The following is a 61,180-nucleotide window of genomic DNA, read 5'->3' as shown; positions in this document are numbered from 1 at the left end:
ATGTATACGTAATGCGAATCGCATCTCTGTGTGAACAGAGCCTCACTCAAAGGCTCATCTCCTGCACAAAGGAAGAAAATGTAACACAAACAATAAATGAGTTCAAATAATTTTAATAAAGCTCAAATCGTTTTTAGTGCAAAATTAACAGATTTAGGTCAGTATGTGAGGCTCCACTGCTGCATACTTGAGATCTGTAAAATTAGAATATCCGTTATAGCCCTCTCTTCACTGATGTCCCCAGGACTATTGTCCTTAGGCTACTTTAACACTACAGTTTTTTTTTTTTTTTTACACATAGCTTAGACCAAAGAATCTTTTCTATTCATTTTCCAATGATGTATGCTATCTGATGAGCATTTCTCTTCTGACTCCGAGGAAGCTCATTCGCTGCTCATGTCAATCATATTACGCATATTCATAACCTGCCCTGTCTCCTGTGATGGATGTTACACTTCCAGAAAAACAATTCTGTGGATAAACGCGATTTAAGATGATTTGCATGTGATTTTCATGCGATTCTGTTTAAGGTGTTTACATGAGAAGTGCTAAGCAGGTGTAGTGATTAGCTTGATATAAAAGGCTACAAATAACACATTTATGCAACATTATATGACCAAAACCCTCTTTAGATCACAATCAAAAGTTATTACAAACACTCCTTGGTGGTTTAAAGTGAATTTTGAGTAGATGCATTGTATACATTTTATAAATGTTCTTATTTAGCATGAAGCTACAGTGTGCATGAATGGTCACACATGCATTTTCCTTGAAGCCTCGCCAGAGCCAATCACTGTTTAGGCACATAAGGCATGCTGTATTCTTATTGGCTTACTGGCTTTGAGATTAACCCCTTGGGTATCAAAATTTTGTACTGATTAAGACATTTTTTGATAAAATGGTGTAAAAAAAAAAATCTCAATATAGAGTTTTATACTTCAAATCTCACTGATTCTCTTTATCCCTGCAGGTGATGTTTGCCTGAAGAGGAAGAAACTTCAGCAAAGTTTCAAGGAAGGGAAGACTACTCTGTAAGTCCTCACAGTGTTATTTGTATCAAGGTTTTACTCCATGTGTCTGTCATTTTAGCTACAATTGGGCCCCACAGTTCTAGTAACATATTTTAGCTCTAGCAAATGTACTAGTCACTTAACGGCATAAAATGGAAGTTTCATGAAAAAAAAAAAAAAACATTTAGAATTGCTGCAGTTCATCACAGTTTTAAAAAGGGTAAAGAAAAAGTCTATAAGTTTAATAAAATGGTGTTAAGAAGGACTACGTGTTACAGCATTGAAAATTGTTCATGTTCTGCTTTTTTCACTTGGTGTTGATGTCCACACATCTTACATTTACTTGTCTTCAGTACCTGATCATGCTTGGGTGCCGTCCTCACTTCATCTTGTTTTCAGTGGAAACCTTTCTTGAGATCAGTGATTTGTTTCTTATGGAGTCAATTCTGCTTGTGTGCAACTTGTTTTACACACCTTGATTCTGGGCCACAATTGGACTCCTTTTGTTTTCACTGACTTTTGCATACTTCATTATGCGTTGGAACAGATTTCTGTGACCTGCACTAGTGCCACATTTTTACTGGAATACACTGCCCTGCATTTCTGCTTTCCTTGTATGACGTGTAGAGTGTAACTTTTTCTGCTTTTGATTTTGCGATGGGTATCCAGACCATAAAAACAAGTGTGCCTGCTCCAGTGCATTATTCCATATCCTTCATATAAAGACATTGTATTGACACAGTTGATGAAAAGGGATTCAAAATGACTTGAAGGAAAATTAACTTAACTTGAGTAAATCTATTAAGGCTGCACGATAAATCGAATGTGATTGTCATGCGTATCTTGTCAGTAAAGCCGATTCTGTGACTAGTAGTAAATCTCCAGCACCTGCTTTCAGATGTAGCAGCGTTTACTACACAGAGCTGTAGTTCACTGACAAGCTACGCAAAATCTTGTCATAATCGCAGTCGATATAATCGCGCGATTATGACATCTAAAAAATCATTCTGTGATTGACAGCTGTTGAAGTAGATCGTCAGTGAACTACGTTTATGTGTAATAAATGCTGTAATAAATACCACATTTAATAACATGTTTTAACTCAACTCACTTCATAACATTAAATGAGTTTGAAAAAAAATCCTTCTGTTAGAGGATGTGGCATTTTTACACAGAATAAGGCACACAATATATTTAATATTATTCTAAGCATTGATAAAGGCTATGTCGCATTGTATTACATACTTGATTATGATAAATATTATAAGACGTACTCTGACAAACCATATATTGTCGTAGTCGTGTTTATTAGTCCTGTTGAGTCCACGAAAGCAGTTAAATATTTTGTTTATTCCGCAACCGATAGCCATTTCCTGTATTTCTTCTGCTTGGGTGTATTTGAAGTTTTGAGCGCCCTCTGACCTTCGGATGGAAATTTAATTCTGATCACAGAACCATGCTTCACTGAAAGATACGCATGACAATCGCAGTTTCTGCATAATCGCGGTTTATCGCCTTTGCGATTTAATTTCGATTAATCGTGCAGCCCTGAACTCTAGTAACAATATCAGTAAGCAAATGCCTCTTCTTTGTTGAGAATGAGGCTTTGACTTGGAGTCTTTTAATCACTTTTCTGATGCCTGACTTGTATTACATGTACTTCATACCTGGCCCCTTTTTCCCTTTGGGATATTTTTCTTTTTACCACTTGGGACAACTTATTCTTCTTTTCATAAAGTCCCTTTTTATATTTGTACTTATACACATCTGTATGCATATTTCTCTAATTTAAAAATGAACCTTTTCTAATGTGACTTCCCATTTTTAGTGGTTAAGCCACTTTGTGACACTTTTATACATACACAAACATGCGCATGCGCACACACACACATATGATAAGAATGAAGTCTTTGCAGCCCTAACATTCTGCATGCCATAAATTTATCGATTTTACAGTTAAGTTTTATCGTGTTCTTTAATGCAGTTTTTAATATGGTCCAAGTTACATGTTGTAATAACATTTCTCACGAGGACACACTACAGTAATTTAATTAACTTAACTCAATAATTGAAGCTTTTTTTCATTCTCATTTCAATGCTTTTCAACTGTAGTATTCTAACTTGGATAACTTTATTCTTGTATCAATGACTATTGGATACAGAAAGATTGCAATATAGTAACCTTTAGTGAAGCACATTTACAGAAATGATAGCTAATGACAGACATATGTTGTAACACTACAGGAATTAAATGCTTTTCATGTGTTTTTCTTTTATGATGTGATCATTTACACTAAGCATAAATCATAAAGCTACTTTCTGAGTAATAAGTTAGTAATAAGAACTTAGAAGTGAACCAAATCCAGGTATTACAGATTTTTTCCGATAGTTGAAAGAAAAGGTTTCTGTAGTGTTGTTTCTTGTGATTTATGCTTCTGAAATTGTGCAAATAGTTTCTTGCAACTACATCTAGTAGGTGAATATAATGAAATCATGCAAATCTGCGGAAACTATTTAGCATTTTTTAAAAGCAATTTATGAAAGAAAAAAAAACTTTTGTTGTCTGTTATGATGCTATTGTTATTGTATGGACAAGTTTTGCATGTTAATTTTGAAGTTGTTCTAATTGACCATATGAAGCTACCTTGGGGGATTAACCATTGTCTTAAACTTTAATATCGTTAGATGGAAAACTATATAAAATAGGATACTGATTGATTAAAAAAAAGTTTTGTTAATTGCTACATTATAGTTGTATGTTACGGTTTGTATGAAAGGCTGTCATCGCATCTTAAAGAGTACATTTGGGGTTTATGTTTTTTCCCTTTTTTTTCATTAAGAACCAATTCTGGACAGTCAAGTGGAGACTACTGCTTAATGAGGAAGATGGCGGCTCATGTTTTGCTTTTGGATTTGGAAAGAGACATTTTATTTGTTTGTGATTTGCTATGATATTTGAATTCATTCGCTGATGTGCTCAAATTGTATGTATTTTTTTCATATTTGAATGCATTGTTGTTTTGATGAAATGCCTGTATTTAAAAAAATTTAAATGCTGATTTGCCTTTTTAAAAGAAAAATAAAAAAATTGTGATTGAACGATCAAGTTGCCCTTATTGGATGGAGAATAAGAATGGTGCTTCATAAATTATTTACTTTGCGATTTTACATCGAAGTTTAACACTGCTTGTCCAGGTTTAAGTTTTTATTTTCTTATTTAAACAAAAAAAAAAAACAAAACAAAATACAGGTCTGCTATGTTATTCAATTAACAAACTATAAATTATTAACTGATAATCGAGGTGATATTTTCAAATATTAAAGGGTCTTTGTCATTTTCAACTGCCCAAATCTGTTCATTTTATTTTGTTTTTTTATTTTAGATTTTTTATTCATTTGATGTACTCCATAATTATGAAGCTTTCTCAAATTATTTTTGTTCATTCCATCTATTTCTTGTTGAATTGATTGCTCATTTGCTCAAAAGATCCATCCTGCAAGCTTTGGGGCACGCAACTTTCCTCTTTCAAATTTCACGTTTGCAAAGTACATTCTGCATAAAGAGCAGGTGTAAAAGTGTTCAAATTAAGTGGTCTAAAATGGTGTCCAGAATAGTCCAGCACTCACTGCAAAATGGCAGTCTGTTGTCTCATTTCCTGTCTATGCAGGAAGTGAAGGCTTAAATAATTTTATCAACATAAAGATAACTACTGCCCTTTGTAACCACCATTCAGTCAGTCAGCTATTATACTTGCAGGGTAGAACCAACTTGAGCTTTACATTTATATATGAAACAAGTATTTATTGAAAATAAAAGGGGTGGGACTTTCGTGCATCACCTGAGCTCTGGGTAAATGGAGAGAACGTCAATCAAAGGCTAAGCTCTCAGAGCTGGGAAGGAGCTTTAGATGGCGGATGAACCTTGGGAAGGGAAGAGCGTTGAGCCACGCAGGGCTCTCGATAGCACTTGTATCTAAACTTTGGTGAACTTTGACTGCCTCTTGGGGCTCCGTTATCGCGCGAAATCGTTCGTTTTATAACGTTTTGGACTATAGAGACGTTTTGTGACTTTGTTTCGTCGAGAAAGCCCTGTGGTGTGTGCGTAGAGCGGCCAGTTGTTGTTTTCCCTGCCTTGCGCTGGCAGCCATTGCGGTCCTCCATTTTTAGTGCGCTCTGCTGGGCTCTTCTCACTCTCTCTCTCACTCTCTCACTCCATTCAAATAGCCATCGGTGGATAACTGCTAATATTTTTATTTCTGAATATCATTCCGATTATTATTTTCGTCTGAATCCTGGAATATTTTTTGACTTATTTATTTTTGTTTCGGCCAAAGTAACAAATCGGATATTTTGTCAGATGTGAATGTACTGCTACAATCCTCCTCCTGTCAGTGCATTAGGTATGTTTACATCGTTTGTTTTCTATTGTCGATTTAATTTGCTTTCATCGTTGTTTTAATGGTTCTTTGTTTGATGACGCAGTAAGAATTTATGCATGTGGCTCTGAATCTGTTGCCTTGAAATGCTATCGACACATGGATATTTGACATCGAATAGGGTCGAGCAGGTGTCTTTTCAATTCCGATGCTTTTTAACTTAAGAATTACTAAAAATATATATTATTAACTACCTGATCCCAACTAGCATTTTCCATATATTGCAACGGCAGGACTTTTTTTTTTCTTTTTTTGACGGTTCATCCCCACTTTAAACTTTTGACAGTTAATACCTGGACAAAAGACCATTATTAACAAATCCCAAGACGGCATCATGATGAAGAATAAGAGTAAAAAGCAGGAAGATGAAGGCTCGACTCAAAGCAATGCTTCCAGGTACGATCTTTCATATTTTTCTCTCTTTTTCAACTTGTGTCTTGATTGTTTACATTTACAAGCATGGTCGGTCAACTGTGCTGTGTTTAAACCACAATGTCTGTAAAATAGAAGGGTTTCGGATCACTGACCTTGGGATATATGTATAGCCACACCCTGATTTTGCTAGTATTTCTAAAAGTGAATTCAAGGCCTATCAGGGCCTTTTCCCAAATGTATACTCCAGATGTAGAGTGTTTTAAACAGATTTGAACAGTGATTTCGGTTCTAACATTTATGAAGTGATCGGGTGAAATGACCTTGTCTGATTAGCATGTGCTGCATTGCACCACTATGTAAGGTTAATGACATTTTAAATACTTTTACTTTGACATAACATGAGAGTTTTGCATTTGATTCATGTTACATTACTTGTAACCTGCTCTTTTCTATTTCTTATTACAATAGAAAACCTGCTCAGTCTGATTTTACTGAAATATTTTTATGAAATCCATTTCACACGCACACAAAAATGTTTAAAGCAAAGTTAATTGTTTTAATCTGAAATTGAGTATTATTTCTCACATGCATGATTGTTGTAAATTTTTACTAAATTTTTAATAGTTCTTGTTTATTGACTGTACTGCTAATTTGTTAATACAGAAAATATTAATTGCTTTAGTATTTTTTTTTTTTTTTTTTTTTTTTTACCTGATCCTAAAATACTGCTTGTTTTAAGGGTCCCACATGGTAAAATTACAAACTTTGGCTATAAGGTGTGGAATGTTTATAGAGTAAATATTTATAATTTACTAAAGAAATGGAGTATATTACTTCATATATGAATACAGTTCTAGCTCAGCACTCATATTCCATCATTCACTGTATTATAGCTCCTTGTAAAATATTTTGGGTGTTTTTGTATGTTTAAGCATTGTTTGGGATGAACATTTTTTTTCAAAATTGGTTTGAATAATTTTCAGCAGCAAATCACATTTTGGGGTGAAACCTTTAAAAACCTTGACACAGGAAATCAAACCCATATGTTGTTCATTATACTGATAGTACCATCTAAAATGAAAGTAGTTCTCTATTGTGAATACATTATGTTCCATCCTTTTCCCTCCAAACTAAATAAAAACAAGATTCAAAGATGCAGTGGAAGCAAATTATTTTGGTTTCTTTACTACACTCACAGTTACTCTTATTTCCATATGTAAATATGAAACTATTTGAGAAAATAGTTCCAAGAAGTGTATTGTTTACATGGGCATTATTGATTTAGGTTAATAATTCTTTAAAATACAACAAAATGACAAGGACGTTTACAGGGGACTTACAGTAATGCCATTTTTCATAAGTTATTTGTTGTTGTTTTTTTCATGAAATATAAAAGAAAAAACTTAAGACAACAGTTGGAAATGGAAGATGTTATTTTAATGGTCACTTGTTGATTATTGAAATTGTAATAATAAAATGATGATTTATTTACACTAAACACTTAAAAATGGAGACACAGCTCATGTATCTTAAACAACATTTGCTTTAACTTTTAGCCACTCAAGAGCTCATCAGTGGGGCTTTTACCCTGTGGGTCATCATATCAGTATAAAAAATGAAAAGAAAAGCACAGAATGTGTTGATGTTGTGTTTAGATATTGCTTATGACTGGATCTGTCGTTGTTTTTATGGTCATTTGTCAAGATCGTCCATCTGAAATGATTACAGCTTTGAAGTTCCCACATATGTATGTGCCGGATACCAGTCTAAACTGAAAAAACCCTCAAATAATGTAATCTTTTCACAATTACACAATCAGTAGTTATATGTAATACTTTGTACGTGATCATGAATTGTCAAATCAACATGTATGCTCACTTTTACAGGTTACTTATCATTTTTTCCAGTGTTAAAGATCCATTTGAGAGTCTACATGCATTCACTGTCCTGAGAAACACATATTTATTGTTGTTTAACTGCTGCAGCCTTTTTTTAAATATTACTAAATATAAACAAGAGCTGCTTTTTTTCTGTATTATAGCTAATGTACTTTATTTGAGGTGTTTGTAAGGCTTACAGCTACACAAAAAGCACTGCTTGGTTTCATCTCTGTATGAGACTGGATTCATTAAATGGCTGAAAGTCCTCAAAGTCACAAAATGGCTCTTGCTTTGTGCTGCATAGCTTGTATTAGTTGCTGCATTACATAAAAGCTTCTTGGAACTACAGGAAGCTGAAGCAGGAAGTCTTTTAGAGGTCAGGTGACTTCATCCTCTGATTTCATTGGGCCTTCCCGTTGCTAGCACTAAGCAGCCAATGAGAATTCAGTTGAGAGGTTAGGACCACCCATACGTGATGTCATTGCCCATATAAGGACAGTCTGGCTTGTACTGCTGCTCTGTCAGCAGATGTTTCATTTCCTGAGCACATGACTGGTGTTTATTTCTAGCAGTGCATTCCATTATAGGACTGGATGTGCTAGCTTTCACAGCCAGATCTGCGTTGTGGTTTCACCTGAATGCCATAGTATCAAATTAAATCAGCTTTACTGAGATACTTTCACTTTAGGTTTAAGGAAAGATATAGTGCATAAATGTATATAAGAATAGTTCAAAGTAGTTTTCACATTATAGTGTCACTGTTCACTGTGTAAGGAAGATAAATAGTTTCATTTTTTAGTAGGATGGCCTGTTTTTCTTTTTTCAGGAGGAAGCAGTTGCAATTATTTTTAGACTCAAAAGGGCAAAAGGCCAGAAGCGGTCGGACACAAAATGACCTGCTGGTTGCTTTTGAAGGTTTATTTATTAATTTAATTATTTGGTTTGCACATTGAAAGACCTTTATTCTGAAATACAATTGCATACAATCAATTTAACAAATCAATAAACCACACTGTATATAAAGGTCTCATATGCTCAGATACACATTTAAAAAAAAAATGCTTTCAATGAATTATTCCACTTTTACAGTTGTTGTGAATTTGTCTGTTTGTCATTTAAGTATCTTAATTTTAAAGACAAGGGATGTTAATTCCAGCTAAAAGTTTTCCTTGCATTGTATTGGATTTCCCCATTCCCAGTTTCCAAAATTATTTGAATGCTTTTGTTTACACTGACAAAGGCACAGCGTGGTTTAAGATTACACTTGGAAGATTTTTTTTTTTTTTGGACTGAGATGATTAGATTTAGTTTAAAAGACAGACTTATTCATTAAAAATTGGTAAATAATAAAAAAAAAAAAAAAAAATGAAAATAATAAGAAGAAAAGATGGCGTAATTCAGTGGTTTAATATTAATACAATTAATATATATATATATATATATATATATATATATATATATATATATATATATATATATATATATATATATATAATATATTTGTATAAACTACAAATTTACCTATTGACAATTCATAAGATCTGGATGATATTTTTGCCAATAACTGAGATTTTGAACAGGACTCCTACTTTTTAGAACAACTTCACAGGTTTTCATTGTTTCTCAACATGCGCATCTTTAATGTTATAGCAATTCAGCTTCAGAGGAATCGAACCGCTCTGGATCGGAGTCTGGGAGTCAGTCGGAGAGTGAGCACGGAAGTGATAGAGTTCGTTCCCGGCGTTCAGAGTCCAACAGCACTTCTGATTCTGAGAGCCACTCTGAGTCAGGCAGTGAATCCGCTGGGTCCAAATCCCACCAGAACTCCACGCAGGACCAAGACAAACCGGTCAAGAAGAAAGAAAGCCTGGCAGATGTGAAGAAGGTACAAAAATATGCCAGCCTGAACATTAGGATCAATCAGTTATTCCCAGTGGATTTAAAACTAATGATGTTCCTAATTATCATAGATGTGGGAGGAACATCCAGATATTTATGGTGTTCGAAGATCCAGTCGCAGCAGACAAGAGCCTGCTCGGCTCAACATCGGAGCTGAGGTAGGCTGTCTGTATGTAGCTCGACACTGACCCCTAGCGGTTTGTTTTTGTTTTGTATTTTCACGTACTGCGTTGACATGTTCTGCTTCTTGTTCTAAAGTAATTGCAGAGATGGTTCCTTAGTAAAGCGTAAACATTTATGTTTGGCTCTAGATACGGAACTGATCAGGCTTGGCAGCTCAAGTCGTGTAAACAAACTCCCATGTGTTGAAAGCTTTATTTCCTTAAACTCAAACATGACGTGTCCATGCCTTGTAATCTAGTGCTGTGTATTCAAAATGGATTTCTAGGGCAGCAGTGATTCAGAGACTGAAAGTCCCAAAAGAAAAAGCTCACGGCAGAAAAAGAAAGAGTAAGTATACTGGAAGAATTTAAATGGGTATCTCACTATCCTTGTGATGTGTGCTTGAAGCCCCCCCCAACCCCTCCCCTTCATATATATATATATGAAGTTGAAATGAAGTTTTGAGATCCATACATTATTAAGTATGGGTAATAAGTATATAGAGTAAAAAAATAAGTTTGTAAAAATTTAATTTCGCAACTTTGATTTATTATAAAATGCAGTTCATTAGTTCTGAGTACATTCAAAAGTTTGGGGTTTGTAAGATTATTATTTAATGACTAATTTTATTCCGCAAGGATATGATTGATTCAGTTGATTTCTTCAAATGGGACACTTATATGTTAGAAAATATTTCTATTTCAAATAATGTTTTTCTTTATTTATTTTTTACTTTCCTGAAAAAAAATTGGTCACGCTTTCCACAAAAATATTTAGAAGCACATCTCTTTGCAACATTGATAATAATAAAAAAAATGTTTCCAAATCCGCATATTAGAATGATTTCTGAAGGATCACATGGCACGGATATTTCTGATCAAATAAATGCAGCCTCTGTAAACATGAGACTTCTTTTCGAAACAATCAAGATAACCACCTTACCAACCCAAGCTTTTGAACAGTACTGTGCATGCACTGAAGTGTCTCTCGCAGCACGTATAATGGCCTGTGCGATGGGAAAGCAGTGAAACTGACTGGCTTGCAGCTTTACGATAGTGTAGGAGCTAATAGAGGTCCAACAGATGAACCTGTGGTATTTCTGTGTTAAAAGAAATACCTGGAAAGATGATGACTCAAATGATGAAGAGGAAGAGGCCAGCAGTTCAGAGAGTGAGCAGGAAGAGAAAAAAGTTAGATCCAGACGACTTCCTGCTAGAAGGTAAGAGTGTAGCGACGCCTGGCCTTCAGACAGCGCATGGTAAACTATTAAATGAGAGCCTTATTAAATGCAAATGATGGTGGCTCATTTTTAATTGCTATGATTGTGCTAAAATTATTGGTGTGACTTTCTTTGTTGTATCAGAAATGAACACGTGTGTCCTAAATTGTCAAAGCATGTATCCTACTTTTTGCATAATGATGAATATAACAATTCAAATTTTGATTAATGTGAGTAATATATGAAGAAATTGAACTGCTATAGAAGTCGGACAGCTGTCTCAAGGCTATCGGCTTATAAGTCAGGCTGATAGGTGTGTAAAGGCGCTACACTTGCAGACACATCAGGGACGAGGAACAAAAGGCAAAAAGCCTAGCATGGTCAATGAGTGTATACATGAGTGTGTACTTTTCTCTTTCTCTTTCCCAGACCACAGACAAAATCCTCCGGCAGACAGCAGTCCCAGAAGGGACGGAAACAGAGGAAGCAGGAGTCCTCAGATGAAGAAGACGAGGATGATGATGATGATGATGATGATGAGGATACCCCAAAAAGACAAACAAGGCGGCGAGCAGCAACTAAAGTCAGGTATGGATCGTTCCTATAAAGTAGTTTATGTAGAGCTCATGTATTGGGGATGCCATACTTCTGCCAAATATAGTCATTTATTCAAATATAATCATTAAATATGTACAATATATACACCTATATATTTCCTAATTTCATTCTGATATATTTTAAATGTAGGACATAAAACACTTACATTTTACCTTTTTAAAAACAAGTCTGAATAATAATTAAGATAATCACTCACTTATCTATTTATTTTTATATTTTTTCTTACTGTATTAAATCTGATTTATAGTTTATCCTATTTTTAGTGAAGTAAACAACCTTTTAGTTGAATCCTACTAGAAAATCTAATCAATATGATGCATCTGGTCTTTGAGGAGCATTAATCTGTACATCGCTCAGTTATCATATATTGTATTGCATTGGGTTATTTGTTTTGTGCCCCACAATAAAAACTGCAAATATATTTGATCATAAAACTAAGCATTTAAATAACATCTTAATGGATATTATTGGAAGAAATAGAGTAACAACTAATATTTATAGGCATTTTACACAAGTAGACTGTTGCACTGTGAAGATCTTGTTGATTTATAAGCTATAAAATGTTATCTCATAATTTCATAAATATCAGCAACTGCACCAAATTCCATATATTTACTTGGTTTGGCTCTAAGAATATTTTTCCTCCTATGATGCATCAAAAATGATAATGGACAGAAAACATACATGCAAACTTAAATATATATATATATATTGGACTTCTTTCAAATGTCAGTCTTTACAGGGTTCATTTATTTGTAATTTTTTTACACCAAATCACATTTTTAGAGTCAATAAATTGTCCTTGAAATCGGTATATAAAAAAAGTAAACCATACAAACTAGCATTCAGTAGGGTTTCTTTCTTTCTTTTACTTTTTTTTTTCATGGACATTTTTAGTTGTGATTGACCCATAAAGTATTGGGACTTGTCGAAGTAGTAATGTTAAAGCATGTTTTGCAGTTACAAGGAGGACCAGAATGATTTTGAGACGGACTCTGATGACCTTATTGAAATGGCAGAAGGAGCCGAGGAGCAACAGGATGATGACAGCGAGACCATTGAGAGGGTCCTTGAGACCAGAATTGGCAAAAAAGGCGGTAAAAACCTTAGATTTTTCTTTTCATCCTTAATATTCTGTGATACACACCAGCTATTGTGCTTGTTTTCTAAAGCCCTTGACTTTTCTCCACCTTTTCCAGCTACTGGAGCTTCCACGACCCTGTATGCTATAGAGGAAAATGGAGACCCTGGAGCAGACTTTGACCCTGAGAAAGACGAAGGGGAAACTCAGTTCCTCATCAAGTGGAAGGACTGGTCCTACATCCACAACACCTGGGAGAGTGTGGATTCCCTCACTCAGCAGAAAGTCAAAGGGATGAAGAAGTTAGACAACTTTAAGAAGAAAAACGAAGAGCTTAATACTTGGTCAGTGCTCATAGACATGATATATATCCATTTTTTTATGATCTCTGGAAGATACTGGCATCTTGAAGCCAATGCTATTGAATGCCATTTTTACAAATTAACTGAGAGCAAACATTGAAATTATGATTTTTGTTTCTTCAGGTTGAATAAAGCATCACCTGAAGATTTAGAATATTACAACTGCCAGCAAGAACTTACCAATGACCTGAGCAGGCAATTCCAGATAGTAGAGAGAGTGATCGGTAAGTGCTGACTCGAATAGGACAATCCTTAAAAAAAAAAAACTTTTACTATCAGCTCTGGTAATGCTTTTTTTCCTGCCGCATCGGTCAGACAAGACCGATCCGAATCCGATATTGTGTGTATACTATTCTGTGTTATAGTTAAAGGGGTCATATGATGCGATTTGAGTTATTCCTGTCTCTTTGGAGTGTTACAAGCTCTCGGTGCATAAAGAAGATCTGTAAAGCTGCAAAGACTAAGGTCTCAAATCCAAAGAGATATTCCTTATAAAAGTTAAGACTCGTCCACACCCTTCTAAAACGGCTCATTCAAACACCCCCTCCCTCCCAACATCATGTCACTGTGGGAAGATTTGCATAACGCCGCCCAGATGTTCACGCAAAGAAAGCGTACCTTTTATTCTCGTTGTGGTATTGTTGTTGCCGCTGCCGCCATGTCGTATAGACGCTGTGTGTTCCACTGAGAAAGCCAAACTACTTTGTTTGGCCTTCCGAAAAAGGATATCCGCTTCGTCATGCCTGGAACTGATCCGTTCTGGTTGCTGAGGAAATAATCAACTTTACACTGTGGATCGCAGATGAGTTTTATGTTTGTCTCGTCGCTCCGGCCAGACAGGGCATCACAATATGTTAAGGGGCGTAACATTTCCGTCACACGCTTGAGGTATTCGAACAATCACAAATGCACTGAATAGCTGGCCAATCAGAGCACACCTCGCTTTCAGAGCGATGAGCTTTGTAAAAATCGATGCATTTCAGTAGGCGGGGCATAGAGGAGGAACAATAATTTACCGTAATAATGTGGAAAGTGTGTTTTTTGAACCTTAAATCACACAAACACATTGCGGTACGCCAAATACACAAAATAATTTAGCTTTTTTTAGCAACGTCATATGACCCCTTTAAGCCCCACAAAAGGAACACAAACTTTCTAAAACACCATAAAGTTTTCTTGCACTATAGTTTTCTAAAGCTGTGAGGTACAGATTAATATTTAAGTGGTTAAATACAAGTTAGGTTTTATAAAATGATTGAGCACTTAAGATTTTTCTAGAGTAACTTTTGCTGCTTTTTTTTTCATTTGTTATGTTTCTTTATAATGAAGTGGATGGTGTTTAACACAAAAGAGTGATGATCAGGTCAACACACTGAGGTATAGAGATTCAAAAAAAAAAAAACTGCGCTGGGAACAGTGTCATCTGACACCAGAATGTTTGGTGTCTTATTTGGTTTATTAGTGTAATGCAATGTATTATGAGCTGTTATTAATTTTCTTTTTCTCTCATTTAATCAGCAACCAGAACTGGGAAAACACAAGCTCCTTCAGACTCACCCTGTAAGTCTGCTGCTTTTGAAATTGCACTATATCTGATCTACTTGGTCAAGGGAGATGGTTACTACTATAATCATTTCACTGTCATGTCGCAACAGCCCATAAAAGCAGTTCAAGTGAGCCAGAGTACCTGTGTAAGTGGATGGGGCTGCCGTATGCCGAGTGCACTTGGGAGGAGGGCGCATTAATCGGAAAGAAATTTCAGGCTTGCGTTGATAGTTTTCAAAACAGAAATGCCTGTAAGACCATTCCTTCCAAAGATTGTAAGGTGAGCATGACATTGAGTTCTGATGGAGCTTTGCTTTGCTGATTTGGGAAAAGGTGTTCAAGCATAGTGCCATGCTGTTATGTGAACCAATGTCATCTCTTTTTTTTTTTTTTTGCCAAATGGAAGGTATTGAAACAGAGGCCCAGATTTACGGCTTTGAAGAATCAGCCTTCCTACATTGGAGATGAGATCCTTCAACTCCGAGATTACCAGTTAGATGGAGTGAACTGGCTAGCTCACTCCTGGTGCAGGTGTGTAATGTACAAGTGGAGCTTTTAGAAGGAATTTATGATTTTCTATTACGGATGAAGTACAGGCATTCACTTTGTGTTCAAATATTATTTCTGTGCATTTAGTCTTGAATTATAAAAGATATCTGATAAATGTGCTGTTTTATAATAAAAATATTTTTTTAATTGAACAACAGTATGAACAAGAAGAGGAGTTAAATGACTGTTTACTTACTGAAATAATTACTTGGACAAATCTTAAAATAATACTAACAAAAACTAGAAACACTTCAAGGTTACATGTCTTTTTTTATTAAATACATTTTAAATATCATTAGCTAATATTGATATTTAATTTTATTTGTTGTTATTTTAATTGAATTATTGAAATAAGGAATATCGCATATAATATCAGGGTTATTTTAATATTATTTATATACTAGTATTTTTTTTTTAGCTTTTATTATATTTAGCTTTTTTTTTGTAAGTGTTTTTTCATACTTTTGCTTTCATTTTAATTTAAGTTTAAATTTAGTTTTTAGGTAATTTTGTTATTCTGTTCAACTTGAATTTATTTTATGAATTCAGTTTAAGTCATTTTATTATGTAAGCTTATTTCATTTAGTTGGCGAGATGTTTTTTTATTTTCATCTTATTTATATTTTGTTTTATTTTAGCTGTATTATTTTGATAAATGAACATGATTTGTAATAGTTTTAGTTAATAAAAAATATTAGGTAATATCAAGATTTGATTTTAGTTCTTGATTTTGAATTAACCCTGTTGTCTTCATCTCTGCTTTCTGTTATGTTCTGTAGGTGTAACAGTGTTATCTTAGCTGATGAAATGGGCCTGGGAAAGACCATTCAGACGATATCCTTCCTTTCCTACCTTTTCCATCAGCACCAGCTTTACGGTCCCTTCATCGTGGTGGTACCCCTGTCAACCCTCACTTCCTGGCAGCGGGAGTTTGATATTTGGGCCCCAGACATGAATGTAGTGGTGTACCTGGGAGACGTCATAAGTAGAAAGACAGTAAGCTAGTACTCATGCTGAGACAATGCAACCACAAAGAATCCAACCTGTTATTATAATACTGGTTTGAGGTATAACGCTCTGTTTTTGACCAGATCCGGGACTATGAATGGATCCACCAGCAGACAAAAAGAATCAAGTTTAATGCACTTTTGACCACATATGAAATTCTACTAAAGGACAAGGTATGATATTCATGTATTTTAATCCTTTGTACTTGCTTCTTGTGTCATAAAAATTAGTTGTTTTTCATTATTGAAACATCATTGAGTCAAGGCTTGTCTGTGTATGCAGGGAGTGCTGGGGAATATAAACTGGGCTTTCCTCGGAGTTGATGAAGCTCACCGGCTTAAGAATGACGACTCGCTGCTGTATAAAACTCTGATCGAGTTTCGATCCAATCACAGGTTGCTCATTACTGGGACCCCACTGCAGAATTCACTCAAAGAGCTGTGGTCCCTTCTGCACTTTCTTATGCCTGAAAAGTAAGTACTATGAGTCAGGGTTTGCACCATCATAATGAAAATACAGGTTCATATTTGCCATTTTTGAATGGATAAATTTGAATTGAAAATGATTTTGTATATTCTGTTTAGGCATCTAACATTTAATAACAGGTAGAAAAAAATAACAAATGCAAATTAAAATATTTTAAGATATACTTTACAGTTCAAAATTGCTGCTAAATATACAGCTTATCCAACACAGGAATAAATTATATTATTAAAATAGAAAACAGGCTATTTTAAATGCCAACAGTTTGCAATACTTCTGTTTTCACTGTGTTTTTGATCAAATAAATGCAGCCTTAATGAGCATAAGATACCTTTTTTTTTCAAAAACATAAAAAAAATCTCTCTCTCTCTCTCTCTCTCTCTCTCTCTCTCTCTCTCTCTCTATATATATATATATATATATATATATATATATATATATATATACTAAATCTTTTGAATTGTAGTGTATTTTAGCTAATAATTAAATTAAAAGACAATTACAAGTAGTACTTTTTAATGATATGTTAATTATGTTCTTAAACCGTATTAACGGGTCTGTAAACATGAATCTATAGCTTCCTTTATAATTTAGGAAGGCGGTTATCATATTTGGGGGTCCGTGAAGTAGGGTTGTTAATTTTTAGTTTGTTTGAATTTTTCCTCTTTTCCTCACTTTTCTTAGCTTTTAAATAGCTTAAAAGTGCAGTTCAGCATCAATTGCTTGAACGCAACAACAAAATAAAACGTCAAACTCACTTAAGCCTATAGACCTTTTCATCGGGCATACGCGCCTGGCCCTAAATTAACTTCCGGTCTGTTTGTTTATCAGTCTGGCTATAACGCCACCATCTACAAAACCAGTTAAAGTTAAGGTGATGAGTAGACTGACGTTGGGCTCAGGTGGTTGTGCTGTTGGATGTGTTTTCCACATTTATTTATTTGTGGAAATCATAATATCAAAACTGACCGATTTTCCAAAAGGCTTCATTAAATAAACATGAGTACGTACTGCAAGTTTAAAAAGGTGCAGATGTTTTTGTCACTGTATTTCTGAAGACTATCTTTAATTAGTCTATTAAATTTTTGATGTTGTTTTCATTTCATCTCGCATGTTCTATGCCTGATGAAGCAGCGTTTATGAGCCCAGCGCTGCTTTGTGTACAGCAGTTGCTGGGGAAACCTCTGTTTCTCCTTCTTTAAAGCACCTCCTGCTGGCAGTAAACATTTTGCTTTTTCAGATCAGAAACAATCTACTCTAGAGGGACTACTTAGCTGTTGTAATTGATTCTGTTTGGAAGTCTACCAGAAATTATGTTAGGGCCGCAAAAGTGTGCATGTGCAGTGACATTTGTTTATGTTGTTAAAACCATCTCTATATAAAACATAGAACTTTTATTAACAAAATTAATAAAAATAGATCATGATAGGGCAGATATTTGCCTAGTATAAAAAAACTAATAACTTGCATAAAGTTTAAATAGCCTACTTCCTATTTTGTATACCTAAGTTAACATGCATAATATATATATAACCAAATAAATTAGAAACGTAGAACGTTTATTAGCAAAACGAGTAAGAAACTTGGAGGCATGTCATACACCTTGAAGTAAAATAAAATAAATGAGACAAAGTTTAAATAAAATAAGAATAAGCAAACAATGTGGAAACAATTAAATAAGAAATGAATGTTTTGAAAAACTTCCGAAATCACGGCAAAAGTCACCAGGCTTTTCAAAATCCGAAATATTGCCAAACAGGCGGTTTTGCATTTTGTTTCAAAACGAATTCATCCGCCATCGTCACCTCACTCTTCTTGTCAGTCAGCTCGACTCACTCTCCTCCCTGGATAAATTTAATCTGATCTGTGTTGCGACTGTCATTCGTTACACTGCATTGAGCAGCTGCGTTCAGTTTTTAATTGTAGTGTGTCTGTGCTTTTACTGAACTAAATGATTTTTATTACTACAAAAAATCTAAACGATTGTGGGGGTCGGTACCACGGTGGGCAAGTGGCGTAACCGGTGTTGCGGCTTAACACCGTCTATCGCGGCAAGTCTACCGTAAAGTCAAGAAGTTTAAAACCCCAGTTTTTTTTTATTTGCCTCTTACTAGGTTTGATTCTTGGGAGGATTTCGAGGATGAGCATGGTAAAGGCAGGGATAATGGTTATCAGAGCCTACACAAAGTTCTGGAGCCTTTTCTACTGCGTCGTGTCAAGAAAGACGTGGAGAAATCCCTGCCCGCTAAAGTGGAGCAAATCCTCAGAGTCGACATGTCTGCTCAGCAAAAACAGTTCTACAAGTAAGTGCGGTTTCATCCGATTTCACAGCTCTCTAAATCGAGTAACTCTTCGATCGAGCCAAATTTTGATTCCAGCCTCGAAGACTGCATCCAGTTGGAATGCAAGTGTTTAGAGAACATCTGTCCAGCTCATCATCGTTAATTTGTAATGGGACTTTTTTCAGATGGATCCTAACAAGAAACTACCAAGCATTGTCCAGAGGAAGCAGAGGCAGCTCTTCTGGTTTTCTTAACATTGTCATGGAGCTGAAGAAATGTTGTAACCATGGTTTTCTCATCAAACAACCAGAGGAGCGTGAGAACGAAAGAACACAAGATTACATACAGGTATGGCTCTCCTAGACTGAAACCAAATGATTTTGTTCTTAGGAGACGTCATTTTCAGGTTGTTTGTTAATGTTTGTTCAGAGCTTGGTGCGCGGCAGTGGGAAACTTGTTTTGCTGGACAAACTTCTCACACGACTCAGGGAGAGAGGCAACCGTGTGCTCATCTTCTCTCAGATGGTCCGCATGTTGGACATCCTTGCTGAATACCTGTCTTTGAAACGATATCCATTTCAGGTACGATCTAAACGGTACCGCAGTGTGTTAAAATGTTTATTTGTACAGCATTAAAGTAAAGACGTGGACCCTAATTAGAAAGATGTCTACTAGGCATGTGTGTGTGTAATTGACCGGGCGACTTGTAAAGCAATATTTAAGCTGCTCACAAATCGATTTTCCTGTGTGCCTTTGCCTGGTATAAACATCAATGAAATATATTTTCCTGCTAAATCCTGTCGTGATAACTGAATGCTTTTGATACGTAATGTTTTGTAGTGTCTGTGGAGACATTGAGAGATGTAGCTTGTATATACTTGGCTCGGGCGATTTAAGGAGTCATATGTCAGGGTTGCAGTATGTCTGCTCAGACATCAAGTTCCACCAGCCTATTTTTATCCCTCCGTTCTTGTTTGGTCGGTGGAGCTTTGAGCATTAGCACAGCTTGCGTCTTAGTCTTGTTTTGGTCTGGCAAAACATCATCAGTGTCGTCATAATTTTGTGGCGACTTGGGGGGTTTTATGGGATTTTATGGGAGCATATTAAGCTGAGGTGCCCTGGTTTGGTCAAATTGCCTCGCTCGACTTTCCTGAACTGTATCTTTGTGTTCTCTAATCTTCAGCGTTTGGACGGCTCCATCAAGGGAGAGATCAGAAAACAAGCACTGGACCACTTTAATGCAGAAGGCTCTGAGGTAAGATCCTGAACTATGGCATGCGTGTTTGTTTTGTTTGGGCAGAGCTTCGCTGTTTGCAGATATTTGCTATGGTTGTGGCTTTACTGGTGGTGGGAATGCTTGATCCATGGGAAATACAGGCCTTATGTAATTAGAATTAGAAAAATTCTATAAATGTAATTCATAAAGGTTCAAAACAATTCTGTAGTATTGAAATAAAAAGCTCATATGTGTGTTTAAAAACTGTACATAAAATAATTAAATATACAGTATATATGATGAATGTTTTATAAGGTTGTGAAATAACTGTCACAAAAAATAATGCAGAGCCATGAAGCATTATAATGGTTTTTTAACTCTTTCCCCACCAGCATTTTTGAAAAAAGTTGCCAGTCACCGCTAGCTGATATTCACTCACATTTGATGGACTCCAGTATATTGTGCTGTATGAATTTTTGAATATACAATACAAACAAATGTGTTTTATTCTAGCTTAAAGCATTTCTTTTATAAACACTTGAATATAGGTATAATTTTGAGCAAAAAGTTGAGAATATCACACTTTGGATGATACATCTGAATAATATTCAGTACGATAATCAAAGCATAAATCCAGTAAATCGCTTCCATCAATACCTCCAAAGCTTGCACAGACATATACCACTTCATGGATCAACTTTTTACTCAGTTTTATGCGGTTTTCATTTATATGCTGTCTACTGCTGATGATCGCTTTATTTTTCATATGCATCTTTTTACATAAGAGATTGCTTGTTTCTCCATCCTGTTCATGTGTGTTTTTGTTCGGTAGGTTTTGTACTCGTTCAGAAGATGTGTAATAGCCTCCCCGAGTTTATAAGAGTGAAAACACGAAAAGCCATAACATTGATTTTTTTTAAATGACGAGATACCTAGTCAGTGGTGGGGAAAGAGTTAACAAGTATTGATTTACTCTGATCGCTCCACCTGTCTGCTGTTGGTCAGACAAACAGATTTACACCATTGGATTGGTTATCATCTTGTTTTGATGAATATTACCTGGAAAAGGATATATAGTCGAGCTGCCATGATTGCTTGATTATATATAAAAAAAAACGTAAATGCAAAATACAGTAAGTGGCATGTATAAAACTTTATTACCGTATTTTCCGGACTATAAGTCGCACTTTTTTTAATAGTTTGGCTGGTCCTGCGACTTATAGTCAGGTTCGACTTATTTATCAAAATTAATTTGACATGAACCAAGAGAAAACATTACCGTCTCCTTCCCTCGCGGCAAAAAAAAAAATCCTATTAGTTGATTAATCGTCAGAATAATAAACCAATTACTCTATTAGTGACAGCCTTAATATATAGATATAATCGTTCATCACTAGACTTGCAGTTGGCTCTTGATCTCACTGTCCACTGTCTTCCTCAGGACTTCTGTTTCCTGCTATCCACCCGAGCTGGAGGGCTTGGAATTAACCTGGCCTCTGCTGACACGGTGGTTATCTTTGACTCGGACTGGAACCCACAAAACGATCTTCAAGCCCAGGCTAGAGCCCACAGGATTGGCCAGAAAAAGCAAGTAAGTAGAGCACGAATCTTTGACCTAATGTGCAGCCTCACATTCTTTAACTGGAATCCTAAGTAGCAGTTCTTAGATGGCAATAAAATATATTTGGGGGTTTCTGCCATAGGTGAATATCTATCGTATGGTCACAAAAGGCACGGTGGAGGAAGACATTATCGAAAGAGCCAAAAAGAAGATGGTTCTAGACCATCTTGTCATTCAGAGAATGGACACCACTGGGCGAACCGTACTAGATAACAATTCCGGAAATTCAAAGTGAGAACCTTGAAAATTAAATAGAAAAACATGTATTTCACTGATCTGAATGTTGTTTTTAAAGTTATATTGAACATATAACACTTAATGTATACCTGTGTGTTGGCCATCTCCAGTTCAAACCCCTTCAGTAAAGAAGAATTGACGGCAATCTTGAAGTTTGGAGCCGAGGATCTGTTTAAGGAACCTGAGGGGGAGGAATCAGAACCGCAGGAAATGGACATTGATGAAATCTTGCGGCTTGCGGAAACCAGAGAGAGTGATCAAGGATCTAGTGCTACAGATGAGCTTCTTTCACAGTTTAAGGTGCTCAAGAGTCTATTAAGTCTTTTAATGTTAAGTGGCACATTTTCTCATTAGCCTCAGCCCACAGCTCTGTTTTTCCTCTGGTAGGTTGCTAACTTCACCATGGATGAAAGTACACCAGATCTTGAAGAGAGGCCTATACGCGATTGGGATGACATCATTCCAGAGGAGCAGCGGCGGAAGGTGGAGGAAGAGCAGAAGCAGAAGGAGATGGAAGACATCTACATGCTGCCCAGAAGCAGAAGCTCCAACAAGAAGGTAAAGAGGTGCTTCTAGGTTACCTGAGCTAGTTATTGCCTGTATTTTCATGTACTGTCTAGGGTTGTGCCAGCTCAAATTGGGTAAGTGATTATTTTATGGAACCCATGGTAGTGGAGCATATGGCTGTTTTCAACAAAACCAGACGATATTTCGCCAAAAATAAAAATATACATTTTTAGGACTGACATAATTCTCATGACAATTTTGCACATAAAAACACCCCGATAGTCCTCCTTACCAGTATCTTGCTGTAATGTGCAAAATATTTATTTCATTACTTATAATTCAGATATACACTACCTTTCAAAAGTTTGGAGTCAGGAAGATTTATTTTTATTTTTATTATTATTATTATTATTATTATTTATTTTTATTATTATTAATACTTTTATTCTGTAAAGACATTTATGATTCTACAAAATATTTACATTTCAAATAAATGCTGTTCTTTTTTTAATTTTGTTTAGAATAATCCTCAAAATCACTGTTGTCAGAAAAATTTAAAACATTTAGAATATATAATAAATGGGTTGTAAATTTGCTTAGTGGGCATATTTGTTGTATTGAATTTAAATTAAAGAAGCATTGTGTACAATCCTATGTAAACCTCCTTTTTTGCATAAAGGTTTAAAAGGATTTTCAGCTTCATAAACAGATATGATTATCAGCATGCATTTATACTATACATGTGTATATCAGTGGACATAATAAATGTGTGTACATATTGTGTACCCCGTGGCTTTTCAGCGCTTTTATCCTCTCCTGTGAGCTGGATCCATAATATCTTGCACAGGCTGTAATGACTCATTAGACATGAACCAAGAGAAATTAACTAAGGGAAAACATTACCGTCTACAGCTGCCAGAGGGCGCTCTATGCTGCTCAGTGCTCCTGTAGTCTACACTAAAAACATAGAGCGCACTCTCACGGCTGTAGACGGTAATGTTTTCTCTTGGTTCTTGGTTCTAAATAAATGCAACTTATAGTCCAGTGCGACTTGTATATGTTTTTTTCCTCGTCATGACGTATTTTTGGACTGATGCGACTTATACTTAGGTGCGACTTATAGTCCGGAAAATACGGTATACAGCATCGTAGCTTTTGGAAATGAGTCATTACGTTTCACAGCACAGTGGACTGCCCTGCGATTAAGGCCTTGGGCCCTATTTTAACGATCTGAAACGCAAGTGTCAAAGCGCGAAGCGCAAGTAACTTTGTGGGCGGGTCTCGGCGCTGTTGCTATTTTCCCGGCGGGATAAATGCCTCTTGCGCCCGGCACAAATCTAAAATGGGTTGGTCTGAAGTAGCTTCATTATTCATAGGTGTGGTTTGGGCGTAACGTGAAATAAACCAATCAGAGCGTCATCCAACATTCCCTTTAAAAGCAGGTGCGCAAGTTCCATTATGGATTGCTATTATTATGGCGTATTTACCAGGCGCACGCCAGGAGTGGTTCACAGCCGAGGAGACTGATGTTCTTGTAAGAGCAGTGAAAGACAGAGAAGTTGTGTATGGGGATGGGAGAATAATTAGCCTGAATAATTTGTAAGCTAGATTTATGCCTATTTTTTTCACATCTTCGTGGCACACCACAATGATTTCGGTCATCTCATGTGTTTATATTTTTTTAGTGTAACAATTTATGATTTGCAAAAATAACTGTTGCATCTGTGTAGATTACATGAGCAAAGTGTATGCGCGTTGTGCACGCTATACACTATGGTCAAGCATGCGCCCTTAAAATAGCATAATGAACAACGCGGAACGCGCCACTGACTTTAGACTAGGTTTTTTCTGGTCAGTGGCGCAATTGTTTAATGGAACAGCAAAATAGCACCAGGGATTGTTTGCGCCGGAACACGCCTCCTTTTTGCGCTGAACCGCCCAGGGAGCGCAAGTTCATTCACTAGTTTAGCGACGTGCTTCTGTGGAGGGAAAAGCGCGCTTTGTGCGGGTGCAAAATAGGAATGACACATGCGTCGGTGTACAAAGTCAATTGCGCTGGGTGCAAGATAGGGCCCCTTGTGTCCGTTTGCAGCCACTCGCTCATTACTCTTTCTTTACACCAGAGATGATTTAATCCCGAACAGAACAGAGGTGTCCACAAAATATTCAATGAAACCACTGTTTTAATATTCCTAAAAATGCTGCTAATCTATGCTTGGAGCGAGAATGGCTAAAAACAAGAAAAATACAGTTTGCGAAGATATGTCACGGCACATTTTGCAAAAGCTGTATTGTGATGTTTTTTTTAGCCACAGGCCAATGACAGTGACAGTGACGTGGGATCCAAACTGAAGCACAGATCCTCGGGTTCAGACAGTGAATCCGATGACAGTGAGGATGACAAACGGCCCAAGCGGAGAGGCAGGCCGAGAGCTCGCAAAAACAATGTGGAGGGATTTACAGACGCAGAGATCCGCAGGTAATATAGCTTAATGTCCACTCACTGATTTAAGAAAGACATTGCTGTAAACACTGCATTTACTTAATGGTCCATTTATTTTAGGTTCATAAAGGCATACAAGAAATTTGGAGCTCCGCTTGAGAGGTAAGAAATACTATGCTCAGAAAGAATATATTTAGTTGTAATTCCAAACTATGTATTGTATATTTAGAAATCGTTCACACTGCAAAAATGTTTTTTTATAGTTATATAAAAAAAAAACATATATATAGTTATGAAGGAAATGACGGCATATGGTTTTAGTGAAGGCTAGTAAATAATGCTAATTACAATTTTGGGGTAAACTTTGTCTTTAATTACTTTTTTACTTTTTTTTATGTTATGTAAGTTATTTTAGTATTATTTACATACTATTTTAATATTTATTAATATTTTGATTTATATTTTATATCTATATTTTTGGATATTTTGTTAATTTTTTTATGTGCTTTTGTCATTCTTATGAATTTTTGTATAGTTTTTTATTTAGCTTTCATTCATTTTTATTTCAGTTTTGTTTTTAGCACTTCATCTTAAAATGTAAACAAAAATAATATATTTTGTATTTTTTTTGTGTGTGTGATTTTGTAAATTTTATGAATTTGTTTATTATTATTATTTAGCTTTCATTTATTTTTATTTCCGTTTTAGTTTTTAGTACTTCAATATAAAATGTAAACAAATATTTGAATTGTAGACCTGTTTAAGTTTGTCATCTAATATTTATATTTTAATTCAACTTCATTTCAACTAACAGAAATCATTTTTAGTTCACAACAACAACATGTAGTTCAATTAAAAGTAGTACTGATCTGGTTATGGTGTTTTCTACAGGTTGGAGGCGATTGCCCGTGACTCAGAGCTGGTGGATAAGTCCATTGCAGACCTGAAGCGTCTGGGGGAACTGGTGCACAACACCTGTGTGACTGCAGTGCAGGAGCACGAAGAGCACATGAAAGAAAACCCTGTGGAAGGTGTGTGAATGCTAAGAGCAGTGCTGAGTAGAAACAGTGAAATTAATAATTGTCTTTTAATTTTAATTATTTCTTTGTTGCAGCTAAAGGCCCAGGGAAAAGACGAGGCATTAACATAAAGATCTCTGGAGTTCAGGTCAATGCTAAGTCTATTATCCAGCACGAAGAGGAGTTTGAGCCACTACATAAAGCTGTGCCTTCAAATCCTGCTGAAAGGAGCAAGTGAGTCCTAATCAAATATATATTATAGATTCTTTTTCATAATATAGTGCATAGTTAAGTTGCTACAGACACTGTCTTAACCATTGCAAGCACTCTCAGGCTGGAGATTTGATCAAGCCACTTAAATTTGAGTTGATGGTTTTATTGGGGAACTCAATGTTATGCACATTTCTGGGTGGTGCACTATTCAAAATTGAATTGAGAATGCCTTTTAAATCCAAGTTTAATTTAGGCTTTTGAATTGAGGTAGCAAATAGTATCTAGAATTCAAGGAAGTAGAATCAGGAAAAAAATGGGATATATATTCAATTATCAAATCATTATCCAATTTATTGATTATGTTGCCAGTGTCTATAGAGTTAAATTTGTCTGCCAGAATGTAAAGTTGTGTGAACATAATCTGGTAGATTTTTGATTGTATTGAATTTATATTGAGAGAAAAAAAAATCCGAACTGTTGAAAAATTGGCATAATTAGTCAAAATTAAATCACAATCTAATAAATTCAGGTTTTTTTTGTCAGTGATATTTGTATGGTAAATAGCCAATTCAATTCTAATTGCAGTTCTAATTCCATTTGCATTCAATTATAATAGCATTAATGTATTTTAAAGAATTAGAGTTTTATTTTCAAGGAATAAAATGAGATCGAATAGAATAAGTCACGTTTGCTTTCTTTGATGGCCAGATTTCAGCTGACCTGTCGGGTGAAGATTCCACACTTTGACGTAGACTGGGATATTCATGATGACACACAGCTGTTACTGGGGATCTATGAACACGGCTATGCCAACTGGGACCTGATCAAGACCGATCCTGATCTCAAACTTTCTGAGAAGGTACATGGAGTCAAATTCTAGCTTAAATGAGCAGCATCAACGATGTATAATTTTGCCTTACTTGACCTCAAGTGTCCGGTTGTCTTTATTTGTAGATTCTCCTAGATGACCCTGATAAGAAACCTCAAGCAAAGCAGTTACAGATGCGGGCAGACTACTTGCTTAAGATGCTGAAGAAAGAGCAGGAAAGCCAAGATGCTGTTAAAGCAGGAGATGAGGTGAAGATCATGGGTTTTTCACCATAATCATAAAAACATGCAGCCCATATATTTTAAGACATTTTTATTCTTTTTATCTTTCCACCTCTTAGACCAAACCCAAAAAGAGGAAACCTCGGATGAAGAACAAGGCCCCTAACAATGGTCTGGTCAATGAAATTGCCTCTCCTCGTCTCTCAGACAACCCATCAGAAGAGGGAGAAGTGAAGGTATGTTACTTTAATTTAATCTCTACACTATTCAATATAACAGATTGATTAATGAAGAGAGATAAAGACACAGAATCCACAGCACTCACCAGTTAGGCTGCATTCGTACAATTCTCTCATTTTCAGGACAATGCAGCTGAAAAATCTCCCACAAAGAAGAAACAGAAGAAGGATAACAAAGAGAACAAGGAAAAAACAGGAACTCCTAAAAAAGAGAAGGAGGGGGACAAAGACAAAAAGCGTTCCAAGTCCAAAAAAGAGAAGGTATTTTTTTGTATATGTTGCCATCGGTATTATGTTTCAGCATGAGAAGATTTCCTTTAAAAACTTGGACTTAAGTATTATGTTTCACCGTCACCCTGTGGACAATGTTTGTTATGATCTTATTCTTATCAACAGGTTGACACAAACTCATGATTTAGACCTAAATTATACTGCTATTATTATTCAATGATCTGTGTTATAAATGTATTACTTTTTTATGTCAAGGTTAGATCGGATTAAATCAGTACATAATAAAGTTATATCATGTCAATGTGTCTATCATCAACTCATCTTCTCTCTTTTCCAGGCCAAACCAGGAGGAAAGGGCAAGAAAACTCAAGGCCCTGTGCACATTACTGCAGGAAGTGATCCTGTGCCTATCGGAGAGGACGATGATGAGCTGGACCAGGAAACCTTCAGCATTGTGAGTGTTAAAATTCTCCTTTCTTCATCTCACTCTTTCCTTTTCGAGGCATGATGTAACTGTAATGTATGAAGAAATATGTTGATGTTTTTAACATCCTATAATGTGTGTGCAGTGTAAGGAGCGGATGAGGCCTGTGAAGAAGGCTCTGAAGCAGCTGGATAAGCCAGACGAGGGGCTGTCGGTGCAGGAGCAGCTGCAGCACACTCGCACCTGCCTGCTGAAGATTGGAGACCGCATCACAGAGTGCCTTAAATCGTATAGTGACCCTGAGCAGGTCAAGACCTGGCGCAGGTATCTCAACTACACATTAGACATCTGATTTCAAAAAGTTCCCATTATTTTGGACATTTATATTCAACCCCGCTTTTAATTTGTCAGAAACCTCTGGATTTTTGTGTCTAAATTTACCGAGTTTGGTGCCCGGAAACTGCACAAGCTGTATAAGATGGCTCAAAAGAAGCGCTCCCAAGAAGAAGAGGTAAGCTCGTCTTAAATCCACAGTACTCAATGATATTGTTCTCCTCATGTGCCATTAACTCACTTGATCCTTATATAACTTACAGAAGGAGCAAAAGAAAAAGGATGATCCCGCCAAGAAAAAAACCTTCAGCTCTAGCCGGGATTCTGTAGGAACCCAGCCCGCAACCAAACCTCATCCTTCGGTCAACCATCTAGCTGGACCTCCCCCTCACGGCCACCACAGAGAGCAGTACAACCAGCCCAATAAAAGGCACTTTCCTAATGACGGTGAGAACTGAAACAATCCGGATGTGTGACGTCAGGTTGTCACGCATCCAAACGCATAGATCGGGAAACAAACGATCAGATCAGAAAAGCAAACAATAAACAGAGAATTTGCACGATCAATGTACTGTAGTACGACTAAACGAATAGTGCTCATAAATGGCTTTTAAGAAAGTATTCTCTCTTGAATTGGAGAGGAGGCTTGGACCCAGAAATCATATTCAAGACTTGTAGTTTAATTAGCTCATTTAATTATGATTTTGAACAACCGTAAATTGTCATTTATGACTCCAGTTGTCATTTTTAAGGATCAAGGTCTTATTTGGTTCCTTGTGCATCTTTTAGCCGACAGGGGAGATTGGCAAAGGGACCGTAAATACAGCTACCCGGGGAACAGCAGTCAGCCCTGGCAAGGGGATCGCCATCACCCGTATGACACTCAAAGGTACAAGGACCACCACTATGGTGACCGTCGTCCTCATGGTGACTACCGCAGCTCAGGAGGTTACCGGAACAGCGGCTCTCCTCGCAAACGACCCTATGACCAGTATGGCAATGATAGAGATCATCGGGGCCATCGAGACTATTATGACAGGTGAGCAAGAGGGGCTGTTTATTATATGTGTTAATGTTGACAACATGGAAAACGCCCGTCCTCATGCCCAAAACTGGGTTGCTGTGTGTAGAGCAGTAGAACTAATATTTAGCTTTATGTTTTCAGACATCCAGACCCTAAGAGAAGGCGTTCGGATGAATACCGCTCACCGAATTATCACCCGGGTGGAGGAGGGCATCCACAGGACTTCCGAAGGATGCCAGAGCACAGGGGACCCCCTGGAAACCATGGCCCCACGGGGCCCGATCACTACCGCCCCTTCCACCCCGACAAACCCCCACCCCTAATAGACCCCCGCTCCCCTCAGTCTCAGAAATCCCCCCTTGAGCCCATCTCGCCCGCTTTGGAAAGAACTGCAGAGCAGAAACCTGTGACCGACTTTAATTGGAACAACAGGAAGACGTGAGGTGAATACTTGGTTAGTGCAGAGACGGTCTGTACTGCCAAAGGATATGGCAGAAGGCCACCTTAGGCAATAAATGGAGCCACCACCAAACTCCTCTTTATCGCCAATGTGTGCTCTCTTCTAGGTTTCACAACTAGGCTAACTCTGCCGTTTTGGAGTGAGGAGACCGAACGAAGCGTGGTTAGTCCTATGGACTATGATTGAACTTGAAGTGTTGAAGTATGCCTAAGTTAGAAAGTGCCTCATGTATTTGGTCTTTGTTGAGAGTCATTAGCAGAAAGGGACTATCCCCTAAGCAAACCTTTTTTTGATGTTCATGCCTTTTTGTTTTGTGTTGTTTTGGGTTTTGCAAAAAAGTTTTTTTTTTCATGAAAGTAGCCTTCGTGTGAGGAGAAAAAAGGAATTGTTTTAATCTCACCTTCAGATGTTGATTCATCGTTGTGTTGAGCTGTTCCAAACTATCGGTTTTGCTTTCTGAAATATCCAGACCCCTGTGATCGTGCATCATCTTGAGGAAAGAAAATCAAGTAATTACTTGTCTTTTGATGTTGTTATCATGTAGGAGTCACGGATATGTGATGAGCTAAACCGCAACAATTACTGATAGTTTTTCTTGATTTCTTTTCAAATTCGCTAAATGTGTCTTCGCTATATTGCAGATGCGCCACGTGTTAATATTGTAATGCTCAGATGCCCTGTTTGAGGACAGTAGCCTTTATAAAATAAAAAAAGGGGGGCGGGGGAAGGCTCAACAGTATTCCAGGTCCATGTAGACCTTGTCAGAACACTAGATAATCATAGCATGTAAGCTATCTTTCTCTTTAATTTCTTATATCTGTAACACTTGGTGCCACTTAAGTCCACTTTATGGTCAGCGCTTGTACTGTTGCATCTTTTTATTGCACTAAAAGGACAGTACTTGCTTGATTTTGAGTATGTAGTAACGGTAGAAATTACCCGAATCTTATTTTCATGTTTAGTTGAGTTCTTTTCTCAGTATGAGTGTGCTGAAACGCTGATACCGTTGACCTTAAAGTGGAAATGTGAGTACTGTACGAATGGGCAGGTGTCTCAGTCTATTTTTTGTGAATCCGATTTTGTGCCAAAACATTGACAGACTGGCATGCTGGTAAATACCGTTCATTGATTGTTTGATGTGTTTTTCCATCTGTGCCTTATTCTTGTGTAGATTCAAACACCGGATTGGTATAAGGATGTTAAGCGATCGGAAATGATGCAGTATTATGCTGTAGTGCACTATTTCTGAACAATTGCCAAGATGGAATTTTAACTAGGATGTAGAGCCAGCTCTGGTGAGGAGGGAACAATGTAATGTACTCATTTCCAAAATGTAATGGTGGCAGGACTGGGAGACTGTGGACACGTCTGCTCCTGCTCACACTCCACAGACATGTTAAGCTTTGAAACAAGCCAATTTAAAGTAATTTATATTTGTGAAATGTAACTGTTCAGATTAAGTGTGCTGTACATATGTTTATAGACCTATATGTATTAAACTTTCCTACATCATGGATAATCTGTTTTTGTTCTTCGCTGACCATTAAAACTAATAGCAGTCTTCTGTTTAGTTTTATACATAACTTAGTTTCAGCAAGTTGACCAACTTATTTTTTTAAATTTATTTAATGTGATATATTTAGGACAAACCTCTGAATGTTAAAATTAAAAAATGAACAAAAAATAAAAATAAATAAATAATAACAAGTTCGCGCGCTTTACTTCATGACGTGCACTGGGAGTCTGAGAGGAGTAACGCGAATGGCTAAGGTTAGACATTCTTCTGTCCACTTATTTTATATTATTATTATTTTTTTAGCATGCTTCAACATTAATAACATTAATTCCAGTTCTTAAAGCGCATAAGGGAATAAATATAAATTAGTAAGCTGGTGACGTTCTTCTGAATGATAAAGCCTACATTAGACACGTGTTTTAGAATCTTATGACAAATTGGTTAAGACGTCGTAACCTTTTAAATCTTTTCGATCAGTCTTTTCGTTTATAGGTGTTTATTTTAAGTGGGGAAAGCACCTTTGACTATAAATAATATTTGAGGTTTATAGAGCAAAAGTTGCAATAGGGCTCAAACACGGTGATGCACACTCTTCTCTTTAGGAAGGATCGAGTCTAAAATGGTTCAGCAAATTGAGTTTACTTATTCTACCATTAGGTGGCAGTCTTGGCTCAATGTACTTAGACGAAGTCTAATGCTATGGTGAAGTCACTTCCATTGTCAAACATGAATTCAAACAAAAAGGAACAGCTGAATACAAAACCCCAAACCAAAAATATATCAACATGACACTTTATTTTTCTTCAATAAATAATTTACAGTATTTACATATGGTGTGTGGCACCGCTTTAGTCCTACATACAAAACAGTCTAAGCTGTCTGGTAACTCCCATTCAATGTCAATACAAATTTTATCATTCACTTTTATTTTTCAGCATAAACTCTTTCACTAAACAACCAAGTAAGAGCTAGGTTAAAGAGAATAAAAACATAAAGTGCTTTTTTAATAAACAACACATGAACACCGCAAGTCACACGTTTCCTACTTACTATTTAGTTAAAAGACATGATGTCGCTGTTTTACTCTTGTGCCAAATTAGATTGTAAGTCCCTAACATTGTTTTTGTTGTGCTTGTGTACACAATATCCCTTTAAATTTAAAGGTAAATTTCTCCACACCCTTTGATGTACCAAAGAATCGGCACAAAATATGATTTGCCAAATCACACAAACTTATATACACGTCACATTACACACATACATCCAAAAATCACTAACACAAGCACACTTAAACACAAAAGTCATTACAATCATTTTTTATGCTTTCAAAAGTCTCTTTAAAGCCACACACTGCACCGACAACAAGCTTTCTTAGCAGTATTAAGGCTCTCAAAACTTTACAGTGTAAGAATAAATTACCATGAAGTCTTTAAAGGATTCTTTACGTATAATTCATATCTAAACCATATTTCCATAGTACTTTTTACTAAAAGAAAAACAAGCACTGATAAGAGACAACTGTGACACATTCTTAGAAGAAATGGGACATGTTGAAGATGAAGTTATGTGGGCTTCATCTTCCATAAAGACCTTTCCAACAGTCTCTAGACATGGCCTATAAAACGATTAAGCTACTAAGGGTGCAGTTTCACTCTTTAAAATAGTGGTGCTATGTATCGCGTGACTTAAGCTCACCAATACTACTACTGCGATTTACAATACTGAGTGCCAGTAAACCTGAGCCTGCTAATGGCTGAAGAGCAAATGCCCCCATTTCTAATGTCACAAGAAATGCATGGCAGATGTTCTCAATAGCTCCTGACTGATCCATCCACTTCACTGTAGTTAGCAGCACCTTCCAATATTATACACAATCAGGACATCTGGTTTGAGCCCAGATACTTAGCTAAGTGAACCACCGAAGGTCCCATGAGAAAGCGAGAGAGAAAATTCAGCTGTTTGGGAAACTGTTGGCACCAAGGCATGTTCTTTGGCAAAACGCCTCGGCCATAAATTCACAGATCTACAGTCATGAGTTAAACGGGGCCTACAGCACAGCCACGTCGACACCCTTTTGAAATGGAGAGCGAGGCGTTGCTCTTTTAAGAAGCAGTAAGGATGATTGATGGACCTTCCTTGTGGGTCCCATCTCAAACTGCAAACATTTTATGGAGGAACTTGGCTCTTTCCTGGATATATACGTCGCTGGTTATGCTACCCCTACTGCAAACTGGCATGATTATTGTTTTCCACAAACATGTTTATCTGAAGCAAGTTTGCTATTTTCAAAGACAACTCTGTCTAGGGCTATACCATTGTATGACTATTGTTTTGTTTATTCAATGGCTTTTACTTTGTGAGCAAAGTAAAGGTTTTTCTCTATGTGCTTATCAATTGTTCAGGCTGACTTTAAAGATCCAATATGACGATAGAGAAAATTAAATAAATATTATCCAAATTTATAACACCTAAGCAGTATGAGTGTAGTTTAAAGTTTGACACCCCATTTGTATATAAAATGTTGAAAAGAGCTCTTAGCAGACAGTAAAACTTCTTACTGACCCATGAACAACCACACCAGAGCTACATTATGACCTTGGGTGCAATCTACAGATATTATGAAACACTTCTCACACACTCACACACACAGACACACACGAGCATTCATATAATCACCCACAAAATCTTTCTCTTGCACACATTGACAAATTATACAAAAGGCCTGATGTTATGGCCTCTGTAGACAGCATGACTTACTCGTCTGACAAGGCCTTGGCCAGGGGGTTTTCTCAAGAAAGCTAACATTTTTCAGAAGCTGGAGCTTCTTCAAAGAGAACTCCTGCCGGCCCTCCAACTTTGGAGACGTTAATAAAAGCTCCTGTCATGTCCTCCAGCCTGGCTCTGGGAGACATACTTCACCTCTCACTTGGCATCAAGTGAACTGAAAAACACCTCCAAGCTTTTCTTTCTGCAAAGGATCATCCCACCTCTCACTCCTGTCAGTGACACATCACCCTGTGGGAAAAAGGGGGAGTCTCAGGACCTCTCAGCACTGTTCTCTGTCATGAAGCAGTTATGAGATCAGCAGAATGACCACAGAGATGGGTGGGTCTCCAGGAACGCTTCTGCTCTGGCCCGATGAATGAACATACGTGATGATGACGAGAGATGAGACCATGGCGTGACACAAGACACACAAGTGTGAAAGCCCTGGGCAGAATCTCAGGCTCTAGCTGAGAATCCCAACCTCTGATAGATGGAACACAACATGGTGAGAGCAGCATTTCACATGAATACAGCACCTTCCAACCATCTAACAAGGATGTCCATTGGGGACTACAGACAAATGAAACGCATGTCAGTCCATAACTGTATGACAACAAGGCTGATGAGGATTAGGAAACTAAAACCCCATTTCTCTGAGGCAGAACTGAATATTGTATCCCTTTCAAAGAGGTGATACTTGTCTTTGTTGGAGTGGAGCATTTTAACATCCTCAAAGGCATAGTAGGCCGCAAGGGTGAAGTTGATGTCCCCAGAAGATAGCAAGTCAAAAACACAGGATTGGAAATACAAATCCTCAATTGGTAGACGTTCTTTGCACTTGGCCATGGCTGACTGGTATGTGAAACCATGTGTAGGATTGCCCGGCCGTACCCTGCCTAAGCCTTGGCTCTCAGCTGCATGTGCTCTGAAGGTCCTGAAGTCTATTCGCTGGTTGGCAGGGCACCCATGCAGGCAGAGGTAAAGGTCCTGGTTGTCCTGGTCCTCCACTGAATTCACAACTTCCTCTGGCATCCGCACTGCAAAAGTGAGGTAGCGGCCGACCTGCCGAACTACAATAGTGGTGCCGATATAACGTGCTTGGATCTCCACATGTTGTCCAGGCACCTTCTCTACTACACGTAAGTTGTTGGCCCCATGGCGGTAGCCTCCGTTCTTTGAACCATCGGCAAATGCAGCTGGAAGCTCGTCAGTCTCCGCATGGTACATCTTCTGGTCTACACATTCTTGATAGTTCCTGAAGATGATTGTTAGCTGTGATAAAAGTGAGAGTTAGAACAAGTGAGAGTTATTTGCAAGATTATTTAAATTGTACTGTATTACTTATGGTTTTTGACATGAAACAGAAATAAAAACATTAGCTGCAACTGTAAAATCATTAATTGAATTGTTGTAGTTAACAACAGAATTTATAAATCACATTCTAGAGAAAAAAAAAGTAGATGGCTAGAAAACATTTCAAGTACACAAAGTTTTGATTTTGAAAATGACATGTTTAATCAAAACCAGTCAAGAAACAGCAGCCACAGGCATGAAGTGTTTTATGCACCACTGCACATGGCAAAAGATAGTGACTGTGTATTCCATTGTGCATAACTGAGCATTGTCTTTATAAAACCAGAGGACTGTGCCATGCAGACCCTCCAATCCCAGAAGCTTTCGTAATGTCACATTTGAGCAGCAGCTCAAGATACAGGGGGCCAATATAAACGCACTCTCTGGAGAAACACAGGTCCAGTCTATGTTACAGCAGGCCTCAGTATGCAGAAACAAAGACAATCCTTTCATGCTGCTCAGAGCCTGCCTGTGAACCCCAGATTCAGCTCCAGGGAGTGGACTCACGGCAGCTAGAGAGCACAGCCTGCACAGGGGCTAATTAGAGAAGGCTGCTGCTAACTCTGAGTCCTCCAGCAAGTAGCCATTAGGAGGCCAGTGGACTGCTGACACATATTTGACCTCGGGATGTCCAGGCTGTTCTGATCTTGCCAATGATGCATATGAGTGTGTCTCTTATGTCTGAGTGTAGTGGAGACTATAATCACTAAGGGTGCAGTTATCTACCTCCTGTTAGCACCACTTTAGTTTTTCGCAGGACAGCAAGAGCTTGTTTAAAGCAAAGGGTCTATCAATAAACAAGAGACGTCTTGTTTGCACAGGTGCCATCTGCCTGTAGACTTGTTTTTCACTTTTGTCCCAGCTGAATGTTACAAAATCCACTCATTTATATATAAAAAAACAGCTTAACAAAAATACCATGATCCCTTTCCTTTCTACAAGAAAGAACTGTGGGTCCATCTACTTAATGGGGAATCATTAGAGGTTTTTGATGGCGGAAAATTGCTCTGTTTCTTAATGTGACTCAGTACAAAGTTCCTGTGCTTTTCTGCCACAAGGAAAGACTCTGAAAAACATTTAACCCTGGTCACACAATTACATCAGCCAAAAGGACATCGGCCTTAGTGAAATAAGCATTCAGCAATCGGACACATAAACTTGTAGTCCTGTGTTTTTACCTTAGGCTCCACAGCTGGCCAATTCTAAAGCAGCTCCCTAGTTTGTCCAATGGGCCGTAAAGCAAAACAATGATCATTTATGAGGTTTGAGGGCCAACTAATGCAGAGAAAATGTTGTCTGTTTCCTGTATGGACCAAGCACTTAGTTAAAACAACAAGACTCCTAAATCACACAAACAATGGTAAGGACTGCCACATATATATAGTAACATTAGTCCTGAATGGCCTGCTAGCATTCTAAGTTATTAGCCTGCCTCTCTTTTTCTGTTGGCACTTCTTTTAAAAAAAACAAAAACAAATCTTACCTTTTGTCTTATGTCGTGGAACACATCCAAATGCTAACTAGAGTCTGCACTTACAAAGTCTGCTCTCTCTTCCCACTAGTAAAACCACACTTTCACCATTAATTAGTTCCATGCTGAAACAGTTCCTTAAAATTGTGGTTGAAAATAAGCTGCTAAAATAAGACCACAGACTAATGCTGAAATTCCTTTTGCTTGTTTTTTTTATGTGAGACACAGAATATCCTTACCTTCCTAGTAGCTGTAGCAGAAGATCCAGGGACAACGGGAGTGTTCGTAACCTGCACAGACAGGTACTTATTGTGAATCAGTGGCCAGGCACCCTCTACTTTACAGGTCTGAAAGTCATCGTTGAATGTGCGGAGATGTGGGTCCCCGAAAAAGCCACAGTGAGTGTAATTGGGAGGCGCAGCATTACGTGGTAAACTCCGCTCATAATGGCACACCTCTGGTCTGTCAGAGGGAGCGTTGATGTCCGGCGGTGGCTGGACCGGGGGCGGGGGTGTGCGGGCTCGAGGCTGGGTAGTGGGCCCTTCTTTAGAGCAATTGTGTTGGCTCATAAGATCCTCTATGCCATGCTGGGCTGAATGGTAGGCCAGGTCACCCCGGCATGTACGGGCAGTGCGACGGACACAGCTGTTATACGCTCGAAGAGCAGTGCAGAACTCCTCTTCTGGGCCAGAGCTGGAAGTGGAGGCCCAGAACTCTGAGTTACACTTCAGGATCTTACACTGCAGAGTTGCTGTAAAGTGAAAAGAGAGATAGCATAAACACAATGTCATGGTCAAACCAAGTTTACATAAAGCTGAAATGAAATAAGTATCAGCCTGAGTAGCTGACAACACGGATTAAGCTTTAAATGTGAAAACTAACAGTTCTAATGAAAACAAAGGCTTTTGAAAAAAAAAAAGTCAAATAACTTGACCTTTACATCTTTAAATCAAGAATAGCCCGTTTCAATTTCTTATAGTTAATATTACAAAGCTTTATATTCACATTTCATATAGTAATTTTTATTGTGATTATGCCAGTACTGAACTTTAAATGAAGTTCAGTTTAACCCTATCTTAATGAAAGCCAGTTGCTCTAGGCTCTCATAACAGCACATGAATTATCTCATTATCTGGACAAAGTGAAGCTTTAATACCATCAGTAATAAAAAAAACAACAACATTCTAACTAAGTTCCAAGTTTCAGTTTTTTGCCAATTTCCATTAAGTCTAAGTGCTATACATGTAGTTTAAAGCAAGACTACTGTTGTCTGGTTGCCTTTTCAAATTGAAGAGCTACTGTAATACAGAACGTAAAGCAATAAGCATCTAAATAGGCATCATTACAAAGTAATGAACTCTTGATGGGCTTATCTAACTTCATTACCTCACAATGAATGACATCACTTTATATTAGTAAATGGGCTGTATGCTTTATCAAATAATGCTTGACTGATTCCAAGATCCCATATGGATATCTAGCAATTTCACACTTTTTAAGGTGCAACAAAAAAGAAAAGCCAGTCAAATGTAAAGGAAGCCTTCAAACTGACATTCACACCAACAAAAGTCTATTATTTAGAAGTGTTAATCATCTCACATCAAAATCACACTCGTTCACACCTCGATTTGTACTTTTGCATTGCTAAGCAGATTTTGGAGGTGCTTTTGAATGAAGCACCAGGGATGTCAGTGACCAAAACAGGGTAACAGTACGGGGGAGCTAGGTGTGTGTGTGTGTGTGTGTGTGTGTGGTGGGGGGGTCTGAATGAAGACAATGAAATTTGTCTTTGAGAAGAAATCAGCAGTAATAAAATTGCCTTGTGTAAAGGAATTATGTAGTTTCATTGGCGGTGCAGTACAGGACGGAATAGGTCCCACCATTCCACAGGTCAAACTGGATATGGATAGCCACCTGTCCAGACCAAAAGGCCATAATCAAAGGCAAAAGCAATTTCAAGCACATTCCCCTTTCTCGGATTACAAGAGCTGAAATGAAATCTGGAGACTTTTCAGTCATGTGTTTTTTTTTTTTGTTTGTTTTTTTTTACCATTTGAGTTTCATAAAATGCAAGGACATGCCAAAACTACACAACTTTGTTTCCAAATGATCAAGCAACAATCTTTGTTGTCTCAGTTACACACACATCTTCCACCTACCAGCCACAAAGGGCATTCATCATCCATCTGATAAGAGACAACAGGTTAATTTAAGATGTCAACGACTAGTGCTTGCATGATTGCCTTTTGTTTGGGGTTAAATAACTTGAAAGAAGATGGGACACCGGGTGTAAAATCAAACCGCACACTATTTACAACTAATCAGAGCCTTGACAGAACAAAACAGCACTTATAAATTCCATTATAGTGAGATACACAGGAATTAATTATCACATTTGGAAAACACTGTTGACCCATAATCATGTGGGAGTGCCTACACTCTTCTACACACATTAGAATTTTCTTTCTGCAATATATACATTGTAAAAAACTTAATTTATTAAAGTAAAATAGCTGTATTTACAATTCACTGTGAAATCAATGCATGCTAGGTCATTTATCATTTAATATCATATTGATATTCATGTTGGTTAAAGAAAAAAATGTATTCCGATTGAGTGGTTATGATCTCTGGTGATTTTTTTTTGGAAGTGTCTAATCAAAAATGCAGGCATATAAACACTTGGCATTGAAAAATATCAATAATGGTCACGATAAAATTTTTATTTTAGATTTAAAAAAAAAAACAGAACACCAAAAAACAAGTAACTTCAAGTGACAGCAACTGCAAAACTAATCCATGCCACAGTGTATGGTGGAAAAATAAGTATACATTTAATACAGTGGACATCAAAATATTACAGTTAATCTATAAAAAGGACTAGTGTAATGCAGACAGAGATAAAATCTGTGATCCAAAAAAAAAAACACTTTGCCATTACAGTCTTTTTCTACTTCTGTTCACTGTGAAGTCAAGGCATAGCCCATAGGTTACCATATTTACAGTAATGTAAATGCAGACTAATCTTTGCGTGAATACAAATTTAATCTATTATATATATATATATATATATATATATATATATATATATATATATATATATATATATATATATATATATATATATCTATGCAGGTATATATACAGGCAACTTCTGACATTTCCATTTAAGGACTTACGGTCATCAAACTTTTTAAAGGCTATACTGTGCGTGTGAAATGGTTTTTTGGAAATGTTGGCCCCACAAGTCCAGCGAAGACCGAGATGTGGAGGCTTCGCTTCCCCTCCCCCAAACACAACAGCGCGTCTCCGCCAGAGCTGTGGGAAACACTGCGGTAGTGCAGCAGCAGAATCGAACCGAACCCTCGGATCACCACGCTCTTCTCGCACGGTTTAAACAATGGCTCTAAAAAAATAAAACTCTAGCTCTGCATACATTCGCCTTAACTTTCTCAACGCGAAAAGGTTTAGATTTAAACGGAACACCTTCAACTTAAATGTGTGTAGCGTAAACTTGAAAGTTATAAACAACATTATTCAAGCGTGAATAATAAAGGAATGCGCGCTGACAGTGTTTTGGAAGATAAGTAACTTTTGCCAGCCAGAATTGGGTCATGACTAATCAAAATATATCTAACTGCGTTTAGTTTGCTGATAAGTAAGAAAGCATGCGTTTGTCTGCATTATTTCATCATTAATTTCTTTATATGTTTGCTGTTTTTTTAACGATTAGGTCATCATTGCTTCGACGATTCAACTCCAAAAAACATATGCGTGTCCTTATTTCCAGTCCTAAAACTCGAATTAGATTAAAAAGGTTTTTCTTACCTGCTGGAAACAGACAGAGAAAGAGTACAACGAACTGGCAGACGTGTAGCGCCGATGGTCCTGCTCCTTTCCCCATAACCATCCATCCAGCACGGGACAGCGCTCCTCTCCTCTCCCTATTTACACCAGCAATGTGAGGAAAGGCGAATTAGAGCAATGCTGCGACTTTCCGTTCGATTGAAAGTTGCTGAAGAACCGCAACATAACGAAATCATGCCGCCCGCCCTTCCGTCGAACAAATATCGCTGCTTTTTGTCAGGTATTCTGTGTTCACACATTCCCAACCCTCACTAGAAACGTGCCATCAATTTTCCAGTTCGCTAGTATCAAGAGGGTGCAGCCTACACCAAGAAGTGCACCAATAAGAAGTCACTGTTCCACCACCAACCCCTGACTAGTTTCAAATTACGCCTGGGCTTTGAAAAGAACTTCACCCGTTTGCCATGTCTGCGAGCTCAGGAAAGTGAACCCATACTTGTTACTTTTTAATAAATAGCTGTGTTATAGTGTCCTGAGCGGTTATAGGCATATGCATTTTCAGTTTTGCGAGAATCAAAATGAGAGTGAAAATGTATTTCTTAAGTTCTAAAATTACCTTGGTAATTAAATACCACTTACTTGAGTCTTATACACAAATTCACCAATTAGCCCATTTAATCCCATCTGTGCACAATAAGAGCTGATGTACTGCACACACTACAAATGAAAGTGCAGATGGTCTTGCTTTTATTTTTGCATGGCTGGTGTAAATAGTAACATGTCCAGAGCTGTATAACTAGGCTACCATATTTAGTATACATAATAATTAAAGCCTCTTTTATTAATGTATCAAAGAAGATTGCTCTGTCTGTCTCATATAAATCATAATCACAATACATGACGGTGGTCACAATAGCCCCAATTTGAAGAAATAGTTAACCGATTCATATTATATAGCCTCGGCTAGCAGTACATTTGCAAATACATCAATATATCAACAATAAATTGTTATTTTCATTATAATCCAGAATAAAACATACTTTCAATAAAAAATAAAATAATATATATATATATATATATATATATATATATATATATATATATATATATATATATATATATATATATATATATATATATATATACACATACACACACACACACACACACATGAATTTACAGTCTATTTCATTAGACTGCCCAAGTATTATACATGCTTACCTATATAGCTAGGTTAATGGGTTAAAGCAGGTCCAATCCAGGGTCCTGAAGGGCCAACTTCTTGCAGAGTTTAGCTTCTCCCAACATACATAGCCATAAGATTCTAGTAGTCCTGAAGATCTTGATTTCTGTGGTCCAGGTGTGTTTAATTGGGGATGGAGCTAAACTCTGCAGGACATTAGCCCCCCAGGAGCAGAACTGGACACTCGCAAAATAAATAATTAGTTTCTGGTTAAAATTACATTTGGAATTGATGCTTTATTTGTACAGTAGATTGATTTTAGGAAGAAGTCCAAATGGAAAGATGCTTCTTTTCAAACCTATTCTTCAAAAATGAAAGAGAAGACCATACCACCCACAACTAAACTGCAACCGCATACTGTTTGATCACCTGTTAGCGTTCTGTCTCTGACAACATAAATGCACCCTTTTTTAAAACGTTTGAAAAACAACTGCCAATATGTGATCAGGTGTTCCTGTAGCTCAACTGGTAGAGCATTGTGCTTAAGCAAGTGCATGGTTGGGGGTTCAAGTCCCAGGGAGCACATGATAGTAGAGAATTGTTAGCATGAATGCAATGTAAGTTGCTTTGGATAAAAGTGTCTGCCAAATGCATAAATGTAATGTGACCCCAGTTAAGAGATCTACAAACTCACGTCAGTGCATTTGCTTCATTAAGTCCCCCAACAGATGACCGGAACAAGATGCACTACTATAAAATGTGAAATATTTATAAAATACATAATCATACTAGGACTACTTTTTTATTTGTGCACATACGAGATGAAGAATGAACACTGAAAAAAAGGAAAAGCAGTTTTACTGAATTTACTAAAACGATACACTTACAATCTACTTAATACATTTATGTTTAAGATGGAAACATAATTGTATTGTTTTAATTCTAAATGAAATTCAACATAATCATCAAAACATGATATAATCACTTTGCAAGAAAATGTTCAAATTGTTTCAGATGTCAAACAAATGGTGTTCATGTAAAATGACTTTTTTCTGCTGTTTGATTTATTTAATTAAAATAGGCCCATGTCACACAATTACTTTGTATTTTCTATTCAACTTAATTCCATTGTGTAGGCTATAATTAATTTAATTCAGGTTTGTGAAATACGTCGTTTGCGCGGGAGCAACGCGCGCGAGAGCGTCTGCGCATGCGCTTTGAAATCCAGACCACACCAGGACCGTTGGTTTGGAAAGGAAGGACACATGAGGGGACTGACTGTCTTGTTTTCAAAGCTCGTTAAAAGGTAAGAATTTCAGTATCTATCGTATGATATATTATACAAATGCATTCATTGTCAGATTAAATGCAACAATAATGTTTTAAGATAACCCCACACGCTTTTAAATCATGTCGATGGTATATTTCGTCGAGTGTCTTCGCAGATTTTTTTTTTTTGGGTGGGTAACGTTCAGGTTAATAAACCATGAATATTACTGGTAACATTAGTTTATCAAACTTCTACAATCCGATTAAACAATTTACAGATGGAAATCAAGTTCTCATCAGGTGAATAATAATAACATGGACTTTAGGATTTGTGTGGGGGAGGGGTTCGTAGCCGTTGTCATATCACTGCAATGGGCAAAAGCGCTCGCTCGATGCTCTGTCAGTGCATGTCTTTGATTTACCGAAAGTGGTGGACAGTAACGGAGTAGCTTTACATTTACTTAAGTACATTTTTCAAGTATCTGTACTTTACTGGAGTAGTTTTATTTTGAGTAACTTTAAAAATAAACTTTTAAATCGGATCGCGAATCGCACCAAACGATTCGTTTACGAATTAGAATGATCCGATTGCAGCTGTTCAGGAGTCGATCACTCACTGATTCAAATGAACCGTTTAGTGTGAGTCTACAGAAGAACCGGGAGATCTTGTGAGCGCGCGTGCATCTTGATGTTGCTAAAAGTAAGTTGTTAATGTCGAAATTTAGGATAAATTGTTGTAACTGAAAATCATATTTAGGTCAAAATTGTCAGTTGTTTGGGAACTAAATCCGCTGTAAAGAGTGATCTATAAGCCCACTGAAATGCTCCAGTGCAGACGATGCAGACACATCAATCAGCGTCTCTGTGCTTTAGGTAAAAAAAATAAAAATAAACATTAACGCAAATTAATAAAATAACTCATTTATTCAAATTCCACGCTGCCGTAATATTAACAGTTTTATTAAAATGCTACCATGTCCTATGTGACGTCTGTTTTTATATTGTTTATCAGCAGTAACGTTATATTGTTTGGATTAACTAGACGAGTAGACTGACATGAATGTTTATTCATAACCGTACCGAAAATAAGTAAATATTGTTAGCTGATGCTAACTGTCTAGCTAACAAGCTTGCTGGTGCTAACTTGAGGTAATTTTTATAAATAATGTCCAAATATTTTTATTCAACCACACACATATATATATATATATATATATATATATATATATATATATATATATATATATAGATTACATCTGGGGAGAAAACAAAGGATGTGATGTTCAGAACATGGTAACTAACGTTACAGTAATTATCAAAGAGGAAAAGAGAAGCACCCCGTTTGGCCAGGGTTGTTTTTACACCACACTCAAGATTTGAGAAGGAAAAAATCATTATGAAAATATAATTATATTTTCCTTAAAATGTTCTTCCTAACTTCAGGCCTTATTATCATGTCATATATAACTGTGATGTTCTGTAAAACAACAAACTTTAAAATGCTTTGTTGTTACTGGTGAAGATCAGATGGTCATCTCTGTTTTCTCTCAGGTACATCACAGTGTAAGCTTCACAGTTAACATCACTCTCGTCAACGTAGTCCATATCAACAACAAAAATATATCTTGACTCCATATAGTAGTTATTTTGGAATAAATCTCAGGTATTTTGAGCAGTAGGATTCTAAAAAAAAAAAAATGTGCTAATATAAAATTAAAGTAATCTATATATCTTTCTCTATTAATCCATCTATCTTTCAGTACTTTTTACTTAAATACATAAAAATTGAGTACTTTTGTACTTTCACTTGAGTAAAATTGAAAAAGGAGTACTTTTACTGGAGTAATATTTTACTATACGTATCTGTACTTTTACTCAAGTACTTGATTTGTGTACTTCGTCCACCACTGGTTAAACATACAGTATGTTTTTAGTGCAGGGACCTATTTTATCAAGTAAACGAATACTCGATAGCCCGGCCCTCGCCCATAACTCACAAAAATCTCTCAGGCAGGTTTTAAGATTACAATATTAGGATTTCACATCTAAATTAATACAATTTTTGTTGGCTAACTAACATGGTTGTCACTTTGAGATGGATATCATAATTAATATAAATGATTGCTGCAATAAAGGTTATTTTATGGTATGCTATAAATTGTTTTTTAAAGTGAATGTTGGTTAATTTTCTAGTATTTACCATACATTTTGGAAAAAATTAAAAAGTCTTTTTTCCAAAAAGGTACATCTTAAAAGGGGGTAATATTATAAATAGCATTGTCTTTAATTTGGAAGCGTACAGTAAATTGTTACTTAAAATCATTAATTGTTGTTATTTATGACTAATTTCTGCTCGTTCTCTCTTTACAGTGACATTTGCTGTACATTTGGAATTCCAAAGCCTGTTCAGACAAATTACGAGCTAAGTCAGTCCCCAACAAAGGCAGTTAGCCTTGTAGAAGTCGGTGAATTAACTGATGAATGCCCCTTGGCTGACTATTTGATTGGACATGTGCAGATGGTAACGTTAAAGAGATTTTTCTGCTGCAAAGGTAAGGAATAAAAAAGTAAAAATAGCAGGTTAGCACACTATCATTTTTTTTGTTTGTTTGCATGTATTCACACTCTATTTTTTGTAATTGATGTTATTAGCATTACATTTCACATAATAAAATCAAGCTATTATCTTTATTATATTTTTCTAGACTACAACATACACATACATTTTTAGGAACTTTTAGTGAATGAGACCCATTGTGCTCTTTTGTATAATTGTGATTTGAGTAATGTCTTAAACTAACCTTTCTTTTTCTGCTTTGGCTTATTTTTAAGGATGACATTGATGCAGCTTGTGAACTTGCCATCAGAGGACTGTGTATCTATCTTAATGAGGACTCTAAAGATCTCATTCAGGAGTATGCGGTGAGTAGTTAGAGCTTAACTGATGGAATCTGTACTATGTTCAACAAGCAAAATATTAATACATCTAAAAACATGGTTTCATCAAATATGCACACTGCAACATAAATGTAAAAAATTATAATTTTATCCACTAGACATGTAGCATTAATTGTAATACATATTCATCTTTTTTCTGTCTTTAGGACATGGAAGAAGATCTTTTACAGTGTGCGATTGAGAAGACTACCATGGGCATCTTCCTGATAAAGCACACTGCAGACTATGAACCCCATGATGTAGACATTGTGCTAGAGGGTGTAGCAGTGCTTCAGGACCTCGACAGTGTGGATTTTGCAACTTCAATGTTGTTTGGTCTAATTTATGCTCTTAACCTGCAGTACCCCACAAAGTTGTGTTTTACATATGAAATTTAGCAAAAACTCATCATGGACTTGGATGCAGGTGAATTCTCTATCAAGGCCCAAAATTTCACATCTGAACTCCACCAGTGAGATGGACTGATTCTTGAATGACTACTGAGACTACAAACAATCAACCTCGGAAAATTTCAGCAGCCTTCATGCAAGACCACCGCAGAGGGTAAACCGTGATCTTGTTGTTTAGACTGTTCCCCTTTGCCTGCTCTCGTTTCTTTATCTTTTTTTTTGTCTGAATTTGGCCCTTCTTTGGACTGGTTCAGAAGTTGATTGATTAGAGAGCTGAATCTATGAGACATGGTTGAACTAGCATAAATAAGATACATTGTTTATAGTTTAGGTAAGGGTCAGATACTGTATTTCCACATTGTTTTGTAATGTCTATATATAATTATCTTTGAAACTAAAGCGTTTTTCTTGAAATAACAGTTCCAGGTAGGGCTGCACGATATTGGGAAAAAATGACATTGCAATATTTTATTTTTCTGCGATATATATTGCGATATGAAATCTAATCTATTTTTTTCTTACAAACAAAAATTGGGTGAGCACACTTACATTCTCATTTTAAATGATGTAAACATCGACACCATCGTGTCAATTGATTAATATGTGCGAGGGAGAGAGAGCAAGACAGCGCTCGTGTTGTTTGAAGCTGGTGAGCTTGCGGCCGGGGCTCGCTCTCGCTCTCTCTCTCCCTCTCTCTTCTCTCTTTCTCTCTCGCATGCTTTCTCTCGTGCTCTCTCTCTCTCTCTCTCTCTCTCTCTCTCTCTCTCTCTGCCCTGTTAAACTGACAGGACTTAAAAACACATATAAAAGATAAACTTTCACTCTATGATGGTTAAGCTGTACAATTAATCCGCGAATCACATTCGTCAAGGGCCGGGGAGCAGCTGGCCCGTACAGTTAATGAATAACGAATCAACTACAACAGCCTACATCGCACATCCTGCGATGTGACTATCGTGCAGCCCTAGTTCCAGGTACTGGTGTTCTTGGGTACAGTTTTAAGGTTTCTGAGAAATGAAATAAATTAGTGTTACAATGTTGTATTAGTTTTTAAACACACAGTTACATGCAGTATAATGTTACTTATGTTTATGATATTGTTTAAAAAAAAAAAGAAATCTTGTAAAACTTATGAAGGTTTAAATATATTGTTGATCTACATGTTATGCATACAAAATGAACTGTGTTTGTTTTTATACTAGTCTAATTAAAACTGATATGTATTTTTATTAAATTTAATAATCAGAGAAGTTATTTATGTTATGCTTTTGAAAGCACAATGTTATTTAGACATGCCATTTAAATTACACATTGTTCAAATTGTTAAATAAAGGATTTACAAAAGTTTTGTGTTACGTGAAATGAAACATGCGACAACAAACCATTGAAATGTATTAAAATTAAATTTTAGTGAAGTTATCAAAATTATGTTAAGATAACTTGATTTAATTGCACAGAATTAACATGATTGAAGCAGATATCTGAAATAAAAAAATTATGTTAAACTAGCATAACTGAATCATGTTAGTATAACTTGAAAAGACTATGTACACATTACTTTTTGAAATTGCATAGGATTAACACAACCGTATTATAATGAAACCACATAAATGCATAGGATACTTTGAACTCAAACTGAATGTGTGGAACCAATGTCCATAATTCGATTGAGTAAATCCAACAAATCTTTTTTTTTCAGTGAATGATGCTTGCCCATCTATAAAGTATAAAATCTATTAATTAAAGTAATCAATCTGATTATAAAAGTCTTGTTGAGATTTTGACAGGTCAAGGTAGGTCCTAAAGAAGAGGAGGGAATGTGTATTTGTTGGGGCAGGCTATATGGTTTTGTTTTTAGTGGTCAGCTGTTGCAGTCCAACAGATGGCGCTTGCACAGTGGTGGAGAATGAATGATATCTCCAGACTCAGAGATGCGTCCTAGTGTATAAGGGTTTGAAAGAACCACTATATTATTTACAGTTCAACTATGATGTCTCCATTTTCTTTTGAAATTAAAGATAATTTATTTGAGGTACTTAATACCAAAACATGACATTATGATATGTATCTTTAGAGAGAAAATATAGCCTAGATGGTGCTGTGAACCCAACACAGAGGTTCTCTACCATCTGTGAGTTTAATTCATCATCTCTGTATGATTTCTAGTGCAACAGAGGCTAAAATATTAACATTTAGACACAGCAAAATAACACTAATTAGTGACAGCAGCATAACAACAAAAAATCCCATTCTCCTTTCCCTCTATCCTAATAAGGCTAATGCAAAAATAGAATAATGTATTTATTCCTAATATTAGACACAATCCTTACATTTAGATTAGCACTGTAGCCAAAGAACTCGACTACTTGCGATGCAGACTTTTTAAATCAAAACTATATAATGCAATATATGATCTCTATATCATTTAAGAGGGGATCTTCACTGTTAAAGTAACCGATGCAGATTGTTTAAAAAAAAATCAAAGCTATTTGTTAAGAAATCACTCAGAACCCACCTTTTTGAATGCATGGAGCTCTTCAACACTTCTGGGTTTTGTTTCTTTGCGGAACCGGGATGAAGCTTGCTGGTCGAATCCGGACTGAAGCGCGTGCACGCGTGCTTTGTATCAGTAATCCGAAATTCTTAATTAAGTGTATACATCGTTGTAAATCTAAAGGTTAAGCGCCGCTGTCGTCCCTGCATGATGTCCCTTGGTTATCATTTAGGCTTATTATTTCAAAGGCGAAATGGGTTTTTATCTAAACGCTGCTATCTACTTGCGGTGACTGATGTTATTTTCATCGGTGTCTTGATCTGGAAATGAAGGTATGATCCGTCAACCAGTTTATCGAGATACAGACGATAAAAAAGAAAACCTCGGAAACGTTTTCGAATAAACAGTGTTCTTCATTTTGCAGTGGTATTCCCAAGATTTCTCTGTGGCTCTGAGGACTTGAGTAGGAAGAGCCCTCGGGGCAGCAGTGTTGATAGCGCTGGCTCGTTTCCTCGCCTCAGTGTTGTGAAATGACGAGTTTGAAAGTGTGAGGCACAATGATCAGCGCTGCTGTGTCCAACTCTCCACACTGTCATAGTCAACACATGCGTCTGTCTGTTTAACCATGCTGTAAGATTAACGTTAAGATTATAATGTTACTGGATTAGAAAGAACACATTTTAAGCATTTTCTGCCCGTAATTTAATAAGCGTGTGTGTGTGTGTTTGTGTGTCTTAAACATCTAGATAATTATATCTGCTACAACTTAAAGTAGTTTCCAAATCTATTACTTAGGCTATCTATCAACTGTGTAGATGAATCTAATGGTGTGCTGTTCATCCATCCAATTACTGGATGGTCTTTAACACTAATAGAATAGTCATGGACATCTTAAATGTTATGAATTTAATGTGGTCAACAAATTAACATGTGCAAAATCACATTTAATAACCAATATTTTGAGTGTGATATTGCTTCAGTATATACAACAGCTGTTCACAGTAGGCTATATTATATAGGCTATATAAAGAAAATAGATCCAAATAGAATATATATCAGGGAGTGACTAGTCCTTATTTGTTCGACTACAGAAAAAAAAAAAAATGCAGAGGCATCAAGCTTTTAAATAGTAGTACCAAGGCACACCGACTGAAAGCTGGTCTGGGAAAGAGTATATAATGGATGCACCATTATATACTCTTTCCCAGACCAGCTTTCAGTCAGTGTCAGTGGTTACCCTCCCTCTCTCCAATTCAGTAATCACTCGGCTCCTAAATTTGTATTTTTTTCTGAATAAGTAATTACTTAGCACCCATGTGTAACATTTATGTAAGCCAAACATACTTTATTCATCACGTTGTCGTGTGACCTATCAGCGTCAGTTGTGTCACCTCACTGCTATTCACAAATCCTCTCCCAAGGCCTCATGTGATAGTAAAATGTCTATCAGATGCACACTTCAGAACTTTAGCTAGACTTTTTTTTTTATTGTTGAGTGTAATTACATGCAACCTCTTACTAAAAGCAGTCAAGGTACAGATAATGTAATTAGACAATCTAAATGTAAATGGCACAAATCTAGAAAGTAACTCAAGTGATAGAAACAAGACTGGCTGCTCTAAGTCATGTCCTTGTTAATTGCAGAGCAGGGTTGTGAGACTCTGCAGTGCCAACATAAGGGGCTGAGCCCATTATCCAGTTAAGACCTGACTACATTATACTAGTCCCATATACATGTAACTTGTTTCAAGCCCTGTTAAACTGAGCAATTAGGGAATATTAATATTTCAGCCATGACAAAAAAAATAAATAAATAAATAAAAATACGCTTTCAGATTATGTTTTTTTAAAAGTTGAACCTCTTTTAACTTGACAAGGCATTCTAAAAATGCAGCTGTCATGCACAAGACACAACCGCAATGGTCAAAGACATCCATCTAGCATGTTTACATAAAACAAATGAAAAGCGTGTGGAATGCAAACATGCATTTTGTGTGAACAGCTACTGCATCAACAAGCTAAGTACATACTGCATCATAATGAATGGTCATTTTAATAATAATTTAGAAAAAAATGGTCTTCTTTGCAGCATTGCTCATTAGGGTGTATATTGGACTGTTACAGTTCAGTTATTGCATTTCAAAACAATCAAATTACCATTTGGATTAAAATCGCTGGAGAGCACACATAAGAAGGAAAGAAAAAAATCTCCATCACTTAAAAAAAAGAAGAAAAAAGATCTAGAGCATCTGAAAAAAAAAAATCACTTTCTGAGCTATAGCAAGGGGGTTGGTCATGCCCCTGCTGTAGAGGACATCAGAATTATTTGGATCATATTTGAGCATGAGCTTTTGAGACTGTTTGTTGTCAATCATAAATAAACAAACTAAAATGATCTTTGACTTAATATTATTAAATAGTAACACATTTTATCTTTGACCTTACCCACTATGACAGATGCTTGAGGGATACCGCTTTTGCATTTTGCTGTTAGTCTCCAAGGCAGAGGTTTCCACCCTGGTGTGAAGAGAAAGGCTTTAGAACAACCGGATGCTGGACATCCACCACAAACACAGCTGGCGGAGGACAAAAAAATAAATAAAAAATAGAGGGGGTGCAAGGGCAAATAGACAAGGCTTGCTAAAGCTATGCGCTCAGTTGATACATGTTTGGCTTGACATTTTTTACATTTAGCAATACATAAAAATCCAGCATGAGCTTTAGCAAATAACGATGCCAGAAGGTGTTGGATATTTTTGTGCAGGAAGACCCAGGCAAGTTAGTGTTTAAAATAAAGAAATAAATTCAATTCAATTCAATTCAATTCAATTCAAGTTTATTACTATAGCGCTTTTTACAAAACAAATCGTTACAAAGCAACTTTACAGAAAATTATGTTTCTACAATATTTAGTAGTAGCTAGTAGTTTGTGCACATTTGACAGGATTTTAGAAAAAATAATAATAATAATAATAATACAAGACGTAGTCAGCTAGACGATGAACTATCAATACGATTAATTAAGTTATTATATGATTCAGTCACAAATTTAGCAATAATTGTTAGTTCTGTTTGTTGATTCAGGGTTAGCATCATCTGGGGTCCTCTGAGGGGTCAGCATCATCTCTTCTCAGGTGTTCTGGATCCAGACTGGAACTTGTTTAAATCCTAGTTACCACGGGATGTGAATCCCGTGGCGAAACATAGAAACAAAATACAGACATCATCAGCATAGCTGCTGATCCAACAAAGTAAAATTAGTTTAACCCAAGTTAATGAATAAAAATGCACCTTTGATCAGATTCAACTACACTCACAATTAAAAAGATACATTATGCGTATGCTTGGCGAAAGAGATGTGTTTTTAATCTAGATTTAAACAGAGAGAGTGTGTCTGAACCCCGAACATTATCAGGAAGGCTATTCCAGAGTTTGGGAGCCAAATGTGAGAAAGCTCTACCTCCTTTAGTGGACTTTGCTATCCTAGGAACGACCAAAAGTCCAGCGTTTTTTGACCTTAGGGTGCGTGATGGGTTGTAACATGGTAGAAGGCTAGTTAGGTACGCAGGAGCTAAACCATTTAGGGCCTTATAGGTAAGTAATGATAATTTGTAACTGATACGGAGCTTAATAGGTAGACAGTGCAGAGACTGTAAAATTGGGGTATTATGATCATATTTTCTTGACCTGGTAAGGACTCTAGCTGCTGCATTTTGGACTACCTGTAGCTTGTTTATTGACGAAGCAGGACAACCACCTAGAAGTGCATTACAATAGTCCAGTCTAGAAGTCATGAATGCATGAACTAGCTTTTCTGCATCAGAAACAGATAACATGTTTCGTAGCTTGGCAATGTTTCTAAGATGGAAGAATGCAGTTTTTGTAACATTGGAAATATGATTTTCAAAAGACAAATTGCTGTCTAATATAACACCCAGATTTCTGACTGTAGAGGAAGTAACAGTACATCCGTCTAGTTGCAGATTGTAATATACAAGATTCTTTGTAGTGTTTTTTGGTCCAATAATTAGTATCTCTGTCTTATCTGAATTTAATTGGAGAAAATATTTGTCATCCAATCTTTTACATTTTTAACACACTCTGTTAGCTTAGATAATTGGGAAGTTTCATCTGGTCTCGTTGAGATATATAGCTGAGTATCATCAGCATAACAGTGGAAGCTAATTCCGTATTTTCTAATAATATTACCAAGGGGCAACATGTATATTGAAAATAGAAGGGGACCTAGGACGGATCCTTGTGGCACTCCATATTTTACTGATGATAAATGAGATGACTCCCCTTTTAAGTAAACAAAATGGTAGCGATCGGACAGGTAGGATCTAAACCATCTTAGAGCCTGCCCTTGAATACCTGTATAGTTTTGTAATCGATCTATGAGTATGTCATGATCTATGGTGTGGAACGCAGCACTAAGATCAAGTAAGACTAGAAATGAGATGCAGCCTTGGTCTGACGCAAGGAGCAGGTCATTTGTAATTTTAACAAGTGCAGCATAAAATCATTTTAAAATGGTGAGAAAAACACAAGTGAAAATAGTAATGGATAAAGAATGCAATATGAGTGGGAGAGAGGAAACCACATAACAGAGAGGCTAGACATCTACAGAATGTCACACATGCACTGAATGAAAAACAGAAGAAAAAAAATATATATGCTATTTTATTTTGGCCTAACACAAAGACTTTGATTTTAGTGGTTACCCATTCAGACATGAAAACAGCTGTAGTTATTACAACAACAATTAAGAAAAATCAATAACTCCCCCTCCTTTTTGCTCCCCTTGATTTCCTTTCATTTGCTTGATGATGGAATACTGACAGTGCCAATCTCATTATGTTTCACGTAATTCATTATAGACACTCTGTCAGTTTTATGACTTTATGTCTTAAAGCCTTGGCCACTATAATAGAATGTGAGGTGAGGATAAGACTTGCCAGACAGTGAGCCATTCCAGCCGGTAATTATGGTACGAGACCGTGGGATCCCAGTCTGGTTGAAAACCATTAATTTTCCAATTTGTCTCATGAAAAGGCAGAGGATTGGGCACAGTGAATCTAGCCAATGTTTATTTTATGAGCGTTTGTGTAACTGTTTGCCTGCTGTAGGAACACTATGATCTGAAGTATGCTCACACATTTGAGATGAATGCTTATAACAATGCCGAAAGCGTGATCAAAGGAAGATTTATCTAATTTCTATTGTGTTGGGTGTAATTAGGTAGATAAGTTGAAAGAATGGCTAGACTGTCATTTTCCCCTTTGTCAGAGAGGAACTTTATCAGCGTATACGTGGGCTAGTGAATATCCTCACTAAGCTTTCTAAACAGCAGCTTACGCAGAGCTGTCGCCATGTTATCTTCTTCACAGCTCAACACAACAATAATGAAGGGTGTAGTTTAAAATGCTTTCAAGTGTACATTTCTTTAATATGCCAGTGAAGTTCACTTATAAATAAGCCTAAAAGAGGCTTTCAATCCTCTGGTGTTCTTTTCATATAGGAGTAAATGCAGATGTGATTTAAATATGCACACAAAAAAGCAATTTAAGGTTAATTAAATCCGACCTCCATCTGCATGTAATGAATGCAAATGCTATATGAGGGAAAGGACATGTTAATGTTATTTTGGTTGCTTAGTTATTAAAAATGACAATTTTCAAACTGAAAACTCGAACAGTTGGAGTCTGGCACTATTTGTAAACAGGACTATTCATGAGGAGAAACACAAAAGGTGGTTTCATAAACATCTGTGGACTCTTATTGCTTTTTGTTAATTCTGAGTATGATCGAACGGATAGATTCGGGTTTGTTTACATTCTCAGTCATCCCTGTTTTACCTGCAGGGACATTCCTCGTTATTTGTAGTACGGGGCTGATAAGCAAATAGATTTGTAACATTCATCAACCCCTCCATCATATGAGTCACAACAGCAGAAAACAATCATCACAACGTGATCTTAATCAAACATACTGGTTTAAACCAACACTGTAGGCTGTTTTATATTAAATGTGGCTGTTTTGTATTAATTTTATTTGTATATGTTTTTTAAGGAGTTAATTTAAAGTTAAAAACACATTTTGTGAGGATGAATACAGTAGCTCTATATATATATATATATATATATATATATATATATATATATATATATATATATATATATATATATATATATATATATAAATTGCTGTCACAGAACAGAAGTCTGATACTGTAAAATTACTTTCCCCAACTTCAAAGTGACTGGCTTAACTGACCCTGTCATCAGTTATTTCCTGCTGATAAGGTAATTCAGTGATTCAGCAACAACTAATGAGACATGAAGCCAAGGGATGTCTTCAGACTCCAAACAAATATGTCAGAACTGTCTGGTAGGAACACCCCTATTTGTGATTGCTGTGCCAACTGAAATAACTACCTTCATTTATCTCTTTCTCCCACAGCGCATATCAGGATAAGCCTTCTTCTTTAGAATTCATGCATCAACCAAATCCTCAAGAATAGGTGGCAGGTGATTATAATTACTCAGGTAAGACTTGATCTTAAAATACAGAACTCCAATTATCTCATTATCTCTCATGGTCATTATAAATTCTACTTTTTACATATTAAGTTTATTACATTTTAACTATGTACTTTGTAAACAAATCTATGTCATTGCCTATTATATAAAAAGTTATATGTTAGTAGAAATATGATCAGTTGAGAAAGCTAGAGTAAACAATCTTCATTCTTTGAAAAGGTCCCACCTCAGTTTTACTTAAAGGGGTCATATGTTGCCATTTCAATTTTTCCTTTCTCTGGACTGTTACAAGCTCTTGGTGCATAAAGAAGATCTGTAAAGTCGCAAAGACTGAAGTACAAAATGTGAAAGATAATGTATTTGTTTTAACCTTAAACCACATAATCACATTTCATTACACCAAATACACAAAATAATGTTCTTTATAGCAATGTCATTTGACCCAGTAGTTATAAGTGAACACAAAGGAGAAATCAGTCCAGAACTGTCTTTAGAAGCAAGTCTTGAAAAATGAAAATCTTTCAGTTTTCAATCTGTGAATTATCCAACCCAGGCTCATTGGAAAAACATGTATTGTGGCAACATTTATGGAAAATCATATTACGTTGTTTCTTGCACAATTCAGGACACATTCAAAGTGAAATGTCCAGTGTGTAGTTCTTAAAGTGAGCTCAGTTTTATTTGAAACAGATAAATGTAAATCTGGCGACATTTGATTATGTTGGTTATTAAATAACCGATAGGAATAAAATGTCTGGTGAGTGGCGCCCAAAGTTTAATTCTCTGTCAGGTTTGAAAATAATGTACCACCTCCTTTAAACCCTACCTTAAACTTTCCAATGGTGTTAACAAAAGTAAACCTGGGATAAAAATGCAATACAAATATTAGCAAAATAGCCAAAATGAATGACAAATAATGAATGACTGTCAATGGAGAAAGATGTTTTTAATATCCTTTGTTGATCCTGGATCAACATTTGAATCAACCAATCACAACTCTCTGAAGTCATCAGTATGTGCAGACCAAACAATGCTCAATCCATTTCAACCATTCCCTTGTTTTAATCCAAACAGTCCAACAACAGGTACAATTTTCCATCAGACTTCTTTGGCTTCCCCCTCTCTGTAACCAAAAGTATACCATAACCTTTAAAGCACACATGCAGACACCTGATGCCTCTATATCCATTTATTAAAGTAAGACATTCTAGGACTAATCTGTTAATACTGGTTTCATTTATGGAAATGTCACCTTTGTCTCTTAATTTTAAATTCAATGCTTTATGTAATGCCTATTATAACTGAATGTAAAACTATTTGCATTGGACATTCCTTGTTTGTTTATTACCCAAATGACCATAGTTAGATTTTTTCTTATTGTTTTCTTATCACAGTATAGCACAAACACATGCAATCACAGACAATGCACAGAGCTGTTGTGCCGAGGCCGTGTTGAAGACAGCCTAGAAATGCATTATGCATCAGCAATGTTCGCTGAATTAAAGAGGCAAGGAATCAAGCGGTGCACTGTGTCTCAGTTCACATAGATCACCTTAGCTTATTCTCACAGGCGTGTAATTTCCTCCTTGATGAAACACAAAATTAAATGTGTGGCCCTGAGAGCAAATGAAAAAGAAATGGATGAGAACAGATATAAGCGCAGACAAGTGCCACTTGGAAGGAGCTACCCACAACACACAGCATAGTGCTAGACTTAAAGTGTTGATCTATCCGTATGATTGAGGGGTTATCTAGCCCTCTTGGCACAGCACAAACTGCACAACTATGGCCAGTTGCATAAACATAGGCACTATGTTAAGAATGTGTCTTTCAAACTAGTTAGATCAACTAGCAGTTAGCCAAGGGGTAATCAGACTTACTTTTTAGATTCACATTAGACCTATCTACTTTTTTGTAACTGACTTTAAAAAGTTATGACCAGTCTTGAAGAAAATAATTACTAACTTTTTAGACTAGTCTAAGCAGTTTATGCAACCTGGCGCTGATGTAGAGTGCTAAGAGGCATCATTACATTCACTTTATCAGATGCAGACAGCATTGATGTGTATCCTAGTGGAGTACTATCTAAGAGAACACCTTTTAGGTGGAAAAAGGGAGGTGAATGTTCAAAGCCTCATTATGTAAACACATTCTGGCTTAAACGCTTGGACTGTTAAATGTTTCTTAAGTAGACATACCAGTCCGGTATGTGCTTTTAATTTATGCTCTGCACCTAGAGATGAACATGGTCTGCAATTAGAATTAATCCAGAGGCAAACTGGAGTTGGTGAAAATGAAAATAACAACGACATAGTTGAAAGGGCTCCAGGACTGAAAGCTTATAATGAATGCATTTTTAAAAGACACTTTTAGTTGGAACACTCATTTGTATGGTAAGACAATATTATGAATTATCATACAACGTGACAGTTCATAAAAAAGTAAAAATGTCACTTTAAACTTGTATGAATTAATTTCAACAGTTAGAACACCAAAGGATTAAACATACTTTCTTAGCTACTTTTTTCCCATACAATGGAAGTTGAAGGGGACTAGGCACTGCTAATCTCCAAAAAGCATCAGCAAAGTGATCCACATGACTTGTGCACTATATTCAAATCTACTGGAGCCATAGTGTTAGAAAAAAGAAAAAGAAAAGACAACTAGGCATTCTTAGACAAAATTGCCCTGAAAATCTTGCTTGACTGTGGTCACCATTCATTTTAATTGTATGGAAAAAAGCTGGAAGGACATTCTGTATCCTAACATCTTTATGTCATATGCGTTTTGAATAACAGAAATGTCAATTTTGAACGAGTTATTCCTTTAAGGGGGCATAACACACACAGTTTCACCCAATCTCATCTTAATCTTGAGTACATATGGAGTAGTAATGCATGCTTCATGCTTCAAAACTACAGCTTTACAAAAAAAGCAGAGCTCCTGGAGACAGGCATATATATATATATATATATATATATATATATATATTTGCACATCGTAACCCTAACACTGTTTACATAATGCTGGGTTCTTTACAAACAAACAAAGTTATCTTTACCTTACAGCCAAAAACACACTGGAGACATTCTTCCTGAGAAAGTCCCGTTCACTCTGGTCGATGCCTGCGCGGGTGTGTTTTCCAGGAGAAATACCCATTCTAGGACTTCCACCCTTGTCTACGTCATGTAGAGTCACGATCGAAAAAAAAACCTCTACAGAACTTGTACGAACCCAGAAGTACGATTTTTGGCACAGAAATACTCTGTCATACATCCAAATTGTTTTTTGAAACTTTGTCCATGCTTAGCATGAGAATACAACTCTTTAACAGTGTAAACAACTCTGAATGCATGAAACAGCATTGTAAACTCCAAATCATAAAGATTTCTACTTTCTCTACTGCTATAATTATTAAGCCGAACATGAAACAAACTGGAAGGCATTATCTCAGTGGTTGTACAGCCTAGAAGATTTTCTTTCTTTCTTTCCTTATTTCTTTTTTTTCTGTATCATTGATGGAATGATAACTTTGTGGATTCTCAGAGACTGGGCTCATATGAAAAGGAGTTCTCAAAATGACTCTGTGGCAGCTGTTATCTGTGTTGCCATAGTTACCAATAAAGCCAGAGGTCTTCAATTTTTTGTTCCTCTTATGAAACCTTTTATTATGTCTAGTATGTATATGTGTGAATAGAATTTGAAATATAATTAATTTATCTATTTACTTATTTTGCTGCATCCCTCAGCAGTAATATTATTTTACCATTTGATTACAGTAATAGAAGGTATAACATACTGTATATATCAGTAACAGTAACCTTCAAGAATCGGCTTAAAACCCATCTCTTCCATCTTTATTTGACCCTCTAACTTTAGCCCTCACTGTTCTAATTTTATTCTTAAAAAAAAGAATAGAATAGAATTCTAATCTTTTTGTATTCTATTTTCTTTTATTTAATTATACAATTATATATAATAAAAAAACTCTAACACTAACTTGCTCTATTCTTTTTCTATTCTATGTGTTTTCTTTTATTTATTATATTATTTTAAAGCCCTTGCTACATGTATTGCGTTTAAGCTAACTGAGACTTGTTGTAGCACTTATATATCATTGCTCTTTTGTTGTATTTTAATTGCTTCCATTGTCCTCATTTGTAAGTCGCTTTGGATAAAAGCATCTGCTAAATGACTAAATGTAAATGTAAATGTAACAGTATACAATAAGGTCCCATAGTTAATGATAGTTATTACATCATAACATTCACTAACAATGAGTAATACATGTGTTGCAATATTTATTCATCTTTATTTAAATTATTAACAGATGCAACTTTTACATTTTACTAATGTATAAATGTTGAAATTAACATGAACTAAGATTAAAATATGCTTTAGAAGTATTTGTAATTGTTATGTTGTGTTATCTAATGTTGTTAACTGAGATTAATAAATGGAATCTTAATGTAAAGCGATGCATACATCACACATACATTTAAGTTCCTTTTATGAAGCCAGGATTATTTGTGTGTGTGTGTGTGTGTGAAAGGAATTTTAATCTGCATATATCAGCAATAACATTCATCTAACATCAATCTATTCGAAAACATAATAAGTTATATCATATATTAGATGACAAACACATCACAAACACAATTATACAACTCTGATCAGCATAAAAAAACGATATTTATCTTACAAACATGTTAGTAGCAGAGATAAGAATCAACAAGCAACTAGGTGGTGATTCATGTCAGTGACATGTTGTTCTCCCTCAGTGTCTAATGGGAGTGTTGTTAGATTGGAGGAGGGTCCTGCAGAGTCTTGTATGCACAGCTGTAGGGGTACGTCCTTTCTTTCTTTTGTGATGTCCAGTCACCAAGGCCAGAGCTAAAATTACTACAGCTGCAAACCAATTATCGACCCTTCACAATTCTACACAGGTTCTCTGTTTGGCAGCTGTTTTGAGAGCTGTGATGGACAAAAGAAAAAGAGATGTATTTTGCCCGGATCCTTTGGATTGGAGTATGCAGGTCACGAATAAGAATCAAATCTCACAGATCCATGCTATTGCACTTTCAGAACTCTCCAGCGGTTCAGGTGTTTAGTGGTACAAGACTGTGTACGTGGAATTGCAGATGTGATTTCAAAGCAAATTTATGAGAAGGCAGGGCTGCTCGAAAATCTTTAGACTAAATCACTTTTAATTAGGCAAGGAAAAAGCATAAGTTGCCTAAATACATATTTTACTGGAAGAACACAGATGCTTTTGTCAATAGATTTATAGACTGCTGTTTTGTTGTAGTGCTTGATACAGATTAAGAGTTTTAACACTGTTTCCTGTTGAGAGATTATTAGCAATCAATCAGATCCAGCTCTTTTTGATTTGTGATTCAAATATCTGACATTAAAGGATTTTTTTTTCAAGTTATTAACAGACCTTATGTCTATAATGTACAACATTTGTGGCATGCAGATCATTATCAAGGATAATGTTTTTTTG

The 61,180-nt window shown here is 36.4% G+C and overlaps 2 protein-coding genes and 1 long non-coding RNA gene across 4 annotated transcripts; 2 read left to right on the top strand and 1 right to left on the bottom strand.

Annotated features, from left to right (window-relative positions):
- Positions 1 to 4,282: 4,282 nt before the first annotated feature.
- LOC113061608 (chromodomain-helicase-DNA-binding protein 2-like) lies at positions 4,283 to 31,487 on the top strand. Its single transcript, XM_026230882.1, has 38 exons — positions 4,283 to 5,410; positions 5,733 to 5,842; positions 9,352 to 9,586; positions 9,672 to 9,758; positions 10,049 to 10,110; positions 10,874 to 10,981; positions 11,411 to 11,569; positions 12,560 to 12,696; positions 12,799 to 13,024; positions 13,166 to 13,266; positions 14,561 to 14,602; positions 14,698 to 14,867; positions 14,994 to 15,118; positions 15,916 to 16,132; positions 16,228 to 16,317; positions 16,427 to 16,617; positions 18,742 to 18,930; positions 19,095 to 19,257; positions 19,339 to 19,491; positions 20,093 to 20,164; positions 21,567 to 21,716; positions 21,829 to 21,977; positions 22,094 to 22,283; positions 22,371 to 22,541; positions 24,800 to 24,969; positions 25,054 to 25,095; positions 25,825 to 25,964; positions 26,048 to 26,186; positions 26,874 to 27,024; positions 27,120 to 27,242; positions 27,335 to 27,451; positions 27,578 to 27,715; positions 28,023 to 28,139; positions 28,255 to 28,433; positions 28,521 to 28,620; positions 28,706 to 28,889; positions 29,232 to 29,481; positions 29,608 to 31,487. The coding sequence occupies exons 2-38, from the start codon at positions 5,781 to 5,783 to the stop codon at positions 29,906 to 29,908; spliced, it is 5,400 nt and encodes a 1,799-aa protein (XP_026086667.1). The 5' UTR covers positions 4,283 to 5,410; positions 5,733 to 5,780; the 3' UTR covers positions 29,909 to 31,487.
- A 731-nt stretch (positions 31,488 to 32,218) lies between these two features.
- LOC113061609 (repulsive guidance molecule A-like) lies at positions 32,219 to 50,276 on the bottom strand. The gene is made up of 4 exons (XM_026230883.1): positions 49,154 to 50,276; positions 40,861 to 40,976; positions 37,272 to 37,783; positions 32,219 to 35,480 (listed from the first exon to the last, which is right to left on the bottom strand). Exons 1-4 carry the CDS (start codon positions 49,165 to 49,167, stop codon positions 34,779 to 34,781), a joined length of 1,344 nt encoding a protein of 447 aa, XP_026086668.1. The 5' UTR covers positions 49,168 to 50,276; the 3' UTR covers positions 32,219 to 34,778.
- On the top strand, positions 42,080 to 47,396 carry LOC113061610 (uncharacterized). Of its 2 annotated transcripts, none has more exons than XR_003278394.1 (4): positions 42,080 to 43,328; positions 45,662 to 45,843; positions 46,124 to 46,213; positions 46,396 to 47,396. It is a non-coding gene; the product is annotated as an uncharacterized LOC113061610 (long non-coding RNA). The 2 variants fall into 2 exon arrangements; XR_003278395.1 differs by lacking the exon at positions 42,080 to 43,328 and adding an exon at positions 43,933 to 43,991.
- Positions 50,277 to 61,180: the final 10,904 nt, after the last annotated feature.

The sequence above is a fragment of the Carassius auratus genome, chromosome 43, assembly GCF_003368295.1.
Source record: "Carassius auratus strain Wakin chromosome 43, ASM336829v1, whole genome shotgun sequence".
NCBI classification, from domain to species: Eukaryota; Metazoa; Chordata; class Actinopteri; order Cypriniformes; family Cyprinidae; genus Carassius; species Carassius auratus.
Note: the sequence above shows the minus strand (reverse complement) of the source record. Positions and strands in the feature narration are given on the sequence as shown.

What these genes read in the sequence shown, in the direction of transcription:
- LOC113061608 (XM_026230882.1), top strand. Translation starts at nt 5,781, where the DNA reads ATGATGAAGAATAAGAGTAAAAAGCAGGAAGATGAAGGCTCGACTCAA. An exon ending in AAATTCTACTAAAGGACAAG is followed by an intron (nt 16,318 to 16,426) that starts GTATGATATTCA and finishes CTGTGTATGCAG; the next exon opens with GGAGTGCTGGGGAATATAAA. An exon ending in TTTGGAGCTCCGCTTGAGAG is followed by an intron (nt 25,096 to 25,824) that starts GTAAGAAATACT and finishes TGTTTTCTACAG; the next exon opens with GTTGGAGGCGATTGCCCGTG.
- LOC113061609 (XM_026230883.1), bottom strand. An exon ending in TCTCTGTCTGTTTCCAGCAG is followed by an intron (nt 37,784 to 40,860) that starts GTAAGAAAAACC and finishes TTCACTTTACAG; the next exon opens with CAACTCTGCAGTGTAAGATC. An exon ending in CTGCTACAGCTACTAGGAAG is followed by an intron (nt 35,481 to 37,271) that starts GTAAGGATATTC and finishes CTTTTATCACAG; the next exon opens with CTAACAATCATCTTCAGGAA.